General features: G+C 38.7%; 1 protein-coding gene across 1 annotated transcript; it reads right to left on the bottom strand.

The window, feature by feature from the left end:
* Positions 1-32,206: 32,206 nt before the first annotated feature.
* On the bottom strand, positions 32,207-50,199 carry scxa (scleraxis bHLH transcription factor a). Its single transcript, XM_028471202.1, has 3 exons — positions 49,346-50,199; positions 48,981-49,197; positions 32,207-32,820 (listed from the first exon to the last, which is right to left on the bottom strand). Exons 1-3 carry the CDS (start codon positions 49,744-49,746, stop codon positions 32,782-32,784), a joined length of 657 nt encoding a protein of 218 aa, XP_028327003.1. The 5' UTR covers positions 49,747-50,199; the 3' UTR covers positions 32,207-32,781.
* Positions 50,200-72,089: the final 21,890 nt, after the last annotated feature.

The raw sequence follows: 72,089 nt of genomic DNA, 5'->3' as shown, positions 1-72,089 counted from the left end.
ACAATACTACTGTTTTTTGTTCATTTTTTTAGATATTGGGTTGGACTGATCCTTTTTTTTTTTTAAAGGAAAGAAGTATAATTTCTCACCACTGTAATAGTGTCCGCAATGCTGTTTAGCCTGAAGCAAAATTTAGGTGGAAAAGTTATGCCCCCCCCAAAAAATAATGCCCCTCCCTTTAATTTAGTTCTGCAGCCGGGTCCGACACAAAATACTAATCAATAATATTGTAATAGGTGGTTAGCGTGGCTAGTAGCATCATTAATACTGTGTTGCAGTGGTGGTGTAACCAGTGGGAGTGCACTGTAGCTGATCCCACAACATTTTTGAAGCAAAAATACGGCACTTAGGGGCATTGCCATCTTGCTTTGATGTCATTTGGAGCCAGTCTGCGCAGAAGGGCCCGGCGGGAGAAGCCTTGGTAACACACCCTGCCCATTTAGCGCGCTGCCCTGATGACTTACGCAAGCCCAGCTACGCCAAGAACATAAGTATTTTTCCCGCTGGAAATTCTACTCACGGCTTCTTCAGATCATAGAGGTTAGTACAAAACCACCATATATTTCAACTCAAATATCTAGTTAAATGGCGTCTCGGCTTTCCTTCACGACGTAACTGCTATTCACATAAAGAGCTACGCAAGATCTGCGGCTGTCAATCATTGTCATATGACGTAAAATACCGTTTTTCAACCTGAAATAACTTATTTAAAACAAACTTCACAGAAAAATGAGCACTTGAACACAATGTAGGGTGATAATAACTATTGATCACAGCAAAGTTTGAAAAAAAAATTATGTGACGAATATTTTAACTTTACAGTTTGACTCACGTCCAATCCATTATCATTAAAGAGGCAGAGTTTATGACCTATACTGCAGCCAATCTGCAGGGGAATCTCTAAAAATAAAAGCTTCTCTTCACCGGGGAGCTTGTCCCGTCCATTCTTTTTACAGTCTATGGGTGTAACGGTTAAAGAGATCCTCCACTGTTTTAACAAATGTGGCCTAAAACCCTTGAATAGTCCTTATTAGATCTATGCCTAACAAAATGCATTATTTTGCACCGTATTTGTTTTAATAACTTTTAAAAATGGGACTACATTACAGTTTTTGAGTCTGTGCACCGCCATGTTGAAATGACATCATTGTTGATGCGAATCGCCCCTTCAGTCCATTGAGTTTTATAGGAGTGAAGGCATTCAGGATCATTTAGCAGCTTTTTCAGTCAAAATGACAACTTGTGCTGCTTTGGGTTGCTCTAAAAATCAATAAAAGTTAAAAAAGTTGATGTATCTCAGTGGACTAAGGCTCAAGACAACGTCCACTCATCTTCAGTCTGTGCTCGCCATGGACTGCTCCAATTCTAAGTTCTGCACAGGCTACACCTCTCCAAAGTACGGCTTTCCAAAAAGTTCCCAGGGGTGAACACAGGTTGTGACCGGTGCGGCCAGGAACAGGCTTCACTAGCTCACACTTTTTGGAACTGTCCAAACATAACAGCGTACCGGACTAAAATTTTTGAATTGACGTCTGATATTTGTGTAATACAGTTAAATCCTGACCCTGTGCTCGCACTTTTTGGAGTACCCCCAGTAACTGCATCTTATTAACAAGCAGAAAACAGTTATCAAATTTATTTCAGTGTTATCAAGAAGACTGATATTACTAAATTGGAATAAAAAAAGCCTTCCAACCTTTAATAATTTGTTACATGACGTGGTGAAGCACGTTCAATTGGAAAAAATCTAATTTGAATTAAAAGGGAAGGTGGATGATTTTCATTTGACATGGGATCCATTTCTGGGGTACTATGAAAGGTTCACGCAAACGTGTAATTGGGAATAATTCAATGGCCTGCCCCCCCCCCCTTTTTAAAATTATTTTTTTATTTGAATTTTTTTTAATTTAATTTAATTTTTAATTTTTTTGATTTATGTATTATTATTATTATTATTATTATTATTATTATTATTATTATTATTATTGCTTGTTTGTTGTTCAGTCAAAATCTTTAATAAAAAGATTAAAAAAATAAATAAAATAAAAAGTCGATGTAAACCTCTTTTGTTTACCAAAATTTGATAAACAAAATCCGTTAGCTAAAAAAGTCTGTGACCGCAGTGGGAGACAGTTCCAACTCTGCTGTTCTGTTGACGGCATGAAGAAGAGCTTCGTGCATGTAAATACAGGCAACCAGGATTGGACTACTGCTCAGAGCAGCAGTATAAGTGATGTGTCAAACCAAGAGCTCAGAGCAGCAGTTTGATCCTGGTTGCCTGTATTTACATGCGATCGGAGCTCTTCTTCATGCCATCTACGAAACAGCAGAGTTAGAACTGTCGCCCCCTGTCGTCACAAATTTTTGAGCGAGTCCACTTTCTTTGCACCGTAAAGTCTGGTATTATTCATGTGACGCATTGTACACTCAGAGCTGCATGCGCACTCGCGTATTAACCATATTAACATTTGTAATGGTTGTACCACATAAATAAAGGCAACACAGTATTGATGAGGGCAGCTCAGCACCCTGGTCCTCTTTGACTGCATCTGCCGTTGCTGCAGCAACTGGCCACGCTAACCACCGGGAACAATGACAATATTTTGTATGAATTTTGTTGTATGTCTTACTTTGTATGGGCCTCAGGCTCTGAGGTCCTCCGGCGCTGGTCTTTTAATAATCCCTACAGTCAGGACACGCACTCACAGTGAGGTGTCGTTCCAGTTTTATGGCCCCCGTCTGTGGAACAGTCTGCCGGAGAACCTCAGGGCTGCAGAGAACATTCATGTTTTTAAGAAGAGGCTCAAGACCCACCTTTTCAAATGAAAATTAACTAATTATTTATTCATTTTTGGATTGACTGGGGGCTCTGTCTCAGTGCCCTGTGCCCACGGTTTGTGTCCTGCTCCTGGTGCAGACGGCTCCTTGTGATGTCTCCTTGTCCTTATTTTAACTTGTGTGTCTGTTTGTCGTGGACGGGGTTTGTATGAGGTGGGTGTGTTTTTTTACTATGTAAAAGCTCTTTGAGCTACATTTCTTTGTGTGAAAAGTGCTTTTTATGAATAAAGATTGAATGATTGATTGATTGATTGATTGATCAGGACTACAAATAGATAGATCTATCTATCCATTAGTATTTCGTGGCCACTAGAATTTTTCATTTTGTAATGTCACATCTGGGGCTTTGTATGAAGTTAATTATAGTGAACTAAAACATAATTCTCTCAGATTCCCATGTATATTTTTGGTGTCTCTCTGACATGTGGCTATACATATAAGTTGCCATTTGCTGCACTTCATATATCTGGTTATGATATTTTCAGAAGAGACAGAGGTACTCGAAAAAGGGGTGAAGGAGGCATGATCTTTAGAGATTGTATTCAGTGTAAATGGCTTAAGTGCAGTGGTCCCTTGTAGAGTGCCTAAAAGCCTATATTACGTCAAATCAAATTCAGCAGTATTGTTCTGTTTCACCCCCTGATGCCAAAACTGATTTTCTAACATTTTTGAAGGTTTCTTCAAGATTGTGATCTGAGGAAAGAGGTTTTACTCATTGGAGGTAGGTAGTGTTGATTCTCTAGAAAGATATGTCTTAATAGCTAAAGTCTGACACAGATACAGATACTAATATCTTTTCTTACTTTTTACTACAGTAATGTGTGCTCTGGTATCTGGTCCTTATTTGGTTAACAGTTACTTAACTATGTACGTTTCTTCTTGTTTGGTGTTTGTTACTTTATTTAAAGTATTTATTGAGCGACTGTCGCGCAAAAAAATTCTCACTGGGATAAATAAAGTATTTCTGATTCTGATATGCATATATTCTACCAGTTGATTGAGGCTCCTTCTAGAATTACAAATCGCTCAAATAGATTTCATATTTAGTGACTAATATGAGAGCCTAAATAAAACATTCAACATATTTGGGTTATCAGATCACAAGACACTTATAGTTTGAAAACTAACCAAAAACTTACTTCATCTTCGTCTTCCCAAACAATTATTGCAACTTAGGATACTGAACGGCAAAGCTTTGAAAAGGCAATAAAACGATTTATCCGGTGAAGCCAATAGTAACAAGCTGTTACCTTCACTGTTAAAACATCAAGTTAAATGCATCTGTCTATGAATAAAGCAGATTATTATGAATTAAAATGTAATTAAAACTGTCAAACATGCGCACAGTCCACCAAAAAAAAAAAAACTACAGCAGAGGATGGTGAACTTATTTGGCTCTCATTGCTATGGTACACTTGTTTCCACGGTCTTAGAACTGCTTCTCTGTAGCGAAGCCGAGTGTACTCTGACCTCCAAACCTCTGACCACAAACTCTAGATTGAACTGACTGGGTAAACTGCTCATGAAAGAGACTTGCTACCCAATTCCCACAGGGCGTAACATGCACTGAGTGCGCCCAGACTACCTTTTTGCAGAGTGAAGTGAGCTTTTAAAGGTAAACATGCTCTGTGCTGAGCATGAACATCAAGAAGATTCTTTGGCAGCAGATGATGCTCTTTAGGATATAAATTACTCAAATTTCCTAGTCCCAGATGTCTTGTGTTCTTAACTTGTTCATATTTGTCTCTTTTGGTGGGCTAGCAGAATTTATAGCACATCTGGAGGAATCTCAAGTGTCAACTATCAACTCGTCAGCATCTCACTGATGTTTCGACATCTTTGTGAACAGAGGTTTGGTTTGGTTTGGTTAAAACCCTCGATATCATGAAATTGACGAAAGAGGTTTTGGAAATCAGAAACTCTAACAAGGTTTTGGATGATCTCCATGTGGATTTAACCTTGTCACATATAGTATGGTTGCATTCTGCAGAAGTTCTACAGAACATTAGATGATATAGTGATATACCAAAAGGGCTTTACCACATCTTTTACAGGTTAAGCACATTCCAACCACATTTCCTTTCAATTACAAATACTGAAAACTGATACTGTAAGGTACTACAAACTGACCCTAAAGAGTGGAAAAATGCAGTCACCCTGTCCTGTAGGCATCAATTCTACCCTTATAAATATGCCTCTTTGTTTCTGATGCCTATGTATGATCCTTTTTTTTTTTTGGTTTGTGTTAGCAACAGGCTTATCGTGCAAAGAATGGGAGAAACCGGACAATATACACCGTGTTCTTACATTACACTTCTTTTTCCTTTTGGCATTTTCCTTTTTAGGGATCATCTTCCTCCAACCTCCCTCTGTGTCCTCTTTCCTCACACCAATGCCCTGCGTGTCCATCACTGCATTCATCATCTTCCTCACTGGCCTTCATCTTCTTCTCTTGTCTGGAAGCTCCATTCTCAGCATAATTCAGTAGATGATGTTTTTAGCTTCAGATATAGTTTTCAACATGTATTTCATAGAGTTCCACTCCTATTGATTTATCTGAGCTGATTACAACAGTTTGTTTTTCTAATCTAAACCAACACGCTGTCAACTCTAAACTTTATTGTTTAAAGATTTAGTTTTTCTAATCAGCACCAACATTTTGAATCTGATCAACTCATCCTCAGTAACATTGTACATGCTTTTAAAACGGCTGTAATAAATACAGTGTTGGGGGTAACGATGTAACTTTTTTGGGTAATGCAGGAAAGTAATGCACTACATTTACAATATTGGTAAGGAAACTACTTTACTATGCTGTAGAAATGCGTGTTACCCGTATTTTCCCTTTGTATAATCTGCTCTGACAGTGGAGCGGTAATAGTTGAGACACACACCAGGACAGCCCTCATCCCTGGTGGAATGACTAAACTGGCTCAGCCACTGGACTTCACTATGAACAGAACGTTCAAAAACCAGCTTCAGGAGTTGTGCGCAGAGAGGGTGTGCTAAGGCTCATATAGCTTTGCAAGCATGGACGGTGAGACATGCTTCAGGTGTGTGAGTTGATGGAAGGAGCGGGCTGCATCAGCAGCAGCAGTAGCCTTAGTTGTTACAGTAAAAACGGCCCATAAAAAGCTACAGATGGACTGATATACAGACATGGGGCAGTGAGGAGGTGAGTTGACGTGTAGATTGAAACTCTTCAGTTGAAACTTATTCAGAACACAGTGAAAATATACAACTATAAACCCCGCTGTCAGAATATGGACACTGATGTTAGGAGCTAAGGTCATTGTAAAAAGGAGTCAATGCGAGGTTGTAGAACATCATTCTCTCCTTAAGGTTAATGACTGTGTCTCTGATGAACTCACTGTGAGTATTGGCTCTCCACAGAGTTGTATTTGAGCCCTTTGTTGTATTATATACTCTGTACACCCATGATTGTGTTGCATCTAATCCTAACAATCTAATAATCAAGTATGCAGATGACACAACTATTGTTAATTTGATTTCCTCAAATGATTACTTTTTTAAGAACCGAGGTGCCAAACGTAGTGTCCTGGAGTGAGCAAAACAATTTGACTCTGAACACCTCAAAAACCTTTGAGTTGGTCTTTGATTTTAGTAAAAGTAAACCTGCGTAAATTGAAAGAATTTACTATCAATAAGCAGTTTCTTTTACATTTTTACCACTGTGGTATAGAAAAATTTAAAAAAAAAATTTAATTTTTAAACTCTATTGTAATATTTTAACTTATGTGTCTTGTTTGTTTTTAAGACCGTCTTCTATGTTTTATGACAGTGACAGTGAACTTTGAGCTATTCTGAATCTGATTATTAATAATAATAATAATAATAATAATAATAATAATAATAAATACGTTTATAAAACATTTTTATAATCCAATTTTGTTCTGTGTTAAACGTTAAGAGTGTTAGTTTCCAAAAATGTTTTCGAGACCAATTTGGTGAAATTTCCTACGGCACACCTGACAGTCTCTCATGGCACACAGTGGTTTAAAAACCCAGAGCTAGACTACAAAGTTGGTTAACAACACATTAAGTTGACCCAGGATTTTCCAATCTGGATCAGTTCATGCTCACATAAAAGGAGTTTGGAGCGTCTGACCAATCACAAACATGGAGAAGCTGTGCAGAGTATATATTCTTAAATAACATAAATAATTAAAATCCATAACCTGACCTTTCGCAAAAGCCCCACCCCCATTTACTTTTGCGACGTCCGCCAAGTTCCTGAGTTGGTCTCGTCTGTAATGGGTGGGAGAAGTCTACCGGTGCGTGTTAGTAACTCTTTTTGGTGCAATACCTGCGCAATATCCTCCAGATCCAGGCAAAAAGGGTTACAATATGCTGTGGAGGGATATATTCAAAATATTAAAATAAACAACGAAGGGGACATTACAATTATCAAAGTGAAAGCATACCGGTCAATGGCAAAAGGAGAAAAACCCCACAATCTTTACCTGAAATGCAATGAGCACAGTCTTGTGGACCAGTCATGCTCCTGCACTGCTGGGTAAGTTTTCTTATATTATATTATTCGAATCCTCTTTAAGCTAAAAGAGCGTTACCACAGCTAATGGGGAACTGTTACATTAGCTAGCTAGCTGAACCTACCACCTACGACCCAAGGCTAATATGATAGCAGCTATTAACACTGTTAAGTGATAACAAAGCCTGTTAATATGCTTCAGGAGCAGGGCTTCTGGGTAATACGGTGCTCCACTAACACCATTATACCCTTCAGAGGAAACAGAACTGAGAGGAAGGAGCTTTTTATCTCACTTCATTGACTGAAACCACCTATTCAATTCAATTCAACTTTATTTATATAGCGCAAATTACAACAAAGTAATCTCAAAGCGCTTAACAAAAATATTCATAGTAAGAAAGAAAGAACCCAACAAGGTTCAGAGGTGGCAGCTTGGTCGACTGGTTGGGGTTAGTGAACAGAGGGGCAAACAGAATAGGATAGAAGGATAGACCATCCTAGTGTCCCAGACTACAGTAGTTGAGCCACAAACCATTGATCAGTCCATCTGAGTGTCCCAGACTAGTTGAGTCATGAACCATCGATCAGGAACCACCAGTTCCAACATCTAACAAGACACCTGAAACAGAAAAGAGAGCGGAGGGCGAGGAGAAGGCACAGACTGCAGGAAAAACATGATACACGATGACACACTCGTTCCTAGTGGTTAGGTTAATATTAAACGTTTTGCAGCATCCTCCATGCTCTGAAATGCTAATACTACAAATGAGGTTTTGTCTTGTACTGGTCACACGTAATGATATATGGGGTGGACATCAGTGTAAATGGTGTGAAGCAGCGTGAGCAGTATGAGGGGTTATGCAACGAGGGACAGAAGTGGGGGGGGTCTACAACCCGGCACTACTGTGTTTGACTGGACATTGGAGCTATGTGTAGATGGTGGGTCATGTTTGAATATAATGTTGGTGTTCTACTATATAATGTTAGTTTTTAGTTCATGTTTTTAGGTTTAGGGCTTTGTTCCAATTGGTTAGGTTAACGCTATTATACGGTATACGCTTTAGCAAATAAGTAGGCTTTGAGTTTAGCCTTAAAGGTGGAGAGAGTAGCAGCCTCCCAGACTAAGACTGGGAGCTGGTCCAAAGGTGAGGAGCCTGGTAGCTGAATGCTCTGCCTCCTGTTCTACTTCTAGACACGTTAAGAACTTCCAGAAGACCAGCAGACTGAGAACGGAGTGATTTGCCCGGACAATAATGCACTAACTGATCTCTAAGATACACAGGAGCTTGATCATGTAGAGCTTTGTATGCTAACAGGAAGATTTTAAATTCTATTCTAGATTTTACAGGAAGCCAATGAAGGGAAACCAATATTGGATAAATATGCTTTCTCCTGTTAGTACCTGTTCGTATTCTAGCTCCAGCATTCTGAATTACCTGGAGATTTTTAGTGAGTTACTAGGACATCCTTGAAAGTAGGGAGTTACAATAAACTAGTCTAGATGTAACAAATGCATGGATTCGTTTTTCAGCATCACTCTGGGTCAAGATATTCCTGATTTTAAAGATATTATGGAGGTGGAAGAAAGCTGTCCTTGTGATTTGAGTTAACTTTTTTTTAAATACAACCCATTAATTTTATTCATGTTTATTAATTTACTTTAACACAAGATACATTTTTAGGACTTGTATTAGAGGTTTGTCAAGTAAATGTGAAGGATGTGTTGAAATTTATTATTCGTATCTTTTATTTATTTATTTTTTTTTTTCTCACTATGAGAATTACATTTTTGCACCCCTCCGGCCTGATTCGCCTATGCCCAGAGCCGGCCCTGTTCAGGAGGATGTCGAGTGAAATATTGATAGTAATATAGTGATATGATAGTTATCATTGTCGAAAAGCCCCCCCCCCCTTTTCAAGGTATGTGAATGTATAGGCACTGTAATATCTTTCAACACCTTATTTAGTCAAAATAAAATCAAATCCAGCTTTATTGTCATTTTGCTGAATATACACATTAGTGCAGACAAGATGAGATAATGTTTTTGCAGGATCAGTTAAAAACGTACACATCTCCCATACAGTAATACACATTCACACATTCTTTTTTTATTTTTTTATTCACATGCACACATTGTGACACACACACATCCCTGAGATGTTTTTATAATTTTATAGTCCATTGTAGACATCGCACCAGTTTTTGGCTTTGGGAACGGAAAGAACACGACTCCCCCAGCCAAACTCTTGGGGTACCTGGTATCCGACTTGCACAAGCCATGAGCACAGCGCTTCACCATCGTGCCTGTGGGAGGTTCTCCTTCAACTGCTCTGAGCATGTCGGACCTTATTTACATGGTAACAGTTGCTTGGACGTATAATTGGACAATGACTGTTTGTGGGCGGGGTTTTGCGAAAGGTCAATTAAGGCCAAAAGCAACACTGTTGCTGCAGAAAATTAACATTAATGTTTGTATTAAATAACTTATATATACAATAAATCAACAACACTGAACAGTCAGTTTCACCTTATTACGGCACAGATAACTTCACTCAGTAGTTGTTATATTAATTCTGTGGTTCCCATACTGGGGGGCGTGCCCCCTAAGAGGTCATGCATGATAAAAAGAAAAAAAAAATCTGTTACTGTGTCACCAACACCGTGCATATAAGTACCTCTAAGTGAATAAATGAATGAATGAACTTAGGTCGGTTCTTGCCCACTGAGCTCACGGTTGCACAACGTTGCTTCACAGGATCCTGACAATCCCCATTTTTTCAGGAGACGGTGCTTTGTACTCCTACCCAGCACAAAACCTGCTCAGTATCAGGTTAGCCGTTCAGCATAAGTTACCAAGATGATTTACCCCCGAAAGAAGTGAAACACTGTGGTGCAATATGGGACACTCAGGCTCCTGGGAGTTAGTGCAACAAGAGGAAATGCAGCTTCATAGTATAGAGCTTACATCTCTACAAATGTTTGTTCAGCAGCAAATCTAATCTCAACCTTTTATTTGATTTCATGTTTTTCTCCATTGACATACCTTTCATTTCCTCACAGCAGTGAGTTTAGGGTTTATTCCCTGTTGGCCATGGTCTCTCTGTGCATACTTTGCATGTACTCTCTGATATGTGAGGGTTTACCCATGTTTCTTCCCATAGTCATTTACATTATAATGTTAGGATAACCAGATGTTGTAACATTTCCATAGCAGTAAATATGAGTAAATACAATTGTATATTTCTTAACCTTTTGACAGATAGGCAATCTGTCAACAATGTACCCTGACTTGTGCCGTAGATTGTCAGGGAGAAGATATGGCACCCCTTCCTACTTACAAATTGAGTATAGAATCATTGATCTAATCAATGTTTGAGGATGTAACAATGCATAAAATAGAGCAGTGGTTCTCAACCTTTTTTGGCCCAAGTACCCCCTTTCTCTTAATCCTGAAGCCAAGTACCCTCTTTGTCCAACTACAACAATTTGCTTAGAATTCTATGAAAAAATAAAGCATAGAGCATAATGATGAAAAGGATGAGTGAAAACACACATTTTAAAGAATCTTGTTTTGTAAATAAGTGGAATAAAACAGTATTTAGTGCCTCCTGAAAATATTTATTTCCATAGCATTTATCATTTATCGGTCATCTTATAACTAATAATAAAACGCATTATTTATAATGCTTTCATTTGTTAATTTTCCATTTTCTCTCTCTCAAGTACCCCCAATTCCCTCCATTGCGTACACCTTGGGGCACATGTACCCCTATTTGAGAAACACTGAAATAGAGTCTGAGTTTTGAGTATGATGCAGAGTTGTTTCAATACATTGTAATTTAAATGATATATCCTACTTTAGCATCATTGTCTTTTATCGGAACAAAATCCTTTTTTTGGTGCTCTTCCTCAAATGTAGCTGTTCACCTGTAATACAATTTCAATGAACAGGTGTGCAAAGCCCCTCTGATCAGAGCAGACACACTCTGTTCACACTGCAGATGAAGTGGGTCTGTTCTTTCCTCCTTAGATCATTTTTAATAAGCTATTTATTCCGTCATCGACTTTTGACGAGCAGCTCGAGCAGCCAATAGTAATGCTTAAAACAGCTCATGGAATCGTCCTGTTTGATTGGCTGAAATCCAGCGTTTGCTCCTGTATTTCTAAAGCTTATTTACAGAGCCAGGAGAATGAGAAGAGATTCGCTGTCCACTCTGAACACTTTGGATTACAATATGCAATACAATATAATAATTTTTTAAAAAAAAGGTACATACCCCAGCTTTGACTGGGTAAAATCTTCTTTAAATCTGGGATCTCTTTCTCAATGAGGACTATGCTAAACAATAAACACAAATGAATTCATAAAGAATTTTCCATCCCATGTCTTTGGCAACAGCTCGGGACCAAAGGTCTGATGGGCTGGAATCCAACTCTTGTATTCAATGCTGTGTCTTTGTCAAAGCAAATCATTGTTTTTGAAACTATGTTGTGTTGCTTCCAAAACACGTAATTGTGTTTTGTGAAACAAGAAATGTAAAATGTGATGGGAAAATTGTACATTTAATTGGTATCGTTTGCAGCTGGGAAGTATTGTTGAATAACGTCAATTTTGCACATTTGGATGTTGGATGAAATTGCTACAGCTTTAAATAAAGGAGGCAAAATGTCAGGATTAAACTGTTCAGTTGTTAAAAAGATGTTTATGTCTGCTTAGACCCAGGGTTGCTCCAGTTTATTGCTGGTCTGATAGCATGTTTGAATGTAAAGGTAGAGTATTGACAATGAAACTTTTTTTTTTTCATTCAAGAAAAAGAAAAAAACGCAATTAAAAAAGAAAGTGTCTATTTGTACGGTTGCCATACGGACAACCCCCGTGCTATTGGTAAGGTTACCAAAGTACAAGTGCGTTGCATCTTAGGGTTAGGGTTAGGTTTAGTGTTAGGGTTAGGTTTTGGCTCAGGTTTTGGCATAGGTTTTGGGTTAGGTTTATGGTTAAATTTAGGGTTAGGTTAGGTTATAACTCAAAATTACAACATTTTTTAGGGTTAGGGTTAGAATTAGGTTTAAGGTAAGGTTTAGTCTTAGTCACGCGACCTAAACTGGCCAATTAGGGGCGCTGCGTACGGATAGAATGTCGGTATAATGATACGGCAATCGTACGAATAGCTGACCGCCCTTCATCCAATTGTGCGGACCTTCTTTTCTTCTTAGCGAGATATGATAGACACCCAATGCCTCAGAGATTTAGGATTGATCTTTGTATTGGGCACCCCTGTACTCCATGGTCAGGGAGAGCTACCAGAAGACTGGATAGTTACTGAAATGGTTGTGAGACAAAAGAGTTTCCTCTAGGTTGTGAGTTCATGCTGCTTGGTTTAGAGATGATAGTACTGAGCAGGAAGCTGAAGACAGGAAGCTAAAGTGATGACGAGTTGGGATGTTCAGCTTTTCATGAGGAGTTAGCAAAATAATATTAGACAGATTAGTTGGAAGGTGTGCTAGACAAAGTTTGGTCATAAATGTAGGAGAGACAAGTATGTATGGAAAATGATTGAATGAAATCCAATTTGTATTGACAGTATATAGTGCCAACTGAGTCATCAAATGGAATTTAACTTTAAATTAAGTTCATTTTCAGAGAAAAAAACTCCCAGGACAGAGAAAGAACAAATACTTCCCAGTCTTCATAATAATAAATACTTAAAATACTTGGGGTCTGTACCAATAATTACATTTTGTTTAATTTGTTATAACCCTCCAGGAAATTACAATAATGTTGTCTTGGAGTAACAAAAACACAAGTTTGCTTCTCTGAGGCAAGATGTTCCTGATTTCAGAGATAATTAAGAAGGTGGAAAAGGGCAGACCATTAAATTGGCTTAATATCCAACTTAAAGGATAAGTCTTAATATAAAATAACACCTAGTTTTGTTTTTTTAATCTGGTACTGGGTGCTAGAGTAATGCCATTCAAAGCTACTATTCACTCTGATAATTTGTCTCTGAGGTGTTTTGTACCAAATAAAATCACTTCTGTTTTTTCCCGGTTAAGAAGGAGAAAGTTACAGCTCATCCAATATTTCATGTCTTTATTACAGGCCTGGAGTTCTAAAAACTGCTCTGTTTCATCTGATTTCATGTGTCATCTGCACAGGGCATCAGACTGGGGGTATATACAGCATACAGTATATATATATATATATATATATATAGTTATGAATCTATAACTAGACTGAAAGCTCTTATATTGAATAAACAGTTTTTGCAACCATTTTTATGAGATTTTTATAAACTAAAGAAAGGTTGGATGTTGTCTGCATTTGGTGAAAGAACTCTGACATCCATACTATAATGCAAGAAAAGTCTGCGTGCGTGTGTGTGTGTGTGTGTGTGTGTGTGTTTGTGGAGTGAATATCTCCCTGGCGCAGTGTCTGTTCAACCTGAAACTTTTTTGGAGTAATTTGGTGTTCTAAAACAATCAAAACATTAATTTTAAGATTACGGCTCCCTCTTGGTATTGAGCTCGATATTAAGCACACTACTTCTGGTTCCGGGTCATTGGTTTATGACGTCACTGTGTTGCAGTTTGTTTGGGTTTAAAAAAGAAGGTTATTATTAAAAATGTTTCTGTACTACTAAAAGTTATTTAAGTTAATATTTAATGGTTATTTAAATTTTTTCCTGTGATCACAAACTTCCTTTAAATCACGGGTCGCAGAGTCCACTTCCTCCTCCGTCTCCATCCATGTGCCATGCTACCATCAGCGTCTCTCTGAATAGATCATTTGAAAGTCTTTTACAAGTTTCTCATTGTTTAAACCATATAACTGTCTGTGTAATTGCTCACTAATGCGCTGTCTCACACATTTCAACAACCTGTGACGGTGAATGTGAATGTGGCGCGGCTGATGCGCACACACACAGAGAGAAATCACTGAAACATACTGGATGAGGTAAAAATCAGACAGTTTGAGATAGAAATAAACAACAAAATAATCATAATATGCTGCAAGGGTCCCACAATCGTTCACCTGTACTTAAAGTGACTTTCCTTAAATAAGCATACATATTTCTAACTATTTTCGAGCCTTACCAGCGGTTCATTTATTGCCATTTTTCCATTTTTTTACTTTAGTATGCACATCAGTCACGTCATGTTTGTCCACATTGAAATGGGTCTGTTTGGTTTTTTTTTTTACATTTTTGGTTGGTGATGTGCCTTTGGATGTTTCTCAATAAAAAGATGTTCCTTGGCTCAAAAAAAGTTGAAAACACTGGTCGAGCTGATCTGAATTACCAATGTTTGGTTAGATCAAGCTTTGTAGTACAGAGTCGTCGTCTCACAAACAGAAGCTCAGGGCTACTCCTGTGTTAACTTCATACAATTAATCCTCAGTAATTCTAAAAAACAAACAATTGTATTGATCATTTTATGCTGACACTTCTTTATCCGATCTCGATCAGTAAAAGTTAAGTTCAACTGGGAGTTGCATTTGTGTCCAAATTCTGAATTTGAAACATATTGTTGTTCTTTGGCTGGTGGAAGCTGTCCAGCTGCTTAAAGAGCAGTAGACGAACAGGATCGTATGTTCAAAAACCGCAGCTTTTAGAGCTCACTCTCTCTATTAAACACAAACAACCAGCAGAGGCTTTCTGCATAAACAGGCTAATGCACTTAAGGACACCCAGCAGACGTGCACACAAATCATCTAGATGCACAGCACACATGCATGCACAATTAATGCTGCAATAAATCACCATCCCATTTTTTCTCATTTAAGCGTGGAACATTTTTTCCACTAAATTCCTTCAAATGATGTGCAGTAATTTATGCTGTGTTTTTCACCAAGGGGAGGGAAACCGAGTTCTGGGCTGTAAACGTTGCTCTGCCATGTTTATTTTCATTTCATGTTGTTCTACTTCGACCAACGCTTTACCTTGGTGATTTAAGGAGGTTAAAAGTGGTTTTGGAGCACAACCAGCTGGCAGCAAGCATGTGTCTATCTGTGTGTGCGAAAGTGGGAAAGAGAGAGTCTGCCACAAAAATGAGCTACTGGATTATTTCCTGTTGGACTTCTTTGCTCCAGTAGAGGAAGTTTGTGATGAAGGTGGGAGAGAACAGCTTCATTTGTTGATGGTGAACTCATCATGTTGCTGGCTGCTTTATCTTCTGTGGGCAAAAGATGAACCTGTTTCAGCAGACAGTGGGGAATGTTTTCTGAAGCATGTTTCTCAAAGGACCACATAGAGGAAATATGTGTAAATGCTAAAATGCAGTTTAGTATGGAAATATTACACATTTGCACATCCTGCTTCCTGTATTAGAAATGTTACAAATGTGTTCATATGACCCACGTGTGATTAATGAAACATTTGTAACCGACCAATTCTGGTGTACAAATGATCAGGTATTGATAAATGAATTTGATCATCATTAACACTTTAAATATTTCTGGGTTGGAGGCCTCGCCCACTGAGGACAAACAAACATTGGCGAGAAAAGAAACCGTTCCGAGTCAAAAATTAGCATTTTGGAGAAAAACAAAGATTAGCTTTTATTCAGTGTGAAAACTGGAATTAAAGGATTTCATAAAAGTGCTCTGCGGAAGAAAATATAAGAATATATATATATATATATATATATATACAGCATATATAGATATATACAGTATATACAGTATATTAGAGATGTAACGATTCACTCAACTCCCGATACGATTTGATTCACGATACTGGGTTCACGATACGATTCGCTCACGATTTTTTCATTTACAAAATGGGACTGTAGACAAATTTTTAGAAAATACTGTATTATTTTCCTTTTATTTTTCATTGTCAAAAGAATTCCTTGATAAACTATTCAAAACAATGCAATTTAACTAAAAATAAATCTTGAATTAAATAAATAAAGGAATAATACAAATGAAAATGAAGCCTATAAATTTAAATTCTGGTTCTATAATAAACAATGCAAAACTGCATAATAGTTCTTTTTCTTTTAAAAGTGCAACTGAAAATGTATTTTGTGCCTTAACAATTGGACTTTAAAAAAAAAAAACCCGTCATTGCACTGATTTACGTCATATTTGTTTGGACCAGCAGAGGGCGCTGGTAACACAGTGGTCGGTTGGCATGCAGATATTCCAGCAGTGAAGAAGAGAAACTATGCTAGCAGACAGAGCTAATAGAAAAACGTGACTTTTACAGATATTCAAGTAATATTGCAGATATTCTTTCGGTGCTAAAGGGGTAATGAATCATTTATTAACATATTTAAGAGTAGAAGGCAGCCAGAAAGAAAGTATTAGCAGACTTCGCCCGCCGCCAACACTTCCGGATAGCGCCCTCTGCTGGTTAAAAAAAGTACTGCGATTCAATTGTCAGAAAATCGATATCAACCGTGATACCTATGAATCGATTTTTAACTGCCTTACGATTAATCGTTACATCCCTACAGTATATGTGTGCATGTTCTCTCTGTGCTTGCGTGGGTTTTCTCCGGGTACTCCGGCTTCCTCTCATAATCTCAAAATAAGGCTCAAACATACTCAAGCATACATCTGCGGAGCGGGGTTTGCCTGGCCAATTAACTGCAAACCTCAAATTTTCACAACCGTGCTGACTTTTCTGCCTTCCTGGAGTCACGCTAAACACTGCTCGGCATTGGATCGACCCGTATTAAATGAAACACTGACATGGATTTCACCGTCTGGTGAGACAGAGCAGGAGAGATGAACACAAGCTTAGAGGAGAGACTGGCAGACGAGCTACGAAAGTACAGACACCTTTAAAACACATCCAGGAGTACAAGGACTACAGAAGATTGTGGGAAATGTATGGATTTTAATGGAAACAACTATGCTGTGGTGCGGCCGAGTATTTTTGAGCCTTAAGGTTGACTACAGTTTCTAAATTGACTGTAGGAGTGAATGTAGGAGTATTTGTTTGTCTGTGTGTTGCCCTGCAATAAACTAGTGCCCTGTCCAGGGTGTACCCCCACCTAATGCCCAATGAGAGCTGGAGATATGCACCAGCAGACCCTCGCGGCCCTAATTAAAGGAGCAGAAAATGGATGGATGTCATTCCCCTCGCTGGTCCAAGTCAGAGCCAAAGCAGTGGAAGCGGCTTTGCAGCAGCTGAGACAGACGGAGTAGAGCAGTGTTTAAGACTGGAGGGCTGTATGTGGAACCGGAGAATCTCTGGACTTCCGCTCTGATCACTTTCTGACGTACTGTAGAGGATTTGGATCGATGAGGGTTCAGTCATGCGGCGGTGGTGGAGACGTTTTTTCTGTCGACACAATTGGGCTAAAATTTTCTTTGTTATGTGATAGAGCTTCAAAACGGTTGTGTAGAGTAAGTGGAGGGGAACGTCTTTTTCAATGGTTTTCTGTTGGCCGTGAAAAACTTCAGCCCATGACTGATGATGCAGCGTGAGCTGCCAAGGCATGGTATCGTTGTCCCGCAGAGTAGCAGTATGAGTGAAAGAACTAACTTTAGTTGAGCTGTGTCCATGAATGTGGTGAAAAGCTCATCCTTCTTTTTTAGTTTATTAGAAAGGCGACATATTTCTTCCAGTAGATTGGTTATATTTTTGTTGGTGTTTAACAGTATACTTCTTTCTCTGACCATTACCCGGACTCTAGAAACACAAAATTACAACAAAATCATACAAAATAACCCACAAAACACAAAACCACAACAAAAATACACAACATGACTCACAACACACAAAACAAGAAAAATACATAAAACAGCAACAAAAACACAAAAATTTGTTTTTTTACTCATCACATTATGATGAAATTTTGTTGCAATGCTGCAAACTCAAACCAAAGCCAACAGTTTGCAGATATGATAACTACTTGAATGAAATTGAAAATATATAAAGATATAGCAATTTGCAAGATGGAGGCTACCAGCAGAGAGGTAACCAAGTGACCAAACCACAAAGTGCAGTTTTTGGCATGAACAAAGTTCACTGTGCCTGACCTACTACTGTTCATTATGTCATGGTTCACATGTTTAGAAGCAGGATTCAAAATGCACAGAAAACATCCAAGGGTGTCATTCAGGGGAGATAGCTACCTCAAACAAAAATTACCAGGACATTTCAGTGAAAAAGTGGCTCAAGACAGTAACTTTTATTCCTACAATGGGGAAATTCTGTCATCACTGCAAGAAGAGAAAAAACTGAAAACAAAATGTAGGCATGTGAATATCCAATTTTGCAGGTCAGCAAGACAAAAATAAGAGCTGTTTAGTATTTAGAAAATCTTTTTCTATAATGTTCTATAGATACACGCAACTATGGGGGAAAATTATTTTAACAAACTGTTTATTTTCCACAAGTGTGATTATGATTAATGTCACATCTTTCAGTGAGGTGTAATGCTGTGTGATTAAACTGAACATTTTTAGAGTGGCCTTTTATTGTGGCCAGTCTAAGGCACACCTGTGCAATAATCATGCAGTCCAATCAGCATCTTGATATGCCTCACCTGTGAGGTGGGATGGATTATCTCTGCAAAGGGGAAGTGCTGGCTAACACACATTTAGACATATTTGTGAGAAATAGGTATTTTGTGTTTATAGAAAATGTTTTAGATCTTTGAGTTCAGGTCATGAAAAATGGAAGCAAAAACAAAAGTGTTGCATTTCTATATTTGTTCAGTGCATTAACAAAGACATTGCCTCTGACTGACTTTTAGGTCACTACACATCACAGAATATGAAGAACTTGGTTCAGCAGGTAGAGGAACGAGCTCATCAATCTTTCACACACTGAGCGCTGCCAGTTGCCACTCAGTGAGTCCGTAACGTTACCATCAGTCAGCTGGTCAATCCTTCATCCTGTCGTCCATGGTAGCCTGCTTGTCAACACTCTTACTTGCTTGTCAGCTGGTAAGTTAACCAAACAACTGGAAAAAGCCTGAACCAACCAGCCGGCCAGTCAGTCACATCAGATCCCATTAGGTCGGATAAGAATAATTCTCCTTGAGGAAATCTGATTAGGCATGAAATAGAAAGTGGGAGAAACAAGTAGCATATGAACCATGTCTGGCGCAAACATGCACACAATCGTGTCTGTGTATGTGTGTACACGTGTGCACAAGGCAAGATATGTATCCCTGTGTGAGACTGTGTGTGCAGGCAGATCCTGAAGTTATTTTCTGTAATACCCCCAGTTTCATTTCAGCTTTGGTTTAGGTCCAGGTGGTTGGCTCTAATGTAGTCCAGATGAGCAGAGAGTGGCCAGATTTTTCCAGAGTTTTGCTCGAACCCTGGCTTTGCTAATAAAAGCAGAGGAGATTTTCACAGTTCCGCAGACAAAACCTTGCATTCTAATTCTCCAGGGGTAACGGAGAGCGAGCTAGACCGCAATGTTATACTTTGTTTTTATTAAAGGGGGTGATTGACAGCTTGGGGAGAATTTTCCAGCATTAAACCTGAGGTCTTATTGGAGAGGACAGAGCAGAGTGCACAGGGACCTGGCGAAGCAACACAACGCTCTGGCAAGCAGCTACTGACTGAAAACTTGGCTTCTTTCTAATTTACCATCTTTGTCTTTTTCTCTCATCTTACTAGACAAGAAAAAGAAGCCCACTCATTGCCCCATTAAGTAAGTTTTTCTTTCAAAGAATACTTGAGTTTGATATTTACACCAATACACAAAGTGTTGGAATGTATGAAAGCACTAAATCTACTTGGCGAACTTTAATTTTTCAGCCAAATTTCCAGTTGATAGCTATATCAAGGCTCCTCGTGGTTTCTCTTTGGGATCATCTCGACTTCATAGTTGGACCTTTACGCTAAGGCTCAGAGGCTAAAAAAACCCCCAACGCCTCCTAATATACAAAGCATCTGAAACGATGAAACGCTTGTGGCACTTGTGTCCCGTGTGTGTGCGTGTCTACTTCAGGTTATCTCTTTTTTATCTAGATCTTTATTTGTTTGAAAAAAACAGCGGAGGGTACCCACTTTTCTTCATGATTGACAGTTTAATGCAGTAATGGGGAGAGAATGCAACAATACCTGCTCAACAGTTACAGATATCCTGTTTCTTTTGCGTTCAAAGACATCACACACTTTCCAGCTGGAGCTACACCAAGCTGTTGAATACTGTGTAGACGTGCTTTAGTCTTTTGTCAAAACATTTCTAAAAATTGACGTTAAAATTGTTATATCCTTTAGTTTATAATTGCACCGCATTAGTCAGTCCATCGATTCAAGTTAAGTGTTTCTTTGGTAATGGTTGAACTGCAGCAAATTCTGTAACTTTAGAAAAAGAAATGGTTCACAGACACACGTCAAATGCTGTTGTCACTGTGTCTCACCTTTAATTCTATAATCTTAAACTCTGTACATATATGGGATTATCATTTCAATGGCCACACTGGCTTTAGAGCTTTAGGCCCCTAATTCCATGATGGAGAGTGCTTTGACTTCAGCGCCTGCTTGTTCAAATTAACTTCCTGTGCTATTGTCGTGGCATAGAGATTTTGCAGCATAGTCCAGTTGGAGAATGCATGGCTTACCATGAACTACCATAAAGAGTTAAAAACTGACTTTGCTTCAAGGAAGGTCATTTACTGTACATTGCAGGCAGGGTCCAGTGCAGATCACAAACACAATGCTAGTATTCACCTGCATAAACAGGTTTTTAAACATCTGTGTTTTTACCACACAGAGGGATGGTCACCGTGCACAGCGCAGTCATTTCCTCCGTAACTCAAGCAGGTGTCGGCAAAGTTTCACCCCTCACCTGATGTTCGCAAATTTCCTCATTGATTTCTCACAATCAAAAGATGGCACAAGCTCAATCCAAGCCTCTCTGAATATACTACAGAGCACTTTTCTTCATTAGTCAGTCTGCTGAGCTCAAATAGATACATGGATGTAAATGAGTTGCGGATCAAGAGCTGAGTGGGCATCGACAAGTGTAACACCGAAAGGAAATGTTTTACAATAAAAACCGATAAATTCACTGTCCCATGATTTGTGTTGCTCTAGAAATGATGTAAATGTTTTAACAGGTCATGCTAAAAACACCTATGACATCTATTCCATGAATAAACGTTTTTGGCAAAGCTCAATGAATGTTTACTAAATAATCATTACGTTTTCCATGTTTATGTGATGAGAAGTTGGTCTCTCGTTTAAATGAAGACAAAAAAACAAGCTAATTTAGTTTGTACGTTGAAATGGATCTTTCCAAAAAGGGGCATAAGAAAACACATGTTTTTTCTTATTATGTGAGAACATTACCCGAGGGACCAGAAGAGTTATTTTAAAAGATAAATGACAGATTGGACTAGATTCATGGCCCCCTACACACGATCCCATCACATGTTTTGAAACATTAACATCCATCTGGTATAGAATCTAAGCCCGAGGACGTTTTTTATATGACTGTTTAAATGTGCTTCTGCACAGAAACACAGAGGCTGCCTTTAAACTTCAATAGCAGAGATGATAGATATTTTCTCAGCAGCGTTAGCTCCCAATTAGCAGTATTGTACAGAAGTTAAATGGGGGATCATTTCTGTTGAACAGGCACAAAACCTTAACAGGTTAGCACAGTTTTTTTTTTAATAATATTGTGTTAACTATGTTTTTTTTTTTAAAAATCTGTGACAGAACAAAATATTAACGGTGGGAATTGGAACTGCTACTGCAAAAAAATTACAAAATAAATTAACACAAAACGTATCATAAAATGATCACATACTTTAACACGATTCTACAATTAGAAGTATGTTTAGGGTTAAAGTCATGGCAGTGGCTGTTCGTACGGTTACCGTATCGATATACCAACATTGTATGCATAAGCAGCGCCCCTAATTGGCCAGTTTAGGTCACACAATAGGTCAGTCTTTGGTCAGTTTAGGTCACGTGACTAAGACTAAACCTTACCCTAAACTAATCTTAAAACTAACCCCAAGATGCTACGTACGTGTACTTCGGTAACCGTACCAATAGCACCAGGGGTTGTCCACATGGCAACCGTGCAAATAGATACTTTCTATATTATTGTCAGGGTTATGATTACAGGGAGGATTTTTTTTTATGGTTTAAAAAAAACTCAAAAAGTAGGATTTTGTTTATTTTTCTCATAAAATGTTTTGGCCAAGGATTCCCTGTCAGAGGATCTTTTTGCTAGGAATTGTGTCCACAGCTATGCTGTGTAGGAAGGATTAATCGACTATTTCAATCATGTTGGACACCCTCTCATCCTCATCGGCCTATAGAAGCTTCCATGGAGGTTTACACAAAAGTCAGAAATGTCTTTTTAATAAACAGTTACAGCTCAGCTACAAGCTCGCAAAAAGAATGTTGATGGAGAGAAAGTGGGAATTCATTGGGGTGGGAGATGGAACGACACAGTGAACAGAACGGGTCCAGGATTTGGCACTTTCCCAGGTGTGCACATCAGGGGGTTACAGTGTGTGTGTGCGTGTAAGCGTGTGTGTGTGTGTGTGTGTGTAGCTGCCAAACTGGCCACCTGTCTTTCCCTCGTTGTAGTTTTAGTGTTTCCTTTCATCCGGCCCTCGGCAGCACAGCTCCCACTTGGAGGAGTTAGCCTCCTGCTGTGTGTGACCATGTGTGTTTGTGTGTGCGTGTGTGTTTGTGTAGCCCAGGTCCCAGTCGGCTTAGAAAGACTAATGTTCCTAAAGGTGCATTTCCTTCTTTCCTTTGCGCGTTTATATCTTTGTTCTTCATGTTTTATTGAGACGGTTGGAATGGAGGCAGGAAGTTGGCCAACAGGCCCACGGAGCGGCAGAGGATACCAGAGGAAACTTCTGCTCCAATGTCAACAGGAGGTCATGCCTCAGAAAAAGTATCCAGCTTTAATTAATAGCTCTTATTCAGCTGGGGACAATCTGAACACAAAAACATGGACGACTTAGAAAAAAAGCAGGAAGCGCTCCTGTCTCCTTCAATGATTCTTAGGGTATGACATTTGACAAATGTAGAAATAAACTCATTGTGCTTTTGAGAGAAGATCCAAAAGTCTGTCAAGGCTTTTGAAAAATGTACCTTTCTTAAAACTGGGATGATTTAGGAAATCTAAATGTTCACTTTGTTTTTCATCAGTTTGGAACCTGAAACAGCACAAGGATGCTCATTGCTTTTACACTTTAAAAGTTATATATATTTAGACACACACTGTGTTAAGATGAACTCAGCATTTTTGGTGTAATGTGTGCAGGTCTGTGGTTATAGAAAAACAGTGGCAAAAAGCCAAACATATTCCTGTTTTTATGCAGCTTCTATTTGGAGCCTCCTTATCAAATCCATGACAAAATCTCAACCTCTTCTTAGAAAAGTGATAAAAATAACATAAATTATTTCTGTTTATTAAATGTCTATTACTACTACCCTAAAGATAACAAATACCAGAATTGTACAATATTACATTTCTTAGAAAATATGTTTTATTACTTTATATTTACACATATGCCATTTTGTCTATTATTCTAAATCGGTATTTTGTCCATTGAGATTCTGTCTTGTCACTCATCAGCTCACAGGTGATGTCATCTTAAAATGGACAATCTGCTGCTATTTAGTGTTGCCAATGCCTAGAACAGGCTAGGGTCACTGCCTCACTGGAAACACATTTCTACCAGCACAACACAGCCAGTCAGTATCTGACTGGCTGTGTCAAAACTGTCTGACATTAAATACTGAAAAAACAGTCGAAATATAAGCACATAAATTAACCAAACATTTTTATTGATGGCAAAAAATAAAAATGAAAAATTATGTAAAAAAAACTTTGAAACACTTTAAAATTTAACTTGTTCAACGTTAGATACATACGGGGGTCGTCTTCGAGAGGTTGGGGGTTCGATCCTAGTACCTGACTATGTGTCGAAGTGTCCTTGGGCAAGACACTGAACCCTAAGTTGCTCCCAGTGGTTGACTAGCGCCTTGCATGGCAGTCCTGTCCCACTGGTGTGTGAATGTGAGAGTGAATGGGTGAATGAGCTGATGTGTAAAGCGCTTTGAGACTGCTTCAGTGTGGTGATAAAGCGCTATACAAATCAAGTCCATTTAGTCCATTTAAAAAAAAAAAAAGGGGAGTGGTGGCCTAGTGGTTAAGGACGCTGGGCTTGTAATCGGAGGGTTGCGCGGGTTCAAGCCTCACCTGGGCTGTCACTGTGGGATGCTGAGCAAGTCCCTTAACCCCGAACTGCTCCCCAGGTGCCGCAAAATGGCTGCCCACTGCTCCTCAGGGATGGGTTAAATGCAGAGGACAAATTCCATTCATGTAATAACATTACATGGCCAATTAAAGGCGAAAGCCCCGATTTAATCTTAATCTTGTATGTCAAGTTGGTCACAGTGCTGTAAAACAGTTCTGGGGCCTCGTGAATCATTATATACAGTAAATATGTGCTCAAGATCCATGAAACCCAGGCGCTATCACCATTGTCAAATACTAAGTATGGAATTCTGAATTTTAAAAACCTAATATTCTACACTAATGTTTGCTTCCTTTTTTAAATGATTCATGGCGTCACTGCACCTCCTCTGAGAAAATGCATAACTTCATGAACTGATCAAATGTCTCGTACTACTCGTTCTTCTAGAGGAGAATGCAGCATCCCAAAATGTAAAACTGCTTTTTCTAAATCTGCCTTCTCTGTGATCGCTATGGGTCAGTGGAACACACTGCCTACAGAGATTATTGCATGTTCTACACTTAATGCCTTTGTTCATTCAACTAAAAAACAAGTTCTAGAAAATCAAACTTCCACTCATGATCAGTAACGACATCATGAGGGTTGGTGGATTGGTGGAAAATGTTAGAATGTTTCAAACTTGTTTAAATTAAATGCATGTTAATGATGATGTTAACATGTATAAATCCTTGGTCACATGCTCATCTACATTTAAAATCTGTTTTTGTATTGTAACATCAACCAGCCTAAGGACTACAGGTGGAAATGAGCATTTTTGCTATAATCTGGTACAATGCATCTTTCCTTTTGGTCGATGTTAAACTGTGCACCGTCCTTGTCTAAATAAAAACCGCACCTTACCAAAAGTTAACGTTAGCAGCTCAAATACGGCAGCTTGCTATCATGCATGTAAAAACATAAACAAACATAATAGATCAGGAAATTGCAGATGTTTAAATCACATCAATTGATTTAGAGAAATTATTAAATAAACTTTAGTGTAATATTTGACTAATGTATTTATTTCAGAGATTAAACTGCAAAACTTCCAACATAAAGTAAAATAAAATAAAATAAAAATAAAAGGCATCATAGCGCTATGATTTTTTAGCTGAATTCTATCTTCATCTTTTTATAAACTGTAAGGATTTCAGCCGGTCTGTTTTACATTTTAAAATGGAACCACAGCAAATGTCAAATGTAATTCTTCAGTTCAAGTTTGATGTATTTCATAGAAGTTGCATCTTAGAAAGAGATTTGGTTGCCAATGGCAAACACGTTGTGGGTACTTTCCTCACCATTTGTTGAAGATTGTGGAAACATTAAAGTTGAAGGTACATGTATGTAATCTTTCCTCTGTGTCTGGTGAGTTCAGATCTGACAATAGCCTGCCAAGTCAAGTTTATTACGGTGTTTTTTCAGTCATCAGTATTATGTTTGGGGCCTGCTGCGCAGCACCCATGGGGCTTCAGCAACCCATAATTATACTGCCTAGAAAATACCTCCTGACTTTGTTTTACTGTGTTTACAAGAGGTGCTGAAATCATGCCTGATATTTCAACAGAAAGACAAAGTGAGCGTTGATGTTACAAGGTTGAATACATTGACTATTTCAGCATTACTAATAGGGAAACCAATGCAGCGGCTTAACAGTCTCTTCCTGTATTCTCTCAGCTGCAAATTATTGTTATTGCTAACAGCTACAGTCTGGTTTTGGGGTGGTGTGAGGTGTGGATTGTCATATTTTTTTTCGAAAAAAATGAGCCAAGAACTAAGTGTCATCTGTGTGCAGACTGTCACAGCATTGGACTAATCTAAGAATCCAACTGTAATGTCTAACTAGTGCTTATAAGAAATGCAGGCAATGGTAACAGTGCAATGTTAATGTTTTATTATTTGAGCTATCAGCGACCACATGCCAGGTTTCCATGAGAGCATCTTTGTCGGACCATTTTATTGATAAAACAGAGCCAGCTGATCTTCCAGCCTCCGCTTCACCTTGGTCCAAACCGCCCCCTTTAAATATGGCACAGCAGATTGCTCCCTCAGCTGATCTGTTAAATCAATGTCAAACACAGAGATCATTAGACAGCTAAGCTGTATTACAGATCTTCCTGCTTAGCATAACTCTGCAGACACAAGTGTTTGAACATTCACTTATACAGTCCATTCATTTATTTGTGCATATGCAAGTTCCTCTGTGTGCAAGTGTACAAATGGTCATCTTGTGTGTGTGAGTGTGCTAAATTGCGTGTGTAGGCGTTGGGGGAACCTGATCTGGTTTGTGTGGGAGGAACCAGTTCCTTTTCCCCTCTCTGCTGCTCAGACAGACGGCCTGCTAGAGAGATCAGACTCTCAACCCAACTGGACCAGAAGTCATTAGGACATTGCTTCCGTTAGAAAAAAAAACAAACTCTGATTATCCAAGTTTTATCGGCTCATAACAACATCTTTTAAACCAGGTACAGTGTGATTTTCTCATTGTGCAGCTGGAACCAGCAACCAGCAGAAACTACTGAGACTGAAACAGTGTCCAGAGATTCAGGCTTTTGGTTTTTTTTTGTTAAGTTTTAAGAGGAAAAATCTGCACTGGCACTTCAATCTAATGGTTTTTTAAAAATACTGCAAAAAAACATGCTTTTTGTCTATTGTATAAGCAATTCTCCAGAAGACCGTATGTCTATCTCTAAAACAGGATCTGCCTGATTACGTAAAATTTGCAGCAAAATAAATTTAAATTATTTGGTTGTTGCATCCCTTCTTATTTTTTCACTCATTTAAACGTTGTCTTTGAGCTGATGATAACATCTTAACTAAGTTTTATAGTTTTGTGATAGTGTGAATATTTTTTTCTTCATTAGAACAGCTTTTTTCAGTCATTACTTCCTGTCATGTGCCAGTGTAGGTAAAAATAGGCTGTAATTCATTCTGGATGGGATGCTGCTTTAGCAAACTGTGGCACATCATGTAAGACCACAATAAAAAAATATGATTAAAAATGGATGTACACTGAACAAAATATAGACACTTTTTTCCTCCCATTTTTCATGAATTGAATTGTGCACAATATGACTTTTCTCTAAAATATTGTCGACAAACGTGTCCTTTACTGAGATGTTAATTAGTCAGCATAATTACTCCACAGTTGTGCCTGAGGCAGGTCACAATAAATGGCTTGCGTAAGGTGTGCAGTTTTGCCAAAGCACAATACGCCACACGTTTCAAGGGAGCGTGCAGTTGTCACGCTGACTGCAGGAAAGTCCAGCAGAGCCGTTCCCTTATTTTTCCACCATAAGGCGTTTGAGACAATTTGGCAGTACATCCAACAGGCCTCACAACCACAGACCACGTGTAACCACACTAGCCCACGACGTCCGCATCCAACATCTTCACCTCCAAGATTGTCTGAGACCAGCCACCAGGACAGCTGCTGCAACAATCGGTTTGCATAACCAAATAATTTCTGCTCAAACTGTCAGAAACTGTCTCAGGGAAGCTCATCTGTATGCTCCTTGTCCTCATTGTGGTCTCCACCTGACTGCAGTTTGTCATCGTCACTGACCTGGGTGGGCAAATGCTCACATTCAATGGCGTGTGGCACCTTGTAGAGGTTGTTTTCACTGTGGGTGAGAGGCCCTTTGTGGCTCTGGGATTATGGTATGGGCAGGTGTATGCATCTTGATATGCCACACCTGTTACAGTAGGTGGTTGGATTATCTTGGCAAATGAGAAGTGCGCACTAATGCAGATTTAGACACATTGGTGAATAATATTTGAGAGATATACGCCTTTTGTGTCCATAGGAAAAGTCTTAGATCTTTCAATTCAGCTCATGAACAAAAGCGTTGTCAGAACCCAGGTGTCCCAGTATGCATCCACTGGCCTCCGCCATGTGTGCTGGAGCTGTGTGTTTCAGGCAAACGTCGCATACATGATTTACATGATGCAAAATATATATACTTAATATATATATAAATAATTGGTCACCTTCTTTTATTCCTTTGTGGGCCAGACACTGACTGGTTTTCTCGCAAAGGAGAAGTGCTCACGAACACAGATTTAGACAGACTTGTGATTAATATTTGTGAGAAATAGGTCGTTTGTGTGTATAGAAAATGTTTTAGATCTTTGAGTTCAGCTCATGAAAAATGGGAGCAAAAACAATAGTCTTGCATTTATATTTTTGTTCAGTGTATGTTAACTCTTTCGTAGCACAGTGATGTGAAGTGAGAGGTGCCTTGGAATGTAGTCTGTGATGTTTTTATTGCATACAATAAAGTAATAACATTGGTGCCTTAATCATTTACGCTACAATAATCTTTAATAAGCGCATGATGGCTAAGTGGTTAGACGTCTGCCTCACAGCAAGAAGTTCATGGGTTCAAGCCCTGGGGTGGCTTGAACCCGGGGTCCTTTTGGTGAGGAGTTTGCATGTTCTCCCTGTGCTGTGTGTGTTTTCTCTGGGTACTCCAGCTTCCTGTCTAAAAACATGACTGTAGGAGTGAATATGAATGGTTGTCTGTCTGTCTGTGTGTTGCCCTGCGATGGACTGGCGCCCTGTCCAGGGTGTACCCCCCCAACACCTATTGAGAACTTGAGATAGGCACCAGCAGACACCCACTACCATGAAAACAGGAACAAGTGGGTCAGAAAATGGATGGAATATTTAATAAAGCTAATAAAAAAAGACATTAACTAACAATAAAAAATCTGATTTTTTTTAAGGAAACTATTTACTCTAAATGTGAATATTTCAAAAGACTGTTGCTTTAAAGTGATGGAATTAGTGAGACTCTTTTTCAACAGGTTCTTGAAATGATCTAATAACCTGTCCCTAATCTCTCAAATCAACCAAGCAGTAATTATCATCATTACCATCATCTTCCCTATACTGTATACAGCACCTTTCAGTAGCTACTAACCTGCTCAGTGACCTTCACATTCTCTTACTGACTGATCATCTTTATAAAGGAGAAATATTTCAAAATTTGAATCAATTTCTAACCCCCAAAATACTTGTTTAAAAGTGAAACAAAGGCACTGTATCTCTCCTCACTCCTACTGCCTTCTTGTAGTACGGTTGAGTCATGGTAAGCAAGTCTGTAAGAAGGTTCTAGGATAAAGCCCTGGGGGGGACACTCAGGTTCTTCCACTGTAGAGATTACATGTTCCACTGTCCTCCCACCATCCAAAACAGTGACTGTTAATTGGAATGTCTAAATTACCCATAGGGGTCATTTCTGTTTGAATGGCAGGCCTGTTTCTAATTGAATGGCAGGCCTGTTTACCATATGACAGATACAGTATATAAATAAGCACAACCCCAAATGATTGTTACCATAAAACGATAAAAAGCAGCAAAACTCTTTTTCTTTGTTACTTTTTTACTTTTACCGTCTCAAAAATTTGACTTGTTTGCTTAAAGGGCATTTTAATCTCTGGTAATTAAAGGTTGCAGTGTCAGTAAGTGAGAGCAGGCAGTAGGATAAAGCTGCATTATGGTGACAATAGTTTGATGGGATGTTGTGTTTTTTCAATGCGTATGATGGGACGTGGCTTACTAAGGGTTGGAAAACAATGCTTTGGAAAGCGGACAGTAGTTTGGACAGCCTGGTTATGTTTATAGAATGCAGTGCCACAGCTGTGATGCAGTGTCTACTCTGACACCGTTCTGTTACGGTCAGCATTACGTTCATCACCATCACCCTGTATTTAGTCCACGGTGAAACATATATTATTTCGGTTGCTTCTCTATACTACCAGTTCTTATCTCTGAATAGTGTTGCATGTTACTATGACTCAACACCCACGCACCCACATTTTGTCGATATAAAGGCTTATAAATCATAGCTGCAGGGGTTGACTTGGTGTGACTGATAACTGGCCCAAACGTCTTGCACCAACCAAACTATTGTACGGAATACGCCCAGCCCAAGAAGATAAAATGTCTACTCCCCAGTCTCTGCACACACTCTTGCTTCTGGTACTCACTTGCATGTGAGTGGTTTGCAGGAGCAGCAGGTCTGCTACATTTTACTTGTGACGAACTTAGAATAAAATACACTGAGAAATAGTATTACTCTTTTCATTTTTCCTCAAAGCTGTTCAGTTAAAAGATCCGGAAGAAGGTTGAAGCAGGTGTAAAGATGTAGTAAAGATGACTTGTTTTTCACACACACGCACGCACGCACGCACGCACACACACACGCACACACGCACACACACGCACACACGCACACACACACGCACACACACACGCACACACGCACACACGCACACACACACACACACACACACACAAACGCACACACACACACGCACACACACACACACACACACACACACACACACACACGCACGCACACACACAGATTAGAGTGCTGTGTTTAAACACACTGGAAAGCCATCACCTCCCAGACTCTCACCAGTGGCACTCTAGGGAAAAGAGAGGAAGAGCAGAAGAGGAGGAGAGAGAACAAATGTGTGTAACATTAAAAGAAATGGACAGAGAAGGGACACAGGCAGATGTCCAAATAGTCATACCTGCAGATTCCATTTTGCTCCCAAAACCTCTGATGTCCGCCCGCTGCTCTAAACTCATTTCCTAGGTCTGCTCTGATCTCCGAGCAGCGACTAAAGCTCACACAGAGGAAAGGAAGGGAATGAGCACCACAGCAGAGGCAGATGCTACCAACTAAAAAAACTGTGTGATTCTGTTGACTGTCATTCTACACATACACAGTCTAGAACCAGGTGTTTCCATGCAGGCAGACCTGCTAAAACTATATCATGTTTTTTCTGCAGTCTGTGCCCTCCCCTCACCCTTCTCTCTCTGCTCTGTTTCAGGTGTCTTGATGCTGGAGCTGGATGTTCCTGATTAATGTTCACGTCTCAACTAGTCTGGGACACTCTGATGTTCTATCTCTCTATCCTGTTCTGGTCTCCTCTTTCTGTCCACTAACCCCAGCCAGTAAAAGCAGATGGCTGCCACCTCTGAGCCTGGTTTTACTGGAGATTTATTCCTGTTAAAAGGTGGTTGTTTGTCCCCATGAAGATTTGTTGTGTTTTTTCTTAAGTATTTTATATTTTGATAGTACTTTGAGATGACTATTGTTGTAATTTGCTCTATATAAATAAAGTTGAATTGAATTGAATTCTAGGCTGCCACAATGTTGGACATGAGCATGTTTTAGTGCCCACTTAATGATTAAACTTTATTCTTGAAATACTTTAGAACAGGGGCTCTCAACTGGTCTCACCCTGCGACCCACATTTTGCCACGGTCATTTTTTTTTTTTTTTAGAATTGAACTAACCAAATTTAGTTTTACAAAAATATCTGTTGAAAACACAAATATAATCTTTTATAAAACATAAGGCTATATATTATCCTGTGCAACATTTCACTGGATGCCTGTCAAAAGAAAAGTTTCTTTCAAAATAAAAGACAAGTCCAACATGAGAGACATTAAGTATTGTTTTTATTTTTGATCAGCTGTCTGCGATCCACCCAGTACAGGTCCGCGACCCACTCTTTGGGTCCGGACCCACCAGTTGAGAACCGCTGCTTTAGAACATGGACAAACATGTTTTCAACAACTGATATGAAAAAAAAAGAAATAGTTTATTGGTTTTGAGTCTTTTCTCTCTCACTCTCTCTCTTTTTTTTTTTTTTAGAAAACAATATTAGAAACAACAAAACAATACTAGAAACATTTAAAAGATCCAGCAATTTCTCATAATGCCTTAAAGTGTACCGTTAGCAAATGGTTGTACCTTACAGAATGTCAGAATACCATATGCATGTTAAATAACAAAGTTTCATTATATAATGTTATGTCACATAAATATCCATTTATATTTTTAGTTTACACAATAATAACATTCTGTCGAGTTGCAGACATATCTGTAGGTTCCCTGTGTTCTGTGATCATCTGCCATCAGTTGTTTGGAAGATCTGAAAAGGCTGAAAAAGTCTTTGCTTTTGAAAGTTTCTGAATTTCTTGATGAACATGACAATGTTGTTTGAATGGATCAATGAGAAAAAAAAGTCAAAACATTTTTTTTTTTTGCAAAAGGATACAAAATGTAACTATTAAAATATTCCTTCTGGTGCTGCAGATGTCCTTTAATGTCTTTGAAAAGACAACAGTCACACTTGTGGTCAGTCTTCAAGCTGCAGTGATTGGTAAACCACTGTCCAAGTGGTTTTATCCGTTGGGTTTGTGTCCTCATTGTTAGCTTCTGATCGCTGTCTTCCTGTCTCTGTCTTTGTTCTGTAGGAAAGATAAATAACAACCACTAGTCAATATCACATCATCAACAGACACTGAGATCTGCTGAAAGGACAATAAGAAGTGGCTTCAATCACGATGTTGAGAGCAAAGAAAATGTATCCTTCCACCAACCGATAAAGGTCTATTTAAGCAAGCATCACCTATGTATGGGTAAAACAGCACAAATTATGGTTTGATGATGGTGCGTTTTTACAAGCGATGTGTTTCTAAACAATAAAACATGACTGATCTTAAATCTAGTTAGAATGTTGCTGAAAATTCAGTTATTTTATTACTTGGCTAATTCCACGGAGTGAAGACAGAGGATCACCAACACGTGTTTCTGTTATTGTAGGTTTATTATTGTTAAGTTTAAGCGTATCAGCTAATGTATTTATCTTACCATGTCTTGGTCCTTTGTCTGTGTATTACAAAAACATAAAAAATAAAGTGATGAGTAAATAGGTTTTTAGGTTATATTATGAAATATTAAATCTACTAATATTCTTACTACTACTACTACTACTACTATTAATATTAAAAACAACAACAATATTAACAGTGATTAAAATGCAATTATACATTCTTCCTGCTCAGCAGTAAAATGTATTCCTTAAACTTATTCAAAATGATGAAATACATTTCTTTGAATCTAATTTAGAAGCCACTAATGAATACGTTGAATTCCACCCAAATTAAGCTTATTAACTTATTTAAGGGTGTGAGGGCGGAGTGCTTAATATGTGAGAGTGATGCAGTGCAAGCAGAACATCATGAAAATAAACTGTATTTCATTTTTTTTTTTTTTTCTCTAAAAAACCACTTTATTCTTTCTTTGCAGTCTGGCACTAAATGGCGTTCAGACTGGTTTGTGGCCTGGTGGTTGCAGACCTCCGTTTAAAACGATGGGTATGTGTTCACTGGGCGTACTGGTGAGAGTACTGGTGTATGTTGTGAATGGAGCTCAGTGGGAATACTAATAGCAGTTACTAAGGCTCTTAAACCTGTATTTAAATTTGTATTGGAGGAATGTTTTGCACTATTCCCTTTAACCACTCCACCCTGGAGGGAATCACCCTCATTTAAAGGTGTTCCCTGTGTCTCCTTCTACGATCCAGACGCAGACACGCAGGAAAGTTCAACAGTAACCACATTGTAATAACTGAAAATAATAATTAGCAGAGAGTACCACATTAACCATCGAAGATGTGACCTATGATCAAATGTGACTTCATAGTTTGTTTTATTTTGCAAATCATACATTTTCCTGGAAAGCAACCTATTTTCCAGTGCACCATTTAGTCCAGAAATTACAATACATTTTGGTTTGACAATAACATTTTGTCCCTGGATAGCTGGCCAAAGCTGACTGCTTTTCTTCCCCGTTTAAATATATCATAACTAAATAACCTCAACAAATGTGCACTTGTTCCATCGCAAACATGTCGTGTATCTATTGTTAAATGACCCCAAACTGAGTAGATTACTAAATATTAACCATACTGATCAGTTTGTTTGACAGTGATGTGCTGTAGTTTTGTTAATACTCCGCCCCATTCACTGGAAAAAGTCAATGAGTTTTGACTTCAAATTTTTAACTCACACAAACCCAGTGCGGAATCACACAGAATAGGATACAACTGTCATTGTGAAGTCCCATGAGTTCCTTTAATTCCTCTAAAGTCTGAAGATTGACATCATGAGCTGATTTATGGCAGCACGGCATGATGATATGCTTCTCATTTATTCGTGGTATCAGACAGAGGAGCCTTGATTTCCTGGCTGGTGAGGAGTCCCTCTGTATCTGGCCAGGAAAATAACATCACATTTTCCTTTTTCACCTAACCTCTTTTCTGCTCTTGCTCAGCCCTTCAACCACTGTCTTTGTAAGCCACGGAAAGGAGATTTTTCTGATCACACCACTGAGTGATATGCGTAACGTTTTTTCTTTTTCTTTTTTCACTTTTTTTCCCCTGCAGTGAAAGTTTCCCGACCGATAACTTAAAAAAAAAAAACCGACAGTGGACAAAAATGAGCTCCTTTTGTCATTTCTCTACCTTGAGAACAAATCTGTCCTCCTCTGACTTCATTCTCATATCACTTGGTCTCGCCCCCTCGGCCGCCCCCTCTCGTAGGCCCGACACCTGTTACACATTTCCTCTCAGACTGCACACAAGGTGTAGGTGTTTGGAAAAATACACTTGACTGACATCAACAAAGGTGGGTAGGTGTTTGGAAGGGTATCAGGATGTAATGAGAGAATGAGCTCAGAGGATTTGGAGAGGAATGCCTCCTCTCATGCACTGATTGAGGTGAGTTTGAGGAGACGCAGACACTATTATTGACAATCCTTCCTCCAGCTGAACTGAGCAGCCTCCATGTTATACTTCTACCTTTGCTGCTCTTTGGCCAATAGAAGTGATCGGATGTTTTTTTTGTGTGTGTGTGTGTGTGTGGGGATGTAGCAGGAAAAAACAATAAATCTCAATAAATTATTGTGAAAACCAAACACTTATTCTTTGAAAGCTCAGGAAATTTATATTATAAGCCTCATGGGACCTCAAACCAGTGATTTATCATCTGAAGCAAAATGGTCTTAATGTGAGAAACTAATGTGCAAACAACCGTGCATTATTTTGGTTTTGCTATGCCAAAGCTGTATCGCTCAACACATTTTTAAAGCTGGACGACACAACAGGGCCAATCCGTCTGGTGTTGGTTGGAAAGCATTGTGGAAAATTGTTGGTATTTATCAGAGGAAGGAAAAGTACTCAAGGAAAGTTGAAGATCGCAGGTAGATGGAGAAATTATAAGTGGCTAAAAACTGAAGTGTTTATCAAATTACATCAAATTAGAATGAAATCACTGTAATGGACTCAGCCAACATTTTAAAGCTAAAGTGGATGATCGTCCACAGTTTAGGAGGCACAGCTGTAGCTGGTAAAGGCAGTTTACCAGATCAGTCAAAATGAGAAAGGTGGGGAATTTAGGGCAGAACTGGTAGTCAAAACAGTCTCTGGAAGACTAATATGGCATGGTCAGATGACATCTTCTCTTTCCAAACACACACGGACATACCAGTGTCTTCCCTGGAGGGTGATTTGTCCAACACTAATATGATTACCTGATGATGTTTACTTTAGATACAATGGGATGATGTTACCACACTAAGACAATATTATTGCACTGTCAGGTTGAAAACCATCTATTTCAGTCATAACATAAAGGCAATAAACACTTTCCTTATAGCATTTTATGAACCGCACCATTTCAAGGCTCGGTGTAGTTTTTCCATAAGTTGATCCTTGAATTCTCTTTAACTTAACACTAAAGATTTTTCCGTTCACTTTTCAGTTTAAAAAAAAAAAAACGTGTTTTCTTCCCTGAGCTTTTCTGTCAAATACAAACATCTAATTTAACTTTTGGCTACATGTGGAGAAGGATGACTGCTTGGAAAAAATAAATTACTTTGGAAATAGCCCACGGCCGTATAAGCAGATTGGTATTTAACCATGATATAAAAACTGGTAATATTCCTTAGTTTATCAAGGGAAAATATGCAAGTGTCTCTGGTGGCCTATACAAGCTTTAATTACCCTCATAAATGATCAGCGATTGGAAAATGGGAGACATACATCAAATGGCCCATACTAAATAACACATTAGGTGTTTAAAATGAGGTAGCTGACACCTTAAATGGACATCAGTGTAAAAATATGTGGCCAAGGCTTATTATGTGTTGATGTTCACTGCAAGTTGTTAACATTCATCCCTCTGAAAAACACTTAATAATTCATTTAGGGAAGCTATTTTAAAAAAAAACAAAAAAAAAAAACAGCCTTTGTGAGCCTTGGCATGAGCATACGTGCTGAAACCAAAATCCTGGAGAAAAAACAACACCATACGGCTGCCTTATCGTTCTACCCACACCTGGTGACACTGAAGCATATGCATACAGTACGCTATTATTAAAGGCAATCATTTGTTCATTTCTCTTTTAAACCCACTTCTGTGCAGGATTTTACAAGCAGAGGGGAATATATTTTATTATGTATACATACTTTATACCAGTGATTCTCAACTGGTGGGTCGTGACCCAAAAGTGGGTCGTGGACCTGTACGGGGTGGGTCGCGAGGAGCTGGCCAAAAATGAATAAATACTTAATGTCTCACTTGTCTTTTATTTTGAAAGAAACTTTTCTTTTGACATGCATGCTGTGAAATGCATGTTGTACAGGAAAATATGTAGATTTATGTTTTTAAAAGATTATATGTGTGTTTGTTTTCAGCAGCTATTTTTGAAAAACTAAATTTAGTTTTAGTTGTTTGAATTCTAAAAAAAAAAAAAAAAAAAAAAGTGGGTCGCAATTCAATTATCATGGCAAAATGTGGGTCCCAGGGTGAGACCAGTTGAGAACCCCTGCTTTATACTATTTACTTGATTACATGCACTTATATATTGTTTTTTTTAAAAAAATGTATTCTACTACTGTGAAGCACTTTGTGACTATTGCCTGTGAGAAGCCCTCTATAAATACATTTTACTTACTTACTTACATTTCCTCTTTCTTATTTTTCTTATTATCTTTTGCTGCTGGATTAACAAAATTTGAACCAATAAAGTGTTTGCCTTAACTTGCCATAGAGTGAAACCTATGCAAGTGTAGAAATAACTGTTGTAAGTCAGAAGTGCAAACAGTATAATACTGTTAATGGCCAGAAACAGTAGTAAAATTACACTGCTTTTCAAGGCATTTCACAGATTCAGTAAATGACGTTATAGAGAAACCAGAACCATTCATGAATTTGCGTTGATATGCTTAACCCTGAAAAACAAATCCAACACAGAGCGAGAAATTAGACTGCATCAACTCTCTAAACATACATCAGTCCCACAATTTATTTTCAAACACTGCCTAATCAGGTCTATTTGCCTTCTACAAAATGTTGTATATGTTATGCTGATAGCTAATTAGCTGTTAGCTTTGGCAGACGGTGTTTAAAGACGTTGTAAATCTCCTCCTCTTTCTGCTCTGCGTGCTGTACTTCTCTGTTTGGCTGCTCTCTGTAGTTTTTGCTCTAATTTGCTCAGTGAGCAGCCTTTTCCCCACAGACCAAAGGACAACAGAATGATAGTTTTGCTAATACATTTTGTTAGTTATCTGACCCGACTTCTTCTGTTGGTGTTAAATTAGAGTTTAACTGCTTCCATCTGTGCTGAAAGCACACAGACAGGTCCGTGGCTTAAGCCGCACGGTCCCTCACAGCATACTGAACGTCTGTGAGAATACATTGAGAACCAGCACACTGTGTACATTAGCCACGTTCGATCTGCCTCATTAGCATAGCATGCGATGAGAGACAAACAGGAGAAGCAGGAGCTCCAAACATGCATTGTCAGCGAACGAGAGCAATTAGGTTTTCATCCAAGACCCTGAATCGTCTTCTTCATACCAAAAGTCACACACTTTTCCAGTGCAAACAGATTAATGTCTAAATAAATGTGAAAGCCACAGTCTTAACTTGTGTATGCGCACATCTTACTCATGCGTTCTAAGCCCTTCTGAGATGCACGGTTCATTTGATGTCTACAAAGAAGCAAAGTGTTATTTCAGCGCAGTCTAAAACCAACTGTCCAAGCTGGAGAATAAATAGCAAACGTGATTATCCCGCTGAGTTGCTGGCCATTTCTCTCTTTCTCTCCCTCCCTCATCATCTCTGTTTCCACAACCTCCTGCACACCATTAGTTCAGAAAGTGTTGAAAGCACAGCCATGATCCAGGGCTCCTTAACTTAGTAATCATGTATGATTTTTTTCTTTTTTTTGGTGGGGGGGGGGGTCTAGAAAGAAGCAAAGGACTGCTGTCTGGAGGCTTGTGAGCAAAAAAAAAAAAAAAAAAAAAAAAAAAAAAAGTTGGTAAAAAGAAAAGCTTGCGATAAAAGTGTCTGAGTGTGTGTGGCACTCTGCAAGAGTGTGTACAGTGTGTGCGCCATTTGTTTGGGTGTGGGTGTACGCGGGGAGGGCGTTTCACAGAGCGCAGTTTCCAGGCTCCTCATCACCATCAAAGGCCAACGTCAATGTGTTTCTAATAGCAGCACCAGAATTAAACACTGGCTGCATGGCCTCAGCAGAGGATAAATCATTTACAGAACAATTAGCTCATTTGTTGCTTTGCTCTGTACTGCCAATGGCTTCCAGACCCAGACAGACACGTGTGTGTGTGTGTGCGTATGTATATCCGTCTCTCTCTCTCTCTCTCTGTATGTGTGTGTGTGTGTATGCTATACAAATACATTTGTGTGTGTGTGTCTGTCACACACACACACACACACACACACACACACGCACACACACACACACAGACACACACGCACACACACACACACACACACACACACGCACGCACACACACACACACACACACACACACACACACACACACACACACACACACACACACACACACACACACACACACACACACACACACACACACACACACACACAGTTGAGGAGAGATCCAATCTACGTGCAACAGTTCTGCTAGTTCACACTCGTAAACATTTTATTACAGGCGGGACATAAATAAGAATTGTTTGCAATAGTTGGAGCAATACACATCAATGTCGTTAAACATTTCTTTTAACATCAAAGAATTCCAAGAGGATAAATGAGCTTTGCACAAAAATGACTGTAAACTAAACGAAAAGTCTATTTTAAAGCGACCACAGCCCAAGTGTGACACTACTGTTGACATGTTTGTCATTTTGCTTTTGAAACAAAAAGTCCACTGCGATGACATAGTGTGTAATGTACTTGGAGACTTTGTGACATGTTCCATTATTATTGAATATTATTATTATTGTTCAAATGATAATTTATCCCCGTTCATCTGTGTCACAAACAAAAGGACATTCAATTATGTTTTTGGTAGTAAAAAGTCTATCCACATGATGTACAAAATGAGTGATGTGCAGCCTTCACTGCATGAATGCACTTTCAGATCATTTAAGGTGACTCTAATCAAGTGTGAACTTAAAGATAACAATATTTTATTTACTCCAAAAGATGCCCTTGAAGAGCTGTCATACAGTATTTTGAGTTTGGGCACCTGACAGCTGCGTGGATGCCACAGGGAGGGAGCCTTACACATGCAGGATATGTGCATCAATCAACCAGACAGCGTGGGGATTTAAACATCGCCCAGCACACCGCAACCTTGCTTTGTCAGCTCTGAACATCTCATTTACAGATGTCGCCATCAAAGTAGCCCTGTTCAAAGGAACATGCAGGTCCAAACTAATGAAGTTATCTTAGAAGCATTTGGTGAACTGTCAAATTTGCCAAAAAAACAAACAAATCCCAAAACAAAACATAACTCTGACTTAATAAAAAGACTATTTAAAACACTGTGTCGTATAAAATCAAAGAATGAACCATTAACCCCAGCAAAACATCTGAAAAAAGACAGGGAATTTACTACTTTAATTGTAATTAAATAGCGCAAAAGAAATGGGTGCAGAGAGAATAATTTTATTATACGAACACCAACATAAAGTTTATGAGCCATATTTCTTTTTTTTCTCTTCGTTTTTCACACAGATATATTTTATTTAATCTAGGCTTCCATTGGTGTTCTGCCTTATTCTGATACACAGGGTGATGGAGCTCAGACCGTCACCAGACCTCCGTCTATAGGGGGCGTATGAAATGCATTATTAGCCTACATTTTGATCCCACTCTATTCAGGCATTACTGACCCACACTAACTGTAGAACTGAAGTCTATACTAAATAAAATGGTCTCAGCTTTAATATATAACCACACTGATCTGATAACTGGCACCAAGTAGGCACACTTACTTAAGTTATATAAACAATTGGATTTAAAAAGAAAGTTGATACTAGGAATACTGTAAGCGCCATTTTATACAGTTAATATGTTTAGGAATAATTCATGCTTATATAGTATATATTATTTTGTATTTCATATTTCGAGTATTTTGGTTAAAAGTAAAGGATACATTTTATGTGTCATATCTTGGTTTAAAACTATGTACATTTATAAATGTTGGGCTATTTACAAAGAAAGCAAGAATGCATGTTCTGCCATAAGAGGGCGCAGTTGTGTTGTCTTTGCCCATGAACAGGATGTTGTTATTTAACCTGTCGAAGAAGAATAAAAAGATGGCTGACGGAGCAACACGGTCATTTTACCGTGCTGCGACGGATAAAGTTGTCACACGCGTAAAACCAGCCTCAGTGTCAGTCATTTCCCGAAGAGGTTAAGTCTTCTCGGGTATTGGGTATCACTTATCAGAAATCACTCAGAGGTCAATCAGTGGAGGAATGTAAACTCAGAGTTAAACCCTGCTGATTACGCATCTAGGGGAATGAAAGCGAGCGATTTCCTCTCAAACAAATCCAGGATTCAAGGACCGGACTTTCTGAGAAAGGACTGTAAACATTGGCCGTGGTCACCAATAATCTCAATGGACATTCATAATGATGCAGAAGTGAAGGTTATGAGTGTTAATGTTGATATTGTGCAAACTGATCCGTCAACTCATTTTCTATTATTCAGATGGGTATAGATTAAAAAAGGCTATCTCCTGAATGTTGAGATTTAAACAGCTACTTCAAAAACTGTCACATGAACACAAAACTTTGTCAGCCAGTGATAGTCAAAAGAAAAGGTCTAAGAAAGTGCAAAGGTCAAACAAAGCTGGAGGTTACTTAACAGTCACAGAACTAGAAAATGCAGAGCTGGAGATTATTAAGTTTTCTCAAAATCAAAGTTACAAAGATGAAATCCTATGTTTACAAAAAGGTCAAAAGGTTAAAAGGACTAGTCATATTGTGAAACTAGATCCTGTTTTGGACAATGGTATTCTAAGGGTTGGTGGAAGGTTAGATAAATCTGCTTTACCATCCAGTGTGAAACACCCTGTAATACTTCATCAGGACCACTATGTGTCTTCTTTGATTTTTAGACATATTCACAAACAAACAGGTCACAGTGGTAGAAACATAATGCTATCCAAATTGAGAGAAAAATATTGGATTCCAAAAGCTGACGCAGCTCTCAGAAAAGTATTGTTAAAATGCGTACCATGTAAAAGGTTGTCAGCTAAACCTGGTGAACAAAGAATGGCAAACCTGCCACAAGACAGAGTTGAAACAGACAATCCCCCTTTCACAAATGTAGGGATAGACTACTTTGGACCTTTCAAGGTTAAATGTGGCAGAAGTTACGTGAAAAGGTATGGTGTTTTGTTTACGTGCCTTACCACAAGAGCAATTCACATAGAGGTTGCTCACTCACTTGAAACAGACTCTTGCATTAATGCATTCAGAAGATTTGTGGCTAGAAGAGGCCAAGTCTCTGTCATGAGATCAGACAATGGTACAAATCTAGTTGGTGCAGAAAAGGAAATGCGTGAAGCAATTAAAGGTTGGAATAAGTCTAAAATTGCTGAGTTACTGTTGCAAAGAGGTGTTACATGGACATTCAATCCACCAGCTGGGTCACATTTTGGTGGGATTTGGGAAAGGCAAATACGTTCTGTCAGGAAAATCCTTATCCAGTTACCGAGACAACAGACTCTTGATGATGAACGTATTCACACTTTGTTTTGTGAGGTGGAGTCTATTATATTATAAATGATAGACCCATTACAAGAGTTTCTAATGACACAAATGACATAGAAGCATTAACTCCAAACCATTTGCTTCTCATGAAAAGACAACCTGTGTTGCCACTTGGTTCATTCCAAAAGGAAGACTTGTACTCAAAGAGACGGTGGCGTCAAGTTCAATACTTGTCTGATATTTTTTGGAAACGTTGGACCAAAGAGTATCTTCCGCTTTTGCAAGAGAGACAAAAGTGGTTAAATGTGAAAAGAAACCTGAAACCTGGTGATGTTGTTCTTCTTGTGGATGATAGTGCACCTCGAGGTTCATGGGTAATGGGAAAGGTTGAAAAAACAATCTGTGATTCAAATGGTCTTGTGAGAAGAGTTTTTGTTAAGACTAAAAGCAGTGTTTTGGAAAGACCAGTAGACAAACTGTGTCTTTTACTGGAAATGGATGAGTAATGTATTTTGTTTAAAGTCATAAGAATGTGCTATACGGTTAAACCGTTGTTCAAGTTACAAAATGATTTAAATGTCTCCTAAGTTGTTTTGGTAATTGTCATGCTATAGCAGTGACAATTAGGGGCCGGAATGTAAGCGCCATTTTATACAGTTAATATGTTTAGGAATAATTCATGCTTATATAGTATATATTATTTTGTATTTCATATTTCGAGTATTTTGGTTAAAAGTAAAGGATACATTTTATATGTCATTGCTTGGTTTAAAACTATATACATTTATAAATGTTGGGCTATTTACAAAGAAAGCAAGAATGCATGTTCTGCCATAAGAGGGCGCAGTTGTGTTGTCTTTGCCCATGAACAGGATGTTGTTATTTAACCTGTCGAAGAAGAATAAAAAGATGGCTGACGGAGCAACACGGTCATTTTACCGTGCTGCGACGGATAAAGTTGTCACACGCGTAAAACCAGCCTCAGTGTCAGTCATTTCCCGAAGAGGTTAAGCTCAGAACAAAAGAAGAAACTAAGGAACCAAAGATTAGCCTCTACAAATACAATACAATGAATAAATAGGGTGCTACAGTTTGATTAAGTCACTTTAATTCAGTGTATTTTTCCCAAAATATTTAGTAAAGATTGTCTCACATTCCTTTCAACAATACCAGAACATACACTTATCAATTAAAAAGGATTTGAATTGAAGTTATTTTACAATAGCAAGCAGTTATAAGAGAACTGAAATGGATGAACACCTTTAATGTTAAAACACCGAAACACTGAAAAATCAAACTAAAGATTTTTTTCAAGCCGCTTATGAAGAAGGAAATTGAAAAAGTATAGCTCCGCTAATCAAAGCCCTGATTCCCATGTGTAAGTCAAAGGATGCGACCACAACACTAACATAAACTCCAGCTATAAAAACCAGTATGGTATATCATTCCATGTCAAAGGCACAGATGTATGCATTCATTATTTTAAATAGATAGGACAAATTGAGATTAAATTCAGATTCTTTATTTTGTTAAAGCATAATGCAGTGTGGTGGGTGGGGGGGCTGATGTAGTGCTAGAGATGTTTAGTTCCTATACGTCTATACCACTGACCATTAGGGACCGTCTACAAAAAAAAGAAAAAGAAAGAAGCGGAGGTGGCCCAGGGACAGCGGTAGCAGCATACGTGATCAACCCAGTGCTATAACTGAACACCACCCTCCACATGAACATCAGACCACACGGCCCAAACATCAGACAGGCCTATGCGAATGGTCCCAGACCCTCCAGTCTCATTATCCACTCTGTACTTCACTTAGAGTGGAGGCAGCGGTGGTACATGTCCTCTCTGTAGCCCATCCCGTGTTAGTAAAGTCTGAGCTGAACCATGTTTAACCAGCTGAGCCCTATACGTGTGAGCTGCATGCTCCACTGAGGCCCTGAGTTTACTTTGAAAAACACGCGCTATAAGTAAAGTGACGTAGCTTCCTTTTATTAAGGCCAGGCAGTTGCTGTGTAGATTTCCATCAATAAAATAATATCACACACACCATTGTTTAATTTTTATTTCTAATGTCTTAATGATAGCAAATGCAAAGTTACAGTAACAGAAAAGCAGTTTAGTACAGCACAAATACTTTGTTACTGTACTAAAGTCGTTTTTTCTGGTATCTGTACTTTATGTGAGCATTTATTTTTTTGGTGACTATTTACTTTTACTTCTTACCTTTTTAAATAAATATCTATACTTTCTACTCCTTACATTTTAAAATGAGCCTTTTACTTTTAAGACCTTCTAAGATGACGTCACAAGATAAAAAGATGCAAAATTTTGGTAGTTTGAGCTTTTTTCTCTTCGGCAGGTCCCTTAGTTTTATGGTTAACATTTTCAAGTTTTTAAAAATGTTAAACTCAGAGCTGCTCTGGGTTTATTTGAGAATTTGTGATTTTTTTTTTTTTCTTAAAAAATTTTATTTGTAAATTGAGTGCTAAATTTTCCAGGTGTTCAAAGGTAACAGATTTATCTTGTTTACATGTACCAGTATTCAACAAGTTCTTAAAGAAATACACAATATAAAATTTGCTGTTTTAAAAACCCTGTCTTATTATTGAAGTGACACTTCTTTTTTTTACTTTTTACTTTAGTAGCATGTACTTTACTTTTACTCAAGTAAGGGAGCAACTTCAATACTTTTACCATTTTTTATCTATACTTTTACTTGAGTAAAAAACTAGTACTTTTGCCACCTCTGCAGAAATTAGCTATTTGCCCATATATATATATATATATATATATATATATATATATATATATATATATATATATATATATATATATATATATTGGTGAATACATATTGGTGAATTATTAAGGGCAAAAGGAGAAAGCCCGGACATGCTCTACTCCAATTACATTTTGGAAACACAATTTACACGGTTCAGCTTTCATCAATCACTGTACGAGAGAAATAAAACAATAAAGTGACCCCCACACCCACACCCCCCCTCCCACTGCTGTTTAATTAGGTTTGGAAGCTCTCTGTGTAAAGTGACAGAGCACATTAGTATTCACTGCACTTCTCTGAATATGCAATAGCTTGGATCTCACATTTTAAACAAGACTGTTTGTTTTGAAACAGTGATACTGCAGAGGCTCGTATAATAAGAGGAAACCAAGGTATAGTTTTCTCACTTTCAGCCTCTCCTGGAAATGAGTGTGAAGGAAGCGTAGCCTATACATTCTAAGCAGAGCTGACAGCTGTGATGAACCTCAATAGCTATGAAAACGTACAGAGAGAGAGCAGTGAGGACACACACGTCATTACACCCTCCACAGTGTTCACCCTCTGCCCTTCACTCCACTCAAATGCACTGGAACCACTTTTCCAAAGACATTGAAAAGCTCCCAGGTTCTGGTATAGAGACATCTAGCCATGGATTTACTAGATGAGCATAAGCTAACAAATGTCACCACCAAAGCTGAGGGTGTCAGAGCATAAATGAGGTAATAGGGTGATTTAACACCGCAGGTGTACGCTGAACCTGTTCATAGCACAGAGGCCCAGAGCGCAAAAAGCAGCTCATCTCAAGGCTTCATGAATGCAAATTCATTTTAAGAATGTATTTATTTTACAAAATATAAAAAGCATAACCCTGAAACATACTGTATAATCTAGTGGTTCGAGTACCCCCTGTCTTTTATTTTTGAATCCAAGTCACCCCCTTTGTCCGACTACATTTTCCTCAGAATACCAGTAATAGTGATAACTTTTTTAAATAATATAATATAATGGAATGAAACAGTATTTAGTGCACTGGTTCCCAACCTTTTTAGGATCGTGACCCCAGTTTGATATAAAAAATTTCAGGCAGCCCCAAAGACACTTTTTTCTTCTAGAATTAGTTTTAGATCATTTTTGTTTTATTGTGTTACAAATACAGAGGAGCCACGATTAGTGACAAGTTGTACCAGCTCAGGTTTTTTTCTACCACATTTTATTTTAAATAGATTTATATTGGAGAAAGTGAGTATAGAAATATAGAATTAGTTAAAATTGTAAATTATATTCTTTAACTTTAAAGAATGTAATTTTAATCAGTAAATATTTTTTAAAACAATTACTAGACATTTCAGACAATCCCATTTAAATTCCAGACAACCCCACAGGGGGTCACGACACCCCAAGGTTGAAAAACACAGATTTTGTGCCTCCAGATTAGATTTATTTCTATAGTTTTTATCATTTCTGGTCATCTCTCGCCTGGTGTGGGACCCTAGACTGATCCTTGTATTTTTAATTCATTTTCTAATCAAGATCATTTCTATCATCATTATAATAATTATCATTTTGAACAAAAATAAACATTATAAAACCCATATTTTTCATGCTCACGACTGTAAGTTTCCCCCTCTCTCTCTCTCTCTCTCTCTCGTACCCCTTGTAGTGTCATCGGGTACCTCCATTTGAGAAACACTGCTCTACACCAGTGGTTCTCAACTGGTGGATCCGGACCCAAAAGTGGGTCGCAGACTGTTACTGGGTGGGTCGCAGATAGCTGGTCAAAAATAAAAAAAAATAATAATTTGGTTAGTACAATTCTAAAAAAAAAAAGAAAAAAAAAGTGGGTTGCGATTTAATGGCAGTGGCAAAAATGTGGGTTGCAGGGTGAGACCAGTTGAGAACCTCTGCTTTACACAAGACATTTCTGTTGATAATAATACAATTTTAATGTAAAAAGTAATAAAAAAGGTAAATGATTCTGTAGATTGAAATTTTACTTTGCATTTTTAATGTAATTAAATAAACGCTGAGTCTAGCTTTATGAAATGCTGAAAAACCTTTCAATAATACACATAAAAAGGTGAACTATTCATTAAAGCTGCAGTCTGTCCATTTTTATTTCATTTTCCTTTGATCAAACATTATCTACATTAAGACATTCCTTCTTTTTTTAATCATTGCTTTTGTAATTTGCCAATGATGATACAGACATGATGAGTGCAATGAGACACTTTAAACCTAATGCAAAACAGGATCAAGCAACTTAGTCAAAGCATCTGTCTTTGAGTTTCTTGACTCATCAAAGATTGAAACTTGTTTTCTGACCAGCATGCATTTTACAGGTCAGCCATGCGTCTGCAGTGTTGAGCTGACAGCAGCAGATAGTGTTACACACTCCTGACCTCCACCCGGCTGATCGATATGAGCAAAGGCAGGAGTGGTGCTGGGAGAGGTGTGAAATGAAACATGTGACACAGAAGGAGACGTGTGAGGGTGCAGTGGTGGAAGGGGATGAACCAGAGGGTGTCAGGGGGGACAGAGGTGTCTTCCAGCTGAGGGCGTCTGGCTTTATAAAGTGAAGCTTTCAGAGCAGAGGCATGGAGAACAGGGCTGAGACTCAGCGTCTTTAGCTAACACAGCTAAAGGGTCTTAGGGTTTAGACACTGAGGAGGGTATTAGCTTTCACACACTGCTGGGGTAAAGGGGGAGTCTGCCAGATGTCAGCTCCTTACCCATAAATCCTGCTAAATGGGCAGCCGCTGTGCGTTAGCGAGGGGAAGCTGAGTGGACGTTACCTCTCTATCATCCTCTCAGGTGTTTGTCACAATCTGAGCTGTGGGCACATTTACTCTTGATTCTGGTGTTTTTCATCAAACCTATGAAAGAGTTCATTGTTGTGTCAAATTTGACATGTTTATCTAAATTATAATCTCTTAACCAAAGGCTTTATTATTTAGTAGATTATCGAACATCAACGGCTACCAACAGTTTGCCGTTTTTCAACGGTCACAATTTTCAGACTGACGTCAATACATTCTTGAAATTATCCACATGGTTTCGGACAGATTTCACGGTCATAAATTACTCTCACTGCATGAATGTCCTCACAAACTTTACATCAATACTGAAATAGAGAGGAACGAATGCCCCAGAGGAGGCCGCACAGAACTGTTTTGTAGGCTTCACACCAACAGGGCTGTATGTGGTCTGACCCACCTGTCCCCTCACATAAAATCCATATTTATCAGAGTGCGAGTGCAGTCCGGTTTCAGAAACTACCTTGAACCTCTGAGCCACCTGCTTGAGTCAAACTAACCTTCAGCACTCCAAAAGCATGCAGTCTTTCACCCCAAAAGAAGACTTTGAAAGTGGTTCTGCTTTTAAAGTCCCTGAGGGCCAGTCTGGTTTATAGGCTCAGTCACTGATCTCAGGCCAGCTGTAAACACCAAAATGACCACCACAGTGTTCACTGCTCACTTTAGACGTGTTATTGTGGTTTTAGTGTGGGACATGTCACTGGATTTGCTTTAAGTTTGTTGAGCTAAACTCACCATTTTAGACTTAATTTATGATTTTTTTTTAGATAGAGGTTTAAACATTTTGTTTAAATAAATAACAGTATACAGCATATTCTTAGAGTTTGTAAAATCTTGACAGTATTTATTGTTTTGGTGAATATTTACTAAGCTTTGTGTTTTGCTATCATTTCTTACAGGTAAAGAAAATAACACTTTTGTTTTTTAATTTCCCTGATTTTTTTTTAAAGTTAAAGTCATTTTTACTGCTCACCATTTTTCTCTGGTTGCTGAGGCAGAAAGTACAGATGTGTTTCGGCTGGGCTGATTGGTCCGACCCTTGGGTGGGGGAGGAGCTGACGTGGAAAAACGGTGGCGATGGAGCGTGACACGGCTGTCCGTCGTGAAGGCCTTCACCTAGAAGCAACACGTTTCCTAGATGGCTGATGTAGCTGCTGGCCAAACGTAGCGTCTCAATCTTGGACAACTTCCTGTGAAATCAGAAAAATTGTAGTGTTGAAATTTTGCAGAATGAATGAAGACTTTCAGGTCAACAATTGCACCAAGGATTGAATAATATTCTGGGTTAAAGATTTAGCTGAAAATAATTTTTCCAGTGAGTAATGTGTTATATGGTACCTGTCCGCTGGCTCAGTGGGGATGAGCGTACGCAGTGCTGTGAATGCCGTGTTGACAGAATTGGTGCGATCTCGCTCCCGCGCATTGGCTGCGGTTCTTTGACGGCCTTCAAAAGGAGGAGGTGAGCCCGGAGCCCCCAGCCTCCCCATCATGGCAGCTACGTCCATCGCTCCACCGCCGACGCCCCCGCACAGCTTCCTCTTCCTGTTCACCTTGATGTGAAAGGCAGACGTGGATGAGGAGGACAGGCGGAAGGCGGAGGAGTTGGAGGAGTTGGTATTCCGCTCCTCAGAGCCCGACCCCTCGCTGCCATTCTCATCATCATCTTCGGAGAGCAGGGCGATGTCGCCATACAAGAAGTGACCTGCAGGAGGCACCGTGCGCAGCATGGCAAATGTCATTTTTTCTACGACAACTGCTGAAAAGTTCAAGTAAAGATTCCTGCTGACAATAGAAGCTGCAGAACAACAGAAGACAATGACTTTGAGGTTTTCCACTGGTTGAGTTAAATTTGGATTTGACTTCCTTCTACTCAGAATGAAGCTTCAGCCCAAAGCAGAGGTCAACGCAGAGTCCGATGGCTTGATTTTTAAACCTGTGTAGCTGCACATTCCCGATGCGTGTTTTATTTGATTTCTCTTCATTCAAAAGTACTTCCCATCCCAAATTACTTTGTCTTTCAGTGACTCCTTCGGACGTAAACAGAGTTGTCAAAGCATTTTAAGGTCAGGTTAAAGTGTTCTGAGTTACTCAAAGCTTCGCTGTTGCTGTCCTTTGTCTCGTGTCAAAACAAATCATTAATGTTGAAATAGCAAAAATCAAGCAAAGAGCTTCTTCTTCTCTGCTCAGCTCCACGTGTGCCTGCAGTCTGAGTGTTTCCATCTAGCCCTGGTCTTATAGCCGGTGGGAGGACCAGACAGCTCCTCCCTCTGAGACACCAGCGTCCCTCAGCTGCTGTCGAAAAGCAGGCCAGAGAGCCCAGAGGCGAGAGGCAAACCACTAGCAGGAGTTTGTTTTGGCTGTTGCGTTTCAGGGGAAATCCACACGAAAACAACATTTTAAATCAGTGACAGAACAATCTTAAACTTACAGCCATAATCGGTCAGATTCAACACTTTAGACCCGTTGCTGTCATGTCAGTGGTGATAAAGACAGAAGTTTGGACACTTGTACACATCTCTTTTTGTTTGTGTTCTGCAGATTAACCGTAAATTCAATATGTGTTGAAACAATATGCAGTTGTCAGATTCTGACACATAAGCCAGTATTTCTAGTACCAGGTTCCAGTCCTTCACATACTGCATGCTTAAGTTGATTTAGAAGAAAAAGCTGCAATGAGGAACATATTTGTTTCATTTCATTTTAGTTTGCAAGTGACAAATACTGCAAGGCCAACATTTCCAGATGAGCAAACACAAGCACTGATGGAGAGGGAAATGTGTCTTTAACAGAGAGAAAAGTTCAGCAGTGTCTATCAGCAGTAAACTGCTAGTTTTAGGAGATCCATATATTCATGTGTTGTTTTGACAGTTCTCTAATGGTTTTAAGCTGTGAAGGTATGTGTGAAGTAGAAGTTTATTAATTTCACTGTTTCTTTTCCCCATTTCCTCTTTGCTGAATAAGAGCCAACGCAGCCGCTGTGTAGAAAATCGATTTGTATGATTGAGCTCTTGGACGTCAGAACTATTGTTTTTTTTTCAGCCTAAACTAAAAAAATTTGTCTGCAGGTCCCATGAAAATCTACTCACTCTCATTATTCCAGAGTGACAAGATTACACCAAAAAAGATATAAGCAGAGTCACTTTAGAGAAAAGTAGTAGTTATCTATCAACACATAAAATTGTTTGAGTAGAGGAATAATCATTGCTACGATTGCTCTTTTATTTTTCCTGCAAGCAAATTACTTTTAAATTTTACCTCCTGCTCGAAATGTGTAGCGGCTAAAGATTGACAACCTGCATAAAACAAAGCAATAAAAGCTAATACCCTCAGTAGCACCATATAGTGAAAACTCTCAACCCAGTGGCCATTGCCAGTGCTCCACTTTTATGTAGATTGGCAACAGCAAGCTGCTTCTAAAAACACAGTGAATAACCCGTCAGAGCTACAAAACCATCAGCACTTATGACTATATTCCCATCCATTGTGTTTATGCTATGCTAGTAATACTTACGTAGTAGTGGGCACTGCAGTTATTAGTCAGTCCACTCTCACTGGGGATTGTGAAACTGTCACGTAAATGAATCTTTCTACGTATGGATTTGTTTGTGCCAACTGATTGTTTTCGTGCTACTTTTGATGTTTTTAAATTGGAATTTATATACCTACCCATGACCTTTACCTTAACCATGAAACCTAAAGCTCAGCGCAAACAGAGCATTGTCAGCGTATAGGATTTATTGGTCTTGGATTAAGTTTGAAGCAAACCTGGCCATGTCAAAGATTCTTTGATATTTCAGGACTGTTCGTGGATGAATCAGACTGATCCTTCCTGTTTGCGGTGGTGAAATATAATTTCGGACTTAAAATCATCCAACTGAAAGTTCTCCGATATTAGGAATAGGAAATTAAAAGCACTGTCCTGGCAGAGCAAACACAACAACATACAGTAGACTACAGTAATCCAAAAGTCTACTGCTACTACTACTACTAGTAGTAGTATTGCATTATGGTAACTCCTGAGCTTACCACAGGTGTCAAAAGAGAAAGGTATTGAAAGAAAATGAAAAGAAGATGATAAATGTGTAGTGATCTCATTTTGTTCTTTTTAATTATAGCAATTTAAGACATTTAACAATAACCTGAAATGCTAACTATGCAGGAGGACAGCACTAAAAACAAGTAAAGCATAATTAACAAAGCAAAAAGAATGTTGTCACGCTGTTTTTAATTTTGATTTAATTTTGATTCAATGACAATTTGAGTACCCCTAAGGGTACTGGTACCCCACTTTGAGAACCTAGGATCTATACGAACTACTTTTTTTGGATTCATTGCAGTCTCTAACGTTTCCCTTTAATTCATGGGGATTTTAAGCTAGCTAGCTAGACAGAATGTCTGCGTGAGCTTCACAGCCAAGAATACTGTGTGCTTTTAAACCACTAGCACTTGTTGTGGTCCATCATTGTATGCATTAGCATGATCCTACTTCAATTTGCATTTCCCTATGGTCTCTGAGACTGTTCCAATACAGTATCTATTTCACTCTGAATCATCCCCTCAGGCAGAGACTAGGTCTACTGTTGACTTAGCTATTTTAATAATCACCTATGTCTGAATAGGCCTGAATATGATTATATGAGAGGAAATAGCTTCACTGCACAATTAGAAGAACATAAACCCCTTAACAACAATTAAATCAAAACATTGACATGTGTGCAGGACACTTACTCTAGATTAGTGTTTTTGACAGCAGATTTTGATATACACGTAGTTAGACGTAGTTTTAGGTATTTTAAAAAAAAAAATCTATTTTCATTATAATTCATCCATTCACCCCATTTTCCATATCCACAGCTGTCATCGGATGCTAAGTGAGGGTACACCCTGGACAGGGCGCCAGTCCATCGCAGGACAAACATACGCACAGACAGCCATTCACGCTGCCATGACACCTACGGGCAATTTAGAGATGCCAATCAACCTTAAACATAAATGTTTTTGGATTGAGGTCGGAAGCCGGGGTACCCAGTGAAAACCCAAGCAAGTATGTGGAGAACAGGTAAATTCCACACAGAAAAGACCCAAATGTCCACCCCAGGGATTGAACCTAGGACCATCTTGCTGTGAGGTTTGTCCCGGAATTGTACCTATCCTGTTGAGGAATAATATATGATAAAAAAACAAAAATAATCTGTTAGCACACACGAAAACATCTTGTTTGGCTGAATTTCATATTTGTGATTTTTTGATGATGAGGCTCAGCATGTGTAATTTGTAGCAATGCATGATGGCTCCTGACTGTTGGTCGATAGCCCACTTTGGGAACCTAGAATCTATACCAACTACTTTTTTTTTTTTGCATTAATTTTAGTTTCAAACAACATTTCCCTCTAACACATGGGGATGTGCAGTGAGTGCACAACTGAATTAAATAATAATCCACTGAGAGCACTGGCTACTTTTATTGTTTTTAATCATTTTAGGATTTAACTTTGCTGAATTTATGTGTGCAGGGATGAGCTGAGCTACATATAACACAACAAACAAGAGCACTCAGTGAGCGCAAACCTCTGCTAAGTTTAGATCAGCTCACCTCATTTCATTTAATCACAAACAGCCTGATTATCTGTGTATTTTGCTTTAGTTTCAAACATTAGAGCAACATAATTTTAACCCTCCACCCAAAACATCTCACTTACAAAAAAAAAAAAGTTAGTTAAAATAGTTATCATAAACATAGTAGTCACCATGGTTGGGGTAGATTATAATTTTAATTGTGTGATTAGTAATTAATTACAATCATGACATAATTATAATTTCAATCACAATTGAAAAATGATGTTGTTGTTACCATAATTGAATTGTAATTTAGCTCAGATATTTGACTTTTTCATTGTAATAAAAACATAAAAACCTGTCATTTAGAATTTAATTAAATGCAAAACTGGAGAATAATGTTACAGTTCTATGGCTTACACATGTGGTGTTAAAATGATTAAAATATGTTTCATATCAAATTTACCTGTCAGTTCTTTTAAGGATCATTTTACCAACACAAAAAATGCAAAGACGCCAATACCAATATTACATTGCTTAGGACGCCTAACAAAGTAACCAAGAGATGAATTTTTTTTTAATTAAATTAAATTAAATTAAATTAATTGATTGGAAAAACTGCATTGTAATTTCAAAATGTAATTGACCACGACCCTGGTAGTCAAATACAATTTGATTTATTTATTTACACACACTGTCCCACATTAAGACAAGAAGGTTTTCATGATTTTGTCACAAAGGAAATCTTATGTATTCTCTGCCACTGACTGCTACACAGTGTCCTTTTAACTTTAGTCCTGAGCTGTGACTGCACAGCCTCAGCACAGAGAACGCACGCACAATGTAATTTTAGAAATTGAGAGCTTTTGTGTGTTGGAGACAGCAGCAGCAGCAGCAGCAGCAGCGGCGGTGATGGTGGCAGCACAGTAGTACACCATCTGACAGTCATTACCCGCCCTCGCTCGCTCACCGCCTCTGCTCCGCACGCTTGATACTCTTCTCTCTGCCCAGACATATTATTCAATAGTCGGATGAAAAACACTCAGTAACTTAGTAAGGCTCAAACGCTCACTCACTCACCCACACACATACACACTGAAATCAGCTGCAGTATAGGGACCTGTCAAAACTCGGATGTAAGTTTGGACCCGATACAGTCCTAGTATGAGTGCATAGCGTGGGAGAGACACCCTGAAGAGCCAAGTTATTTATCCTGAGTTCTGTCTGATAGTAAGAGGGGAGAGGGAAAGAGTTCCTGCATGTGTTGTAGTGCCGCTGAGCAGACTTCTGGTGAAATAGGTCATTACCCAGAGGAGATTGTTTGCTTTCCACAGTGGGGAGCAAGGCAGGCAGAGGAAGCATTAGCAAAGGAAGAAGTGAAGCAGGGATAGTGCAAAGCAGGACAAGGAAGAAAAAGTAGCAAGAAAAGGAAGGAAATGAGGGGGCTGTTGAAGAAGATGGACAGGAGAGAGCGGAGGCAACCTGCCAGCGCTCCAGACTGTTGCTGTAATGCAAGGGGAAAATAGTCGGAAGTGCTCGGCCCCCAACTAGCACGCCCTACCACCACCACCACTAGCCTCAATTTCAGCCTCATTCAGCCTGTGAGCCAGCCACACTCTCATGGGATTCCCAAGAGAGCCAGACTCCACAGCTGGCCTTATTAAAACTGAGAGAGGCAGGGAGACAAAAAAAGAGGCAGAAGGAAAGAGGGGTCACACAACTGGAAGACATCAGTTGAAACCGTTCTCGCTCTCTTAGTTTTTTCCATTCATATCCCATTTTATGATAGACTTTCTCACAAACACGCTTGTGGAGCACTGGGTTCAGGCACATAGTAAAAAGCTATTGTTTGATTTGACATCCCTCGGAACGCAGTAAAATAATGAAACAAATGCAGGGAAATTAAAGTCTGGGTGTCTTTTATCTCGTTTTGTCTGAGTGCGTCGGAGGATTGTCGTCATCCATCGCAGCGCCACTGGCTGAGCGCTTTGCTTTTAGTTTGTGTGAATCTTGCGGTATTTGTGAACACAGTGGGCAAATAAAACACAGTGAGCAATAAAAGTCTGTTTTTAATCCTTTATCTAGAGCTTATTGGGAATGTGCTTTTTGTCTACAACACTTTGTCTCACAGTGTCTTTTTAAGGTTGGACATTTCTTCAATGAGGCTCTTATTTTGAAAGAAATGATTTTTAACCTGCATGAATCAGTCATTATCATTACCCAGGTGGATGTCATGATATAATAATAATAATAATATAATAATTACTGACCTTTATCACGCTTCAACACTCAAACAAAAAAAATCACCTTTGGGATTTGGACTGATATGATTTATGATGACAGTTTACAAATGTACTACACAACTTGCTTAGGTGACAAATTTTAGGGCAGGGGTTCTCAAACTTTTTAGATCCAAGGACTCCTTACTTGGGAGAACATTCTTCAAGGACACCCACATAATCCTCACGTCAATTCATCTTAATTTACTGCCATTTGTAGCCCTAAATGCCATTGGAATGTTTCAACTTCCATATTATCATAAGATATTTGTAGTAGAAATTAACTTAAAGAGTACCTGTAATAGTCTGGTATACATAACAAAATATTTTTGATGAATTAAAAATAAACAAAATATGTAAATAAGTACTTTTTTGCATGATTTTATAGCTATTGAGACAGCGATCACACTTCACAGCGATACAGCCGTGCGTCATGTCCAGTATCATATACAGTATATGTGTAATGCATGTTTGTTTTATTGCTCCAGTTACACTCTTTTGTAAGGATATGACAAGAAAAATACTTTCTAGAAAAATTATTTTATGGATACCCAAGCTACAGCTCGAGGACCCCTGGGAGATCTTGGACCCCAGTTTGAGAACCTCCGATTTAGGGTTAAACAGTTGATTCAAGTAACTAGTTTCCTCTTTGACTTATCAGCATTAGTCCTTTACATCAGACAAGGCCTGCAGAGCATCCACATTGACCTCTGGGAGAAATAAAATCCATCATTCTTAACAATACTACCAGTTGTTGTGTTTTGCGCATGATCAGATTCTTTGTGACCTGTTTGTCGTAATTAATATCAATTTTTTTTAATTTCATTTAATCTATTTCAAGCAAATATAACAAAACAAAGTATAGGCTACACAATAATAATCACAAACATACTGACGCTTGGAATGGAATTGGGAGAACAAAAACTTATTGAACCCCACCCCGATTCAACAAAGAATTAATATAAACAAAATAGCTGGTTCCTATTTTATTTTCTCAAAAAAAAAAAAAAAACTCTTTCAGAAACAGTATTATGGTTGCACATGCGCAAAAACCACACATACAGTACATACTGACACATGTTATAGAGATAATCACACTACAATACCAACAATGGTAGATGGAATACCACAAGGGTAAGAAACATCTAATCTAATCCAACTGTTCACACAACATGAATACAATCAAACCTCATTATCTTTGTATTGTGACCAAACATTGTGTTTGTAAAGACATTTGAAATGGAGAATGCTTTGAGAATGCTTTAGTTCAAGCCCCAGACTGTTCCACAACTTTACATATATCAGCATGGTGTCATAGGGCACAAGTAATCTAGAGTTCAATTGTGATAATGTATTTCTAAAAAAGACATGTTTTGAACATTTATTGAACAGGTTGTTGTTGTAGTTGTTGTTATGACTAAGGAAGGGGGCTGGATTGTTTAACTGGAACGTAAAGACGGTTTACCACAATTTAGAGGGAAGGTTAGCTGTGAAGTGGGTGGGAGGGATTTAAAGAGGTTTAAGATTACAGAGGTATAAAGTTGACAGTGTTTTATTGAACAAAAAGGATAAAAGCTCACATGAAGGGGCCAGAGTCAGTCGAGGGAGAGGCACCGACCCTCTGAACTGTTGGAGTTTAGGTGGGACTTTTTTTTCCCTCTAAAAAGTGTAAATGAAGAAGTAAAGGTTGAGACCTACATGCACTCACAGCTTGAGTGTTTGTTTCAGTGAACATATGAACAAAAGAAGACCATTTTTTTTCCCTTCCCCTGTTTGTTTTTGAAGGTTAGGACCAGTGTTGTGCTAGTTACTGAAAATATGTAACAAGTTGCCATTAGTTACTTCATTCACAAAGTAACTCAGTTACTCTTTTGATTGCTTACACCAGGGGTCGGCAACCTGCGGCTCTGGAGCCTCATGTGGCTCTTTCACTCATTTGCAATGGCTCCCTATAGCTTTCAAAAATATTGAAATAAAATGATTATTTTCTTAGGGTATTAATGATTAATGATTTTGACACCAAATAAAATCACGATGTAACAATTTGTCAACCTAAAAATGAATCACATTGTGCATTAACTCTGCCACTTTCTTACTTCACCACCTGAAACATCTACAGACCATAGCTTTCACTGCACCTGTGGTTAATCTTACGTTTTAAATCCCTGGTAAGATAACTAAATCAACTAAAAGACTATTCTGGAAGTAAATGTACATTTTAATCATGTGAGGACAGATTAATTTACCTGCCAACATGCCAGCTAAATATGCATGCTTGATATGTGGCCAGAAATGAGCAATTAATTAACATGTGTTGACTGACCTTATCTGTAAAATTTAAGTTATTTTTTGTAGTCCTTCAAATACAAAAAATTCTTTACATAGCATCCATCCATCCATCAATTTTCAGACCCGCTTGTTCCTGTATTTCAGGGTCGCGGGGGTCTGCCGGTGCCTATCTCCGGCTTACACTGGGCGCTAGGCGGGGGTACACCCTGGACAGGGCGCCAGTCCATTGCAGGGACTCTTTACATAACATTATTCGATATAATTTTAACTGTATAGAATTTTACACACTATGCTGTCTTCATTAAAAAGGTACTTTTTTTTGGCTCCGGAAGGACTTCAATCCAGGTGAGATGAAAATGGCTCATTTGAGAGTAAAGGTTGCAGACCCCTGACTTACACCAAAAACTAATAATTTACTGGAAAAAGTAACTTTTAAGCGAAATAATGTAATATTTTTTGGGTCATTTGTGTCCGTACAGCTTCATATTAGTGCTGTATCAGAAAATAATCCACTGTTGATCAACTTTGTGGTGGAGAAATAGTGGTTAAGGAAGCTGGCTTGTAATCAGAGGGTCAGTGGTTTGAATCCAGCGTACCCCAACTGCTCCTGTATTAACATTGCTTTGGATAAAAGCCTCTGCTAAATGAACTTGTTTTGTATCCAACCAAATCTCACTGAAACACAAAATAATTTTTCAATGTCAGTTTATTTACCTGAGACCAGCAGAAACTGAAAATGTTACACGGAATTCGGAAATAGATAACACAAAACAACCTGAATACTACTCAGAATCAAAGATCAAAAATTAAAGTTGCTTTAGCGTTAGCAAAAATGGTTGTGTTTAGCCCTTAGAATGTTCCCTTACAGCTTAAGTACAAAAACTAGCAACAACGTACAACATAAACACAGAAAACCTTCTAAAAATAAATAAATGAAAGCAATCTGATTTAACATTCGGAATACATTTTCACCAACTCTGCTTTACAAAAACTGCTATAAAACAACCATAAATTTTGTGTATATAAAGCACAAAACAGCTTCTCCAAAATTAAAACTGAGCAATTTTTCAACCTTAGCACAACTTAAGAGTTGCACCTTAACATATGTAAAGTAAGCTGTACGTATTCCAAGTGCAGATTCTGCAGTTGGTATATGCTTATAAAAGTATATATGGAAAAAAAGAAATCACAGCATTTTTCTGAGCTACACCATACAATGCATAGGACATGGTATCAGGCTACTGAGCTGCTGTTAGTAATGACTCCACAGCAGCGACAGGCTGCTTATATACAACAACATACCGTGCAGCAGCTTTGCTGATCTGTCGCTGGATAATAGTCACAGTCTGGTTAAAATCTAGCCGCTGTTGTTTCAGTGCAGAGGCTTCACTCACGTCCAGTGCGTCCACCAATGCAGCATTAGCTTAGAGCTTTGACGATGCGTGTATCTTTTGGAGGCAGATTGGTAAATAAATGCACATATTTCCACTTTGAGAAGCTTGTCTTGCTCTCGCATTGACTCGCCATGATTAGCACACGTTATAGTAAACAGAGACGTGCCGACAGTGCTTCTCCTTCTGTTTTACGGTGGTTGGCACGGCATCTTGCAAAAAATGTAGTGCCACTGTCAACAGGAAGTACACCACAGCTAGCCAAGTAATGGACAAATGCACCATATTGTAATGGTAACTCAGTTTATTTCTTTAAAAATATTGTGTTAGAGTACCAGTTACTGTCAAAAGTAACATTGGGCCAGTAACGCGTTACCACCCAACACTGGTTAGGACACAGTTAAATCTCTTGTTATGGCTTTAGTTCAGTTGTTGCCTTGTTTTTTTAAATGATTTGAATGAATAATGCAGCAAAAACTCAGCCCAATCTCTCAGGCAGGAGTGATGAAGCGCTAGTTGGGACAAGACGAGAAATCTGCTGTGATGTCATTACCACTGGTGAGGAGGCAGGAACAGTTTGACCACCTGACACGCTCACCACCTCACCTTCCTCAGTATTTTTAACTTTCTTTCAAAGTCGCCCTCTCACCTCCTTTTACTCCCTCTCTCATTTGCTACCATCTCTGCCTACTTAAACTGCCTTTTGAAGGGGGCTCTTTCCCCTCACTGGTTATATGAGCGTCGCACACTCCAATCGTTTCCAGAACCGCACTTGATTGCAGCTGTCCAGAAGTTGAATCTCAATGAGATGAATTTAAAACGCTTCATAGCTGAAAGCAATAATCAGAAATCTTTAAGAGGGAAGTGGGTTTCGTCAACACAATCCCTTCTGATGATTTTTTTACAAGGGAGCAATTAACAAAGACTTGCTTGCACTTGTTCCATGTTGCTATGACTGATCGAAATGCCGCAGTGTGAACATCAGTGAAAGACAGAAAAAAGGATCTACAATAAAGCAGTTCAACAAAAGGAAACTTTGCACTTTAACTGGTCATTAAGTATCTACAAGATGAACTGTACTGCAACATATTAATAATCTGCAAGGATCGTCGTGATCCATTGTATGAGCTCAGAGCTTCTTTGTATGGTTTTTGTGGGATCTGGGATTGATATTTTGTAATTGATCAACTCAACTTATTTTGGAATTCAGTAAAGCAAAGGCAATTCAAACTGAGACAAATTAATTTTTATTTTTTCTACTTGTCTGCACATGCTCTCAAAGGTCAACACTACAAGAAGTGCAATCATTATGAGACAGCAAGGCATTTTTTTTATTGCAAAAAAATGAATTGATTTATTTTATTTCTTAATTGTGACCATCACCAGCCCTCCCTTAGGAAGGGTAAGAAACCTTTTATTATAGGGAGGATATAAAAAGGGAGAGCAGTGTTGGAGGTTGAGGGGGAGGGGAAAGGGATCAGGGAGGAGAGACTCAAGGTAGAAAATAGAAAGGGTGGTGAAGAATAGATTATTTTACAGTGAGAGTGAGATGTGAAGTTGTAGAACAAAATGTGCTTATTATGTTGTTTAATCAACCCAGTATAGTGACAAGTGTGAAGCTTAGCTATAATGGTGGTGGCTGTGGACAGGGGGAAGGAATGAGTGGTAATACCTAAAGCAGATATTTGGGATTAACATGTCTAAATTAAGCCCAGTATGAGTTTTATTCCACATCCCAAGGTGTGCCAGTGCATCGTAGACCAGTATATGTGCAAAACCCGCTACCGCAAACCCAGGAACTGCCCTGGGCCCGCAGATGCAGCCAGGCCAGCAGAAAGAGTGGGGGCCAAGGAGCCCCAGGCCACCCCCCCACGGCCGAGCAGCCCCCCAGATGCCCCTGAGATCCCAGGCCGAGAAGCAGCCACCGCCCCCCACGCACACATCCGAGGAAGCCCCAAGCAGTTGAGCAAGAGACAAATTAAAGGAAGCGTGTCAGGGTGCATTCACACCAGTTTAGGACCGGACCCAGTCAGAATGGGCGGAGGACAGTTTATTATTATATCACCTTGGTTTTGCTCGGTTTGAGTTCAGAGCGTAACTTATGATGCGCAACAATCTCTGGTGCAGTTGCATGAGCTAACCACTTCTCTCTGCAGGAAAACAGAAACCCAAAGAAGATGATTTCAATTATTGGTGACAACGAGCGCTTAAGAGTGCGCAGAAACTTCTGCCTTCTCCGTTTGTTCTTTGACAACTTTCAACAATGAAGCAGCAATGAGTTATTGTGCTTTTGTCAGTTTTAATGACCTGTTTTGCGCTGTCGCTGGTTCTCCTGACCACCCACAATGCTATGCACTCTACGCAATCTCCCACACTTCCTGTGTTCAATCCACGGTTATGTTCATAGCGGTCCTAATTGCTTTAGGCTTCAATTGGAAATGCTCAGAGACCGGCAGAAACAAATTACTCTAGAATTCACCTGTTTGATCTGCTCTAGAATTTGCGTGTTCACGCCGCCCAAATGAGGTGGACTATCCAAGCAAATGACACTCTGGAGTCAATCGATGTGAATGCACCATCAGTATCTGTCTGCATGTGTATTGTGCAAACAGTGCTTAAATAAAACTGATACTTTGTGCAGTTTTGTGTGTTGACTTGTTTGTACACCAACTAAAATAATTTTGCAGATTTATAAACCATGAACCTGGATTCACAGATGCCTCCAACATAAAAATCAAGACCAAATATATTGATCAGGACATCCTCAGTTAAAAAAGAAAGTTTTCAAGCATAGGTGACATGAGCAAGTACAGATATGATAACTTAGTCAGGAAATGTCCAAAACTGCTTTTGTCATGGGTTGTTTCCAATGTGCCATGGTCAACATCTATTCATAGTAGTTCAAGAAGGAAAAAGGAGGGATGTCCAAGCAGAGGCAGGCATGTTGGATCTGATCCAAGAGACACATGGCAGTGTGGTTTGAATTGTTTAAAAAGTTACAGCTATTTTTGATAGAAGGGCAGCATAATACACAGTTCATCTGCAGAGCAGCAGGCCTATCAGGTGTAAAAGCTGAGCAATGGAAAAGGTTGTATGTGGCGTCAGGATTCACTGCAGCAAAGGCAGGGTGTGGCTGATGCTTTGGGTAACTTTCTGCAAAATATTGTGGAAGTGGAAATAATGTGGAAATATTTAGACAAAATACTGTCTGAATAGATCATGGGTCGTCTTAAACTCCAGTCCTATGAAGGACTGCCTTGTTTTAATACCATTTTTACACGTTTGCTTGCTTCCTTACATCTGAATCTAAGGAATGTGCCATCCACCTGCTCTGCAGATGACCTCACTAAGGAGCTATTTCTAACTCTCATGAGTACGAGAGCATGAAGACACCTAAAATAGGCTAGAGGGTAGCTTTGAGGAACTAATTTGGGACTCCATATTATGCATTTGTTTATTGCACCGTCCTTGTAACAATGCACACATAGTTTGGGAATGGTTGAAGAAACACAAATAAACTGTTTTGAATTCTACACTAAATGGAGATTTAAATTTCCCAAAACTCAATCCTTCTTGGGTTTCAATTATATCTGCTGGACAAACAAGTCTTATTCTCTTCCAATTTCTTGTAGTACTGTACAACTTAAAACATCTATTGCTTACATCTTCTTGCCAAACACCATAGCACACAGTTGAAGGTCATATAAACTCAGGTTATGGTTTTGGCTTAACATTGGGACCAATAAACTATAAGGCTGTCATTGTGTTGAAGCCAAAGGGCAGCATCTAGTGAGGTTTGGATAACAATACTATCATACTGTAAGTATTTCCTCATGAGAGGAGGTCATTGATTTGGATTACTGTCAAAGTCATGAAATATTGTTCATTGCACTGTAAAGCATTCAAACACATTCATATTTTAGTGATGTCACCATGACGGGGCATTTTAATGTCATTTATGACATAATTTAATACATGGGATCACTATAGGCTCTATTAACTCAGCACTAGATGAGACAATAAGCAGTCTAACGGAAATGATGACATCCCTGTTGTATCTGACCCCTAAAGGTGGACTAGTATGAAGAAATTATCAAATATTGTGATGAAAATGTATATTTAGGAAATGAAATAACTGCCACTATAATCACCTCATTTAAAAGATATAGGTTTTACGGAGCAGTTGTGAGCCTTATGCTGGTACGCAAAAAGGAAGAAGAAAACCTGGGACTTTTGTCGAAAACTGAACGTTTTCCAAATTCTTAGGCCTTGCAAGTGCTTTTCAAAACCTTCAGGTTTGGTGACTCAAATGCTCAATGTGTGTGTCAACAGAAGGCCAAAAAGTTGTCAGAGAATGTTTATACATCCTGACAGATGGTGAGGAGAGTTTTTCCTCTCCTTTCTCTTTCACTCACCATAAAACTGTCCTTCACACATACAAATATGAGTGCTGATGTTTTGCTGGTAGAGTTGTGTGAGCTTTGGCAGGATGTTGTTTTCGCTACCTGTCTACAGATATCAGATTTTTAGTGTGATAGTCCAGTGTGTGGACATGTCATTATGGCTACAGCTCGATTTAGCTTTTTTGATATTACAGTTTTGTTTTATATTTTCAATATTCTATTTAACTCAATGTGTGATAATTACCGTTTTGGTTTATTACCCTATCAAGACAGTGTGACCTTTAAAAAACTATTTCTTGTCAGGATCTTTTTCTTTTTTTTTCTTGTCAGGATCTTAAAGTGGAGGATCTGGGTGAAAGCCCCACTGGTGCTCTTTGTCCGTTGGGTTTTACTTCTGTTCATGTTTTAACGTCTGTTACTGATCTGTCTCTGGCATAGGTTCCAGTCTGGCTCAATCCCCAAGTTGACTGCTCAGCCCTTAAAAAGCAAGTCTGTGTCCATAAACACTTATGGCAAGTTCGGAAGGAAAAGGCAAAATAGGTAGGTTCTGCATGCGTCTCCTCACACCTACAGTATGTCACACTGACAGACAATTACAAAACACATGGTTTAGAAAGATAAAAACTAAACTGGCTTACTGTATTCTGACTTCATTTGATTGTGCCGCCCTGTAAACACAAATGTTTATCATTACCATTGATATTATCAAAGACTTGTGAAATCTCAAAAAAAAACATTTGAATGTAGCTTCTCTAATTGTTGCTGAAGTTATGATGTTGGGGACGACATGACATGGTCGTGTGTATGAATGATGACGAGTGCTTCTGTTTCATGCTACGTTTGAGTGGAGAGTGTCGTGCAACAGTTATATATGAGTCTCCTGTATAATACAACGCCTTAAATATGAATAGTTACAAACTAAAATACACATACACTGGCAGGGCGGGGTCTTTATTCATGTAGTCCAGGAGACGCAACACTAGTGGTGGCTCTCAATGCGCTTGGCAGTAGGTCACAGAGTTTGTCTAACATGGCACACAGTTCGGCTTTAAGTACATACCATGCGTTGACAGATGTTTCATCAAATTGTGGCATTTATTACAAATCGCCGAGTCTTCATCCTTAAGCGTGAAATGAAGCCAGAGCTTTGGCCGTTTTTCCCTTCAGTGTCTTGTTGATCCTCTCACAATCAGTTCTGATCAAAAATCTCTGACATCATGTGCAAGACAAGTCACATGCCAAAATGAGGCACCAATATTGTAGATCTCTTTCGTTTACATCGAAAACCGTGCCGTACTTATACTGGGTTTTGGTAGCCAACCCTAGTGATGAGGGTGTCCCATTCCTGCTCATCTTATTTGTACACTTCAGTTGAAGTGTGACTGCTTTTGGAGGGACACTCAATAGTGTGTAGGGTGGGTGTGCACAATACGTCTATCGCGATCTACCGGTTGATAGCGGAGGCATTTTGTGTCGACCGCACACGTGGGCTACAAGACCTGAGAACGGCACAGCCACATATACCAACAAAAAAACCTAATCTAACCTAACAATTTCGCTTTTGACCTCAATTTGAAGGGGCGCTAGTGCACCAATCTGTTCATTTACAACTTTTAATAATGAGGAGAAAAAGACCCTCCACCAGTCCCCAAGCTGCTCACACCGGCCGACCAGGTACATTTATTAGCATCTTTAGATAACCTACGTGTGTGGAAGCTAATGAAGTTCTTCTAAAAAACTAAATTAGCTACAAATACTGAAACGCTCTGTGTGCTACTGACTGGCACTGATAAATGTTCTTTTTTATTGTGGGTCTTTATGATGTATTTAAAAAATATATATATTTTAATCAAACTCAGTTTTTTAGTGTTACTGTTTCAATATTATTTTTGCATTTTCAAACAAAGAAGTGGAACAAACTGTAGCAGAGCTGAAGTCAGCATAACATGTTACACATTTTGAAATCTGAGTTAAAGGCACTCTTTTTCTCAACTGCACATGACTGAGCGAGAGATTAAAAAAAAAAAATGTTTTTACTGCTGATTTTAAATGCACAAGGTACAATGATGCCTTGTGTATGAAATGCACAATACAAATAAATTTGCCTTGCCTTAATATTATACAAATATTTCATAATTGTAATCGTAATAATACTATTATAACAATAATTGTAATAGTGTAAATATTAAAATCCAAATATTTATAATTATAACTCCCCCACCAACACAGTAGATTAGAAGTAGCACACAAGCTGAAAAAGTGTGTGCACCCCTGGTGTAGGGGTTGGTTTGAGTGTTGCCCCTTCATCATGTGCTGAGTGATTAGACTCCCTTCCGTTCTGCACTCAGGTGTGCTTCGTTCCCTATTTAGCTTCCCTCACTATTTAGTTGAGAGTGTTTGGACACAGAATAGTTGCTGAATCAATGTCCCTCACTATGTCCACACTGCAGGTCCTAATGCACAATTTGTGTGAGCGTTCATATTACATATTAAATGCATCTTCAATCAGTTTGGAGTATGAACGGAATGCAACCCTGAAGTGACGCGTATGCCCAGAAGAGGTCCTAAGGTGACTCATGACCTCGCAGACACGTACAGTGTTTATGGAAGTAAATATGGAAGCATCCTGTGCAGGACTGTGTGTCAAGCTGAGAAATTTTTCATTTCAACGAAAGTCAGCACATCATAACTTTAAGGAGAATTAAAAAAAAAAGAGAGCCAGGTTTATCGTTCTAGCTGTTTGCTGTGATGGCTGCTTATACATCTTTACAATGGACATTTTTGTACGATGACGTAGGAGTCGGATAGAAAGCGTCTCGGCCGTCCAGACTGCAGTCATATTGCAAAAAATGAAATACGTATCAGATTTAGCACCACATATAAAAGTGACCTCGATCGGATTAGAAAAAAATCGGAATTGTGGTGTTCACACTGTCTAACAGATCAGATGCAGTTTGCATATTTTCTCTCTCCTGGTCAGTTTTGTTAGCCAGTGTGTTAAGTTTAGTTTTTTACCTATTCATTAAACAGACTATTTAAATCTACTAATGCCTCTTCCAATCTGGTTTATTGCTATGTCACTGTGCCCATGTGTTATGGAGTTTTGTGAATGTGTTTACTGAGAGTAATTTCACAAAACATTCTATCAGGACTATGAAAAATACTAATAATCATAAACAGTGTGTCACCACTGCTGCAGATATATATTGTTTTAAGTACCAATAGTAGGGTTTCAATAATCCATCTTAACTAAAAAAGAAAGCAAAACCGAAGACAAATAATTGAAGTATAGTCAAACATCCACAAAGTGAAAATAAAAATTAGGGGAGTTGGGCACAGACAGAGAGAAAGGCATCATATGTCAAAGCACTTGTACTTGCTCAGTGTTAAAACACTCTGTAAGAAGTAACGGGAAACAATCAGGGAAAGGCACACCTGTGTGGAGACAAGAAGGTATCCTGCTCACTCTTTCCTTCACAAACACACCAACAATACAAGATGTGTTGTAACAGACACACAACCCAAGACCCACAAACACAAGACTAATGCTACGTTCACATCGGATGCGTCACGAAATGTCCATACTTCCAGATTACAAACAAAGTCAATGGATAGACGCGTCCCAGATGCAAAATCTTTCCTGTGCGGCGGTGCAGTCCAATTCTCTCTGTAGTTTTCATCTTTGAAAGTCAGCACTGAGCTAGCATAGCATTAGCCACAAATGAAAACTCAACTGAAAAATGGCCTAACAGTGTTTGAATTCACAATTGATCTTACAGGACTGAAATAGAACTAATTTCACCACATGAATGAAAAATAAACATAAAACAGATCCCAACTCTCAACATTAATGTATATTAAATCAAAAACACACCCACAGACCTCGGATCGTGACACTCATTAAAATATCTGTCACACATTGGGTGGGTTGTGGCATTCTAAAGTTTAGAACTGGTTGCTATATTATGGATAAAACCTCAAGCAAAAACACAACTAGTGTACCTGATGTATCCACTTGTCTCTAAACAGGGCTTAAGGTTGTACTGTATGTTGCAACTACTATCCATTTTGTTTAGTGGTCCATTGTAAACTCTGTCTCTCTAGAACAGTGATTGTTTAAGATTGGTGATGTTTTATTTTATTTTTTTTAAAAAAGAATAATAATTTACATTTTTAAAATATATTTTTATTTTTCAGGAATTTCAGGCGACCCCATTTAAACTCCAGATGACCTCACATGGGGTCCCTACCCCAAGGTTGAAAAACGGTGATTTAGTGGCTCCTAAGATTTATTTCTGTAGTTTTTATAATTTCCGGTCAAATCACGCCTGGGGTGGGACCAAGACTGACACTTTATTTGTTAATTTTCCTCTCTCTCTCAAGTACCCCCTGTAGTGCTATCGTGTACCCCCATTTGAGAAACACTGGACTAGAAGATTGTTGGGCAGCACGTTTAGCAGAAGCTTCTTTTTTTTTAATTTAATTTTGGTTCTGACCTGGTCACAGGTCAAACTGACGTGCAGAGCAACAACTGCTGAAGGGATGTTTTGTGTGTGTGTGTAAATGTGCCCACACTTATTTAGCCCACAGGTATTAAAGGATAAAAACACTTCAGCAGCTTGTTGACGCTCTGGTTTAATTGTGTGAAGAAACCATGCAAGAATCCCTGTTCACCCCAAATAAACATTGGAATGTTGCACTGCTCATGCTCAATCCGATCTCAGACATTCAAGGGCTTTATTAAAAAGTGCCTGTACTGTGTAAAATAAACTGATTAAAAAATCAGAGCTGAGGAGTTGTGAGTTGAGCCGTATGTCAGATTGTGAAGCATTAATGAGTAAGAGGAGTTCATTTGATGAACATGTTAAAGGAGCCATGAGAGTTAAAAGTGTGTGTGTGTGTGTGTGTGTGTGTGTGTGTGTGTGTGTGTGTGTGTGTGTGTGTTTGATGTTACAGTCTTGTAAAGTGGCAGCTGGAGAGGGCCGTCCCCTGAGCACCACCACAACCCACTAATAAAACACACGCACACACACACACACACACACACACACACACACACAGTCACATTTATTCAATTTCACACTATAAAAGATAACCTCAATATTCTGACTTTCAAACAACATCAAAAACCTCCACTTTATCAAAATCAAGACAAACCTGGGGGTCAAAACAAGGAGTGAACCACTTTAAATCCAATTCTTTTCACAGCGTGTGCAATTATAAGTGTTTTGCCTGCATATGGTTCTACTGTAAAACCATAAATGTACGGTAAAACTCCTACGTCCAGATGTGGGGTTAATAATGCAAGGCACAGCAGGAGGGGGCCCATAGTGACCACTATGAAGTCAGTAGTTCAGTAAAACTCATTAGAAAAGGGGAACACCTGGCACACACTGAGAATTATCAATGTTTTCATGTATGCTATATTGGCTTTTTAGAGGTTTTCCTCGGCTTTCAACGTTTCTGATTCTTTCTTTTTCGGATGTGTTGGGTTTTTTTCAGTAAAATGTAACTGTACTTTTTGTGATTTAGCCTTTTAAAGTTGATATCCTGAGTTTCTGAGAGAACATCTTGAAGTCCCGCCCTCAACAGCTCTACTTCCTCCCCAGCCTCTGCCAATCTACCAGAAGCCACGCCTCTACGTTTCTGCACGCACATTGCAAAACATAACAAAGTAACTTTTGAATAAAACATGTTTATTACCTGTTCATGAGCAATGTCGCCAAATGCTGGTCCATTCGGAATCCTTTTAAAAGCAGCAAGTCCCTCCCCCTTCGAAAAGCAGCTCTGAGATAAAATCTGTTGCGTTCACAAAGATGTTTATCCTCAAGCTTTGTACCTTTTCTTTTCTTTTTTAGTAGAAGCTTTATACGTTGGCAATCGTAGAATGGGTAACTAGCATTTCGGAGCGCTCCTCCATGACACTATACTGCTCACTGATACCTGTTTGCTGTTATGATGGTGCACGCACATTCACTTTGATTGACAGTGGCCCGCTCCAGGAAGTCGAAGCCTATTGGCTGGGTGAAGTCGGGACTTTCTTGCATTTGTATATGGATTTATGGATGAAGGTGGGACTTATATACATTAATGTATATAAATGACCACCAGCAGTAGACAATAGTAAAAAACTGGTTGGGCATTTTTTCACATTTCAAAAGAATTATACATAAATATAGATTTCTCAGAAACTCCGGATATCAGCTTTAAAATGGCTTGTTGTATTTGACACTATATTAAAAACTTGAATTGAATTTCTTACAAAAGCCTCATGAACCCGGAAAACAATCACCGCAATATTTTAGTAATACATTACAGGAGGCAGGTGCTAATGCGTAACCATTGCTCTTCGTCAAGTCTCTTAGCTTCAGACAGAGCCTCAGAACAGTCTGATCCACAGAAATCTCCAAATTTAAGGAAACCACTAGTTTTGCACACTCACATGTCATCAAATATCTTTTTCCCCCTCTTGATTGTAGGAATTATATTGGATGACATCATGCTGCAGCTGACTGGGAGCAAACAGCCCTATTTTAAAGCACAGGACAGTTTCCAGGGGGATGGTTTAACTTGGACCAGATGAGTCCCTTCTAGGATTGTCTCATTATCGCACACGCTGCAGCTGCACACAACTTCATTGTCTATAGGCTATAGTCTGCATGTATATGTGCAGATATACGTATCTGTGACCATTTAAATTGTACTTGCAGTCAATTACACGAAAATGACTTGTGTGGACCATTCTCCATTGAAAAAAGTAATTGCAGGGTTTAGGTTAAGGTTAGGATTGGGGTTGGGATTGCATGAAAGCCCTGACTGAGCTTGTTCCATGTGGACGGCAAAAAACACTGGAAGCAGTTAAAGGTTCGCTAGGGCGGGACAGGATATTGGGTTAATCTGAAAGCTGGCCATCTGCAGTAAGTAAGAGTTTTTAATCTATTGTTAGTTATTTGGGGGTTTCCAAAGTTAAAGATAAAGTTACAGTTCAGGTGTATAAATAACAAACCACCAGAAAGCATTTTCAGTATGAATTTGAATCTGCATCATGTGATGTGGGTGTGTTTTGCTAAAGGTTTTCTCTAGGATGATGATATTTATCAGTTTGTATTAGTGACCTCCAAACAAACTTGTCCCAGTCCAGATGTGCTCATTTTCCTATTTAGATCCACATGACATTAGTTGGAATGACTTAACTATTGAAGGATACAAGACAGACAAGGCATTGGCTACATCTACCATTCCATAGACCAGGGTTTCTCAAATGGGGGTACGTGATGGCACTGCAGGGGGTACTAGAGAGAGAGAGAGAGAAATTAACAAATTAAATGTCAGTGAGATGACTGGGTCACCTGGAGTTTAAATGGGAACCTGAAATTTTGGAAAAATTTAAAAAGATTTTTTAATTTTTAAAATCATTATACTTTTTTATTATTAAAACAACACACAATCTCATATTTCTATACTTTCACTTTGTGAAATATAAATCTAGTTAAACTAAAATGCAGGTTAAAAAAAATATCTGCGCTCAAACATGATTAAAAACAAATTCTAGAAATGTTTTACTTGGGGTCGCCTGAAATTATTGATATAAAAATGGGGTCACAATCCGAAAATGTTTGTCAACCACTGCACTAAATACCGTTTCTTTCCACTTATTTCTAAAATTAGATTTTTTTAAATGTTATCATTCATTCATTCACTATAGTTGTTTTCTGAGCTAAATGTTGTAGTCGGACAAAGGGGTTACCTGGATTCAGAAATAGAAGATACTAGCTACTGGGAAATGTGTGTGTGTGTCTCTGAGTGTTAATAAATGTAAGAATGTGTGACAAAGCAATGTGCTGCCCTCCATGAATCTGCATCCTGTGTTGCCTTGTTTTACTGAGGTTTGTACTTGGCAACATTTATGGGTAATGCTGCACAAAGCCCATCGATTGAAAAGACTAGCATAGAGCCCGTCTTAGGTAGGTATTCATATTGACATTAACAGGAGTTCCACAGTGTGGATGGGAAAATAAATGGGATATACTATATATATCTATATATATTCTTTTGGTAGCCAGAACATCACCAAAATGTAATCAGCTGTTCCTTGATCCATTATCAACATTTCCTGAAAATTCCATCAAAATCTGTTCATAACTTTTCAACTTAATGTGTACAT

Source organism: Gouania willdenowi, chromosome 16, assembly GCF_900634775.1.
Source record: "Gouania willdenowi chromosome 16, fGouWil2.1, whole genome shotgun sequence".
In the NCBI taxonomy this organism is placed as follows: domain Eukaryota; kingdom Metazoa; phylum Chordata; class Actinopteri; order Blenniiformes; family Gobiesocidae; genus Gouania; species Gouania willdenowi.
The sequence above is the reverse complement of the archived record's forward strand: the minus strand, read 5'-3'. Positions and strand labels throughout refer to the sequence as shown.

Excerpts from the sequence above, each read along its gene's own strand:
- scxa (XM_028471202.1), bottom strand. The coding sequence starts at position 49,746 with ATGACATTTGCCATGCTGCGCACGGTGCCTCCTGCAGGTCACTTCTTG. Across the intron at positions 49,198-49,345 it reads CCCACTGAGCCAGCGGACAG|GAAGTTGTCCAAGATTGAGA; the intron begins GTACCATATAAC and ends CTGATTTCACAG. Across the intron at positions 32,821-48,980 it reads TCAGCAACCAGAGAAAAATG|AACAAAGACAGAGACAGGAA; the intron begins GTGAGCAGTAAA and ends TCTTTCCTACAG.